This window comes from Malus sylvestris, chromosome 5, assembly GCF_916048215.2.
Source record: "Malus sylvestris chromosome 5, drMalSylv7.2, whole genome shotgun sequence".
In the NCBI taxonomy this organism is placed as follows: domain Eukaryota; kingdom Viridiplantae; phylum Streptophyta; class Magnoliopsida; order Rosales; family Rosaceae; genus Malus; species Malus sylvestris.
Genome location: NC_062264.1, coordinates 32,992,354 through 33,059,815, shown reverse-complemented (window position 1 = coordinate 33,059,815; position 67,462 = coordinate 32,992,354). Strand labels below are relative to the sequence as shown.

General features: G+C 37.0%; 9 protein-coding genes, 1 long non-coding RNA gene and 1 pseudogene across 19 annotated transcripts; 5 read left to right on the top strand and 6 right to left on the bottom strand.

The window, feature by feature from the left end:
* The first annotated feature begins 10,411 nt into the window (after positions 1 to 10,411).
* LOC126623449 (auxin-induced protein AUX28-like) lies at positions 10,412 to 14,549 on the top strand. Its single transcript, XM_050292360.1, has 5 exons — positions 10,412 to 10,839; positions 12,642 to 12,883; positions 13,126 to 13,261; positions 14,004 to 14,065; positions 14,171 to 14,549. The coding sequence occupies exons 1-5, from the start codon at positions 10,544 to 10,546 to the stop codon at positions 14,206 to 14,208; spliced, it is 774 nt and encodes a 257-aa protein (XP_050148317.1). The 5' UTR covers positions 10,412 to 10,543; the 3' UTR covers positions 14,209 to 14,549.
* Positions 14,550 to 16,705: 2,156 nt separating this feature from the next.
* Positions 16,706 to 20,310, bottom strand: LOC126623448 (putative uridine kinase C227.14). Of its 3 annotated transcripts, none has more exons than XM_050292356.1 (12): positions 20,133 to 20,309; positions 19,540 to 19,673; positions 19,329 to 19,372; positions 19,101 to 19,178; positions 18,731 to 18,923; positions 18,389 to 18,419; positions 18,250 to 18,308; positions 18,089 to 18,162; positions 17,845 to 17,931; positions 17,268 to 17,329; positions 17,145 to 17,176; positions 16,706 to 17,046 (listed from the first exon to the last, which is right to left on the bottom strand). In XM_050292356.1, the coding sequence occupies exons 1-12, from the start codon at positions 20,188 to 20,190 to the stop codon at positions 16,960 to 16,962; spliced, it is 939 nt and encodes a 312-aa protein (XP_050148313.1). In that variant the 5' UTR covers positions 20,191 to 20,309; the 3' UTR covers positions 16,706 to 16,959. The 3 variants fall into 3 exon arrangements, with proteins under 3 accessions (XP_050148313.1, XP_050148314.1, XP_050148316.1); XM_050292357.1 differs by having other exon boundaries at positions 17,145 to 17,173; XM_050292359.1 differs by lacking the exons at positions 18,250 to 18,308; positions 18,389 to 18,419 and having other exon boundaries at positions 20,133 to 20,310.
* Positions 20,311 to 20,942: 632 nt separating this feature from the next.
* Positions 20,943 to 24,624, bottom strand: LOC126623440 (F-box/LRR-repeat protein 17-like). The gene is made up of 11 exons (XM_050292342.1): positions 23,850 to 24,624; positions 23,426 to 23,527; positions 23,120 to 23,264; positions 22,821 to 23,005; positions 22,628 to 22,732; positions 22,251 to 22,348; positions 21,944 to 22,164; positions 21,791 to 21,857; positions 21,602 to 21,687; positions 21,382 to 21,480; positions 20,943 to 21,280 (listed from the first exon to the last, which is right to left on the bottom strand). The coding sequence occupies exons 1-11, from the start codon at positions 24,500 to 24,502 to the stop codon at positions 21,215 to 21,217; spliced, it is 1,827 nt and encodes a 608-aa protein (XP_050148299.1). The 5' UTR covers positions 24,503 to 24,624; the 3' UTR covers positions 20,943 to 21,214.
* A 5,475-nt stretch (positions 24,625 to 30,099) lies between these two features.
* Positions 30,100 to 31,599, top strand: LOC126623454 (uncharacterized). The gene is made up of 3 exons (XR_007623754.1): positions 30,100 to 30,192; positions 30,800 to 30,858; positions 31,559 to 31,599. It is a non-coding gene; the product is annotated as an uncharacterized LOC126623454 (long non-coding RNA).
* Positions 31,600 to 41,913: 10,314 nt separating this feature from the next.
* Positions 41,914 to 44,139, top strand: LOC126623443 (phospholipase A1-Igamma1, chloroplastic-like). Its single transcript, XM_050292347.1, has 2 exons — positions 41,914 to 43,330; positions 43,705 to 44,139. The coding sequence occupies exons 1-2, from the start codon at positions 42,042 to 42,044 to the stop codon at positions 43,952 to 43,954; spliced, it is 1,539 nt and encodes a 512-aa protein (XP_050148304.1). The 5' UTR covers positions 41,914 to 42,041; the 3' UTR covers positions 43,955 to 44,139.
* A 1,457-nt stretch (positions 44,140 to 45,596) lies between these two features.
* Positions 45,597 to 48,146, top strand: LOC126623441 (U3 small nucleolar RNA-associated protein 18 homolog). The gene is made up of 2 exons (XM_050292343.1): positions 45,597 to 45,742; positions 46,225 to 48,146. The coding sequence occupies exon 2, from the start codon at positions 46,254 to 46,256 to the stop codon at positions 47,937 to 47,939; it is 1,686 nt and encodes a 561-aa protein (XP_050148300.1). The 5' UTR covers positions 45,597 to 45,742; positions 46,225 to 46,253; the 3' UTR covers positions 47,940 to 48,146.
* A 1,592-nt stretch (positions 48,147 to 49,738) lies between these two features.
* Positions 49,739 to 52,777, top strand: LOC126622797 (U3 small nucleolar RNA-associated protein 18 homolog; annotated as a pseudogene).
* Positions 52,778 to 52,947: 170 nt separating this feature from the next.
* Positions 52,948 to 56,911, bottom strand: LOC126623442 (glutathione reductase, chloroplastic-like). 2 transcript variants are annotated; one of them, XM_050292345.1, is made up of 11 exons: positions 56,207 to 56,911; positions 55,832 to 56,057; positions 55,446 to 55,724; positions 55,170 to 55,346; positions 54,908 to 54,961; positions 54,620 to 54,768; positions 54,442 to 54,505; positions 54,196 to 54,366; positions 53,959 to 54,096; positions 53,604 to 53,689; positions 52,948 to 53,322 (listed from the first exon to the last, which is right to left on the bottom strand). In XM_050292345.1, the coding sequence occupies exons 1-10, from the start codon at positions 56,587 to 56,589 to the stop codon at positions 53,648 to 53,650; spliced, it is 1,683 nt and encodes a 560-aa protein (XP_050148302.1). In that variant the 5' UTR covers positions 56,590 to 56,911; the 3' UTR covers positions 52,948 to 53,322; positions 53,604 to 53,647. The 2 variants fall into 2 exon arrangements, with proteins under 2 accessions (XP_050148302.1, XP_050148303.1); XM_050292346.1 differs by lacking the exons at positions 52,948 to 53,322; positions 53,604 to 53,689 and having other exon boundaries at positions 53,974 to 54,122.
* Positions 56,912 to 57,485: 574 nt separating this feature from the next.
* LOC126623446 (1-aminocyclopropane-1-carboxylate oxidase homolog 1-like) lies at positions 57,486 to 60,890 on the bottom strand. 5 transcript variants are annotated; one of them, XM_050292351.1, is made up of 5 exons: positions 60,592 to 60,890; positions 59,220 to 59,329; positions 58,597 to 59,114; positions 58,183 to 58,504; positions 57,486 to 57,877 (listed from the first exon to the last, which is right to left on the bottom strand). In XM_050292351.1, exons 3-5 carry the CDS (start codon positions 59,103 to 59,105, stop codon positions 57,617 to 57,619), a joined length of 1,092 nt encoding a protein of 363 aa, XP_050148308.1. In that variant the 5' UTR covers positions 59,106 to 59,114; positions 59,220 to 59,329; positions 60,592 to 60,890; the 3' UTR covers positions 57,486 to 57,616. The 5 variants fall into 5 exon arrangements, with proteins under 5 accessions (XP_050148308.1, XP_050148309.1, XP_050148310.1 ...); XM_050292352.1 differs by having other exon boundaries at positions 58,597 to 59,150; positions 59,248 to 59,329; XM_050292353.1 differs by having other exon boundaries at positions 59,220 to 59,299.
* A 903-nt stretch (positions 60,891 to 61,793) lies between these two features.
* LOC126623451 (photosystem II reaction center W protein, chloroplastic-like) lies at positions 61,794 to 62,727 on the bottom strand. The gene is made up of 2 exons (XM_050292365.1): positions 62,512 to 62,727; positions 61,794 to 62,231 (listed from the first exon to the last, which is right to left on the bottom strand). Exons 1-2 carry the CDS (start codon positions 62,606 to 62,608, stop codon positions 61,930 to 61,932), a joined length of 399 nt encoding a protein of 132 aa, XP_050148322.1. The 5' UTR covers positions 62,609 to 62,727; the 3' UTR covers positions 61,794 to 61,929.
* Positions 62,728 to 63,119: 392 nt separating this feature from the next.
* On the bottom strand, positions 63,120 to 67,236 carry LOC126623438 (probable galacturonosyltransferase 6). Of its 3 annotated transcripts, none has more exons than XM_050292340.1 (9): positions 66,692 to 67,236; positions 66,559 to 66,593; positions 66,250 to 66,288; positions 65,993 to 66,146; positions 65,845 to 65,894; positions 65,226 to 65,533; positions 64,639 to 64,996; positions 63,869 to 64,387; positions 63,120 to 63,693 (listed from the first exon to the last, which is right to left on the bottom strand). In XM_050292340.1, exons 1-9 carry the CDS (start codon positions 66,801 to 66,803, stop codon positions 63,418 to 63,420), a joined length of 1,851 nt encoding a protein of 616 aa, XP_050148297.1. In that variant the 5' UTR covers positions 66,804 to 67,236; the 3' UTR covers positions 63,120 to 63,417. The 3 variants fall into 3 exon arrangements, with proteins under 3 accessions (XP_050148297.1, XP_050148296.1, XP_050148298.1); XM_050292339.1 differs by having other exon boundaries at positions 65,821 to 65,894; positions 66,692 to 67,232; XM_050292341.1 differs by lacking the exon at positions 66,692 to 67,236 and having other exon boundaries at positions 65,821 to 65,894; positions 65,993 to 66,079; positions 66,559 to 66,589.
* Between the last annotated feature and the right edge of the window lie 226 nt (positions 67,237 to 67,462).

Here is a 67,462-nt window from a genome sequence, read left to right as displayed (position 1 = left end):
ATTTCAAGAACAAAACAAAAGCATATTTTATCCAAAAAAAATTATATAACATCTATGCCTTTAGGAAGTAAATGAGATGTGATGCCAATATGCATGCATGTGTATGAATTTTGAACTCTTTTCTAACCATCCAATTTGAGCCTTTTAAGAAGATGGAAATATAATATACAACGTGATGAAAGTGACCACATTCGTGCATATTATTAATTTATTATTAGCGCAGTTCCGAGAACTAGAAATAACTCGTGATTATTATTAATATTTATGACGAAAATATATTAGAAAGTATAAACTTTGTCTTGTATGTGAAGCAACAAATTTTACATGGATATCTGATTTGCCAAGTTGTTTGCCAAGTTGTTTAAATTTTAACGTGATCTTCTTTTTCCCATAGCTAGCTACTTCCCAATGTTGCATCTTTTGGATATATCAGCGTTTTTTTAGGGTTTCCACTGATCGATTCGTGCTTTAATTACCATTCCACAGAAAGAAATACATATTCGAGTTTTTTTTTTTCCATCAATTTTGGTTAAAGACCATGCATGCTTTATCATTCACAAGATAAATAAATTTTTGAATAACGAGAAGAAGAAGTTGAAGAACGGACACCGACACGACCTAGCTAGCTGGTTCGAAGCAACTTTTGGAATTGGACAGCCAAATTCTGAGCTTTTGAAAGGGAAAGATGTACATGTACACGCAAAGAGACAACTCAGAACTGATAAGCCATGCAAAAAGGAGGAGCAACGGACAAGAAAAGTGTCAACATTAAGCCATTCCATACTGAACACTCTTTTGTGTGAACCGAGCTAGCTAGGGTAGCTAAACACTTATAAGTATAATACGGCAAGCAATATACAAAGAGTTTGTAGTTCAAGTCTTTAAAAGTATTTGTTTTCACACTCGAGGTCCCCGAGTGAGTTCCCCGTCAACAAGGACTACTGACAAGACGAGTGTAATGGTCGGGTCTACCACCTTCAATCTTCATCATCTTCATGAATAGATTGGGCCACGGACTCTCAGGGCATTGATTTCTTCGTGTCTGTCCATGCCTTCGCTACTTCCCTCTTATTATGTCCATGCATTCTGGCCATCGTAATTAATGATAGATGAGATAGGGCAAATTGGAAGACAAATGTACATACACGTGTGACATGATAAGATTGATTACTGTCGATATCAAGTGGGCCTTAATCCACACGTGGGTGCAATGCAATGCAAAAGTTATGAGTTTTTGGAGTTTTAGGGCTTTGAAGGAGCTGAGAAGGTCCATTACCAGAAGGGCTTGTCCCTTAAAGCTGAATAAATGGTAGTCCTATATATATGGGGTTCTGGCCAGTCCGCCATGACGTGCCATGCATACCCATATTTCATATTGTGTCTCTTCATGAAGCTTGTCACACTCAAACATTGTACATACAGTGTGTGTGTGTATATATCATCATCACTCAATTATATATGAACGATATGCTGGCAACAGTTGCCCACACTCTTGAGTGATGTCGGTCAGATGTTCTGTGAGACTACTCAATTTTATCGACGGTCAACGATCATTCACGAATGTATGAATAATTTTGTGTCGTATGACTAATTAAAACTACCATTGTGTAGGTTTGTCGCTAGGGTCGGCCTTTAGCAATGACAATAGTTTACATGCCATGAGTATACGGTTACCGTGGTGTCTCTTGTTGAGAAAGAATAAGTCCTACATTGATGGGAGGAAAGATCTTGCATGGACTTAGAAGTAAGTTGAGCTACTCTTCATAATGTCAATTGATTTTCTGGCAGAACCTCAACTTTCTTCATGGTATCAGAGTAAGTTGTCCCATGTCATATGTGAAGCCAAATGACCACATGTGCCTCACGTCACTCCATTGTTTTGTTGTAAGGCTTGAAAACTAGCCACACGTGAGGGGACGTGTTGAGAATGAGTCTCAAATTGACAGGAGGAGAGACTTTGCATGACCTTATATGTAAGTTGGGATACTTCAAGTGGAATCTCAACTTTCTCCATCTCCTACATATCATAGTGTCATATAGAAAGAAGCTAACACATGTCATTATATTAACATTTAGATACCGTACATATCATGCATATAGTGTCATGTAGAAAGAAGTGTGACCACCCCCTGGTCTGCATCTGCAGGGAGGTCCCAACTAGCTACACAACGTTAATGCTAATGGAAAGCATAATGTAATGCGTGTTCATTTGTACTTAGATTTGAATTGGCACCTTATGTATAGAAATATTTATTTCTATAATATAAAAGGTCTCGTTACAACTTCACCTATCTGTATAAAAAAATGAGGCATATGTTGCCAAATGAACAAGTAACACAGAAATCTTCATGTCATGTTAAACCGTTGATTCGATATATATATATATATATTAACAGAAAACTGCTAAACGGTAGATCTATCATCTGTGTGCTATACATTAGCATGTGTTGCATGCATGAACTGCAGCAGGCAGCAGCTGCGACTTCTATATATATATATATATATACACCAAGATTAAACGGAGGATATACATTTATATATAACGAACTTGATTACGGGAATAAAAAGATTCCATGCATAGTGACTTAGAGAACAAAATTATACTGCTGATTTGCTATTTAAACCCTAATCCCGAAACTTTTTTACTTTAATCTCTTTTTAACATGCATGACACCGTCCAATGAATAAAACAAATTCTAGCTGTGGTGAAAGGAGGAAAGGGAAAATTAATAGAAAGGAATAAACTAGCGTTATCTATATATCATTGAATAATTATTGTTTACGTACCAACAAAAATTAAAATTATATACACAGAGAAAATGTAATGATTGTATTACAATGATTACTGATCATGATCGAGCATTTTGGCAGATGGGTGTTGCATTATACATTTTCTTGTTTATTATGTAGTACATATATATAAATGAAAGTCTAATTTTTTTATACTATAACGATATATCTCAAGAGTTATATATATGAACTGACTTATATATAATGAATCATTTCTCTTTACTTATAGATCACTATTTCAGATGTATGTAAAAGTAATTCATTCAAATAAACAAAAACGAAAAGTTGTGTATACATATGAGGGTTAGACAGTTGGTTAGGAAATGATAATTTGGGCTGGTTTGGTATTGTTATGCCTTGAAAAAAAACTGTTTTTACTGTGCTTATGAAAATAAGCTTATTTTTGCTGTTTCACGTTTTCAGCTTTTTTATCACCCAAAACTGTGAAAATAAGTTGTTTTTAAGTGTTTACCAAACACCTTTTTGAGCTCAACTTTTTTTATATCCACTTTTTATAAAAGCACCTTAGTACCAAACCATTACTTTATCCGCTCTCTTACAGCTGATTTTGAATCTTTCTTTTCTTATATTAAAGTAACGTAGAATATAGTGTTGTTGAGAATAAAAGAAAAACAAATTCAAGTACAAACATTTTAAATTATAATTTGCCTATATGGAGGAATAATTCATGACATATAAAGAGTAAAGAGCGGAATAATTTTTTGTTAAAGAAATTTTTCTAAGTACCGAGTACACAAGATAGCTGGTGTTCCCACGAATGGGCACATGACATCTGGGTTTCTTCTTTTTATATTTCACATGTTGGCACTTGAGTTACCATCTTCCTATTTAGTCCCTAATACTCAACTTTTTAGAAAATAATAAATAAAAAACAGAAAAAGTTAAATAAAACACAGAATCCAGATTCTCATTTTGGGTCTTCGACCTCCACCCCACCCCACCCGTCTACCCCTCACCTATCTCTCTTTTTCCTTTCCTCTTCCTATTTTTAATTCTACTCCTCCTCACGCCGGAGAATGATCTCAGAAATTGCCAACAACACTCCTACGCCTCAATCGGAGATCCGTGACTGCATATCTGAAGGTCGGAGTTGTCGTCAATCATTCTCGGGTACCATGTAAAGCTAAGAATGGAATAGGAGAAAGGAAAAAGTAGGAAGCGAGAGAATTTGATGGGGTTTCTCCAGTGAAAATATCAGCTTTGATGGAGGTGCGCAGTGGTGGGGTGAGTTCTTGGCAGCGCAGGGTGGGTTGTGTTGTAAGAGGGAGGGTGATTATTTTCAATTTATTTCACTTGAGGGTAAATTAGGAATTATGTGTTACAAAAAAGTATACTAGTTGATATTTTCTTAATTAAAAACTAGGTACTTAGGTGTCTGGTTTTTATTGGTTAGGAACACCAGCTCAACTGCTCGGTACCCAGAAAATTTTCTCTTCTTGTTATATGACATCGAATATGAAACTTTATCTTCACTGGATATTAGAAGATCATCTATCTAGCTAACCTCTAATTAATTAAGCATCTTGTTTGATCAGTCTGCGAGCAAGAGATGAAATTATGAAGGTTCTTCTTCGACTTTTTTTTTTTATTGATGCACGGTCAATTGATCAACGTGTCATTTTTGGTCGTGACATTTTATTTTACTAATTTATATGGTGAAATTAAGAGTAAATTGTAGCAATGGTCCCTGAACTTTACTCAAATTGGAGCAATGGTCCTTCAACTAAAAATCCATTACCATTGGTCCCTCAACTTATCAAAATGTGTAGCTATAGTCCTTTTCATTAATTTCTTCAAAATTTTGTCAAAATATGTTATGTTGGAATAACCATTTACTTAATTAGGGTCCATCAACTCATCAAAGTGTGTAATTATGGTCATTTTCGTCAACTACGTAAAATTTTTTGTCAAAACGAGTTATGTTTGAAGGACCATAGCTACAATTGGGATAAAGTTAAGAGACCATTTCTTCAGTTGAATTAAAATTGAGGGACCAAAGGTAATGAATTTTTAGTTGAAGGACCATAGCTGCACGTTTTAATGAGTTGAAGGACCAATGGTAATGGATTTTTAATTGAAGGACTATTGCTCCAATTTAAGTAAAGTTCAGGGACTATAGCTACAATTTACTCTGAAATTAAAAGGAGAAAAAAGAAAAGAATAAGAAGAATAGTCAAATCAAGAAAGAAAATGTGAAGGTGGGTCAGTGGGATGCCCCGCAGCGCCGCACATGGGATCGGGTTTGACGCTTAGGGTGACAGATCTCACAACTTCACATGCTCGCTTACGTGGGCCCAAAATCCAAAAATCAATTGCCCAATGAGTCTCACTCACTATATGCCTAATGGTCCCACTCCATTCTTCTTAGACTAGACTTTACAATTTCTTGCGTAACTCAGTAGCCTGACATGAAAATAATGCGTATGGGTTAACCCATTAACAAGTTAATTCATTATTGGGTTACTTGTTAAAAACTTATTAACGAATTGGGTTGTTATCAGATTATTCGTTAAGAACCTGTTAAGATAATAGGTATGACATCCAAACAATATGAACACCATCCTTTACCAGGTCTAGACATTATGTACTAGTAATACTTGAAAGACAAATGTGTTTTTACATTTTCAAGTAATTTATGTGGTAATGTAGTATATAGATACTACATATTTAGTAATGTAATATGACGTTATTCATTTAATTATTTATTGAAGTAAAATATGATGAGAAGAGTGACGTTCCAACTACGCCTTAAGGTTTTAGCCCTATGTAGTGAACCTACTAGCTTTTATTTTCCCTATTTTGAGGATTTTCTTGTAGTCAATTGAAGTAGTTTAATCCTCTTTATTCACGTTCATTGATATGTTGAAAATAGGAGTCCATGCTTGTAATTATATAGAGTGGAGTACACTGATCAATGGGGTAAGACTTTCGAACCCAGGACCAAATTCTTCTCATGCAACCTTCACTTTTCTAAAACTTGGTGCAAATTTTATAAAAATATTTTTTTCTTTAACAGATTTGACATGATACGATCCGTTAAAATAACAGACATTACATGAAAACGTAAAACATGACCTATTTGTTACGCTTACCTCCAACCAACCAAAAACAAGAGTTTCAAGTATTTTTATATTTGTCGTACATGAAGTTTAGTTAAGTTAGCTATATCAACTTGATCTATCATATGCACTCAAGTTTAAATCGTCGTTGAATTTAGATGAATGCAGTATAATTGTCTTATCATTTGTCAAAAAAAGTTCTTTACATTTGTCCAAAATTAACACTCTTGAGTAGCCCTCGAGTAAGAAAGCAACTTACATAGAATCAACTTACAGCCACCTTAGCTTGTAAGTCAAATCGTACATGCATATGGAGAGAATTTACACATGACATTGTTTTCTGGACGGGAATGTTACAGTAACAATGAACCTATTTCATGTAAATTATTCTTCTCTAGTAAACGTCGAGCGTACCACTATATTTTGCTCTTCTTATTTATTAGTATCGATCTCCAAAAATCATTAGTTAATTACTAGCTACAGATCATTTTAGAAGACCCAAAGATTACTAACCCCTATAATAGGGTTAGGTAAATGCTACTGTTTACTGATTTTGGGAGAATGCTATCATCAATTACGTATATGCTCATGCAATTAGTTTCATTATTATAAGGCTAAATAGTCAAAATGGTTTTTGATATTTGCATAACTCATCACTTTGATCCCTAACATTTCAAATTGATAAAAGTGGTCCCTGAGATTGTTCACCATCCATCATTTTGGTCATTCTGTTAAAAACTCCGGTAAGTGTCCCAGAGCTCTTGACCGGAAGTTTAGAAAATTTTCAAAGCTTCGTAACTCAATCGTTTCTTAACAAAATTCGACCCATAATATATCAAAATAAAGATACAAAAGTGTAGAATAAGATTATACCTATGTGGAAGCCCAATGGCTGCCGGAGATGGCCGGAAAATAACCTCAAAGTTGACTGGTTCAAAGGAAAACTGGAAAACTCACAGGAAATTGGGTAAACTTTAAATGTTCATAACTTCTTCAATACTCAACTAAATCAAGTGATTCAAAAACGAAAATCACTCGACAAAGACAAAGAGAGTGGTTCCTTTTTCGACAGCTAACTCGCCGTGGTTTGGCCGGAAAACGGCTCGAAAGTGGTTGTCTTGGTCTCGAGTTAGCCACTTTCGAACCGTTTTCTGGCCAAACCACAGCGATTTAGCCATCTACAAAGGTACTATTCTCTTCGTCTCATCGAGAAGTATGATTTTCATTTTTGAAGGACTTGATTTCATTGAGTATTAAAGAAGTTATTAATGTTTAAAGTTTACCCAGTTTTCGGCGAATTTTCCAATTTTCCTTTGGACCAGTCAACTTTGAGGCTATTTTCCGACCATCTCCTGCAGCCATTGGGCATCCAAATAGATATAATCTTATTCTACACTTTCCTATCTTCATTTTGATATATTATTGGTCGAATTTGGTTAAGAAACGATTGAGTTATGAAGCTTTGAAAATTGTCCAAACTTCCGGCCAAAAGCTTCGGGACACTTAACGGAGTTTTTAACGAAATAACCAAAATGATGGATGGTAGACAATCTCAGGGACCACTTTGATCGATTTGAAATGTTAGGGACCACAGTGATGAGTTATGCAAATTTCAGGGATTATTTTGACTATTTAGCCTTATTATAAATGTGAAACTCAATATGCATACATACATACATACATATATCTATAAGATCCTATTTACACACATGTAAACGACTAACCGTAACAGGTTCCTAAAGTAATTTTGATTTGACAAGCCATTTGTGCCAAAAAATTGAATTCGTGGCTACCAAAGGGTGCATCCATAGTTGGAGTAACATCAGACAGATGATGGACACCACAGTATTGTGAGCATGCCTAACAACAAACAGTTAAGAGTGCCTGTCAAATTATTGCACCCACTTTCTGCTTTTTTCTTCCAACAATTTCTTTTGGTGAAACGAAATGTAGCACAGAGTCGCGGATACCATAAAAGGCTACAACCCAACATTTACTTTTTGCATGTTTCACTACACTATGGTGTTCCGACCAAAGAAAAAAAGTAACACTATGGTGGAGTTATAGGAAACACCAAAACATGGTGGTATATATACAATGATCGGGGGTAACAAGCTTTTCACATATATTTTGACACATATTTTTAGGGTGTATGTCAATGATCCGATCTTTGAAATCTTCCTTCAAATATCATATCTACAAAAAATATTCAAATTTGAAACCACATATGATGGTTGGATTAATTTTAATGTTTTTTTTGTAGAATTATATTCGTCTATTTTTTTCACTGCAAATAAATATCTTAATGGTTTTGGATTTTTCTTATTTTTTGCAAAGACGTTCGGATCGTTGAAATACATTATGAAGTGGGTCCTACAAAATGTGTGTCAAAAGAAAGTGTCCCTAAATCCTAACCCATATATATATATGTATTTATGTATGTATATCAAGTTATTTTAAGTTGTGAAGCGATTTTCGCTCACTTTTTTTCTCTTCATACACACTTATATGTATATATGGCCTTTATATTAATCAATAAGTCAAATTATCATCAATAAACAAAAATAAACATGGGTGTAAAAAAGATAATAAAGTGTATAGAAATTAAATCATTTTCCCTTTTTAAGTTTTAACCCCATATTTTTGGATATTCTTAACACACACATTGATCATCAATTTTAAGGGTTTTGAGCAATAAATAAAACATGAATAAAAGTGAGACGTCTACTTCTAAATAATTCTTCACATTAAGTTTGATAATTACTTCTGACTATGATTTTAGAATAATTCATTGATTGATTGTTTCAATAAGGGACCGCGAAAGAACGATATTAATTAATTAACAGGATTGCGAATTAGAGGTTACTAACATATATCCCTTGTTAGCCATCAACGTGTAGATCGATTTGTCACTTATCAATTGTTCTGGATTTGGTGTTGTTTAAATGATTGCCAGCCATATATATGTATCGATGGATCGTCTAATAACATAAAAAGAAATTAAAACCAACCAACCCTAGCTAAGATAGATAGACAGACATTATATATAGGAAACCTTTAAGGGAATGGATTCTCATTTTTTTTTAATAAAAATGGGGATTAGTTGTGGAGTCCACACCACATCAAACTTTAATGATCCGAACCGTCTATTTTTCAAGTTGCACCTCATAGATCATCCTTGCAAAGTATTAGCCAAATCGGAAATATTTAAGACATCTAATTGAGTTCAAAGAAATTAAAGAATACTTTGTTATATAAGAACCAATGAAATTTTATCTTGATAATTAAACATGCAAATTGGTTTTGGATTGAATTGAATTTTTGTAAAGATAATCTATGAAACGAGACTTACAAAATAGACGGTTCAGATCATTGAAGTTCGATGTGGAGTGGGCCCCACACCTAATCCCTTTGTTTTTTTTTTTTTTCAAAAAATGGGGATCCCTTTGCATAAAAGGCCTATATATATGCACATCTTGCTAGATATAAAGAAGGGAACAACTTTGAATATTTTCGGGATATATATCTTACAAATATCATGGTTACAGATGCCACGACTGAAAACAAGAAAGAGTTAGAAGTCAAGAAAGAAGACAATCCGTAAAGTAACTAAGCGAACTAACATGCATGGAGTCATGGACGGTGTAATAGTAAAGAATAATTTGTAAACTGAAGCAAACTAATTAAGTCGAACTTTCGCAAGCACTCATGTAAAGTTTACTTGACGAAAATATGCATGTGTCTAATAAGAGAACGAACCATGAATTTTCAATTCAGTTTTACTTAAAATTAACTTGTAATTTTCTCAAACGATCTAAGTTAAAATGGAATTGAAAAAAGTCAAAATGAGAGTTCTCAAAGTTTGGCTAAAGGCACGGTTGGGATTAGAGAATTGTGTTATCAGCGTAGTTTAATTTCTTCCGTAGAGTAAGCCCTAAAGAAGTGAGAATAAAGAACCCTAGCTAGTTGGTAATACACATATATAGCTGCCTGGCTCTCCCCCTCTCCCAAGAAAGAGGAAAAGAAGATCAATTGGTAAGTGGACTAATTTCTTGAGCTCTGAAACTTGCTGATCCAATGCTTGCACTTGCATTGGTCCTGGATATATCTTCACAATATTTTACCGATATCATGACTGATGGCCCCCTTTACGTAGCTCATCCCCATCACCGGCTTTCCATTTGTGGGTTTGTAACCTTATTTCGGGTTGTATTGAAATACATATATAATAAATCTATTACGTGATTATGAATAATTAGTAAAATACAGTAATAATTATAAATAATATATTGCTATTGAACATGAATATAGTATAGGGTGGTTGTCCACAGTGGAGAGTCCACGATCCACGCCCTGCACACCACAATCATAGGATAGATAACAATCACTCAGTGGTGTCGTCACGTAGCCCAGCAGGGTTGTAGAAGCCAGCTCATGCAGTCTGCCACATGTCAAGAACCCATTTTCGGGTATACGGTGCACCCATTCGCATATTAATACTAACGCCAGCCCAAACAGTCCCCTCCTTCCCCACACTATTATTATTATTTCCATAAAGATCAAATATCAAACATCAACACAAAGCAACATCAAAACCCAAGCTAGCTACCAATATTACAGAAAGAAAGAAAGAGTCTAGAGAGAGAGAAAGAGAGAGAGATTAATCATCTCAGATGGGGTTTGAAGAGACAGAGCTGAGGCTAGGGCTGCCGGGTGGTGGTGGTGGCGGTGGCCGTGACGGAGATCAGGTGGTGGTGATGAGGAAGAGAGGGTTTTCGGAAACTGAGAGTAAGATTAGTGCTGATACTAGTACTTGTGTGGATTTGAAGCTTAATCTTTCTAATAGTTCTAAGGAGGCAAATAGTACTGGTGGGAAAGATGGCATTGCTGTTAAGTCCAAGACGAACAAGGAGAAGAACAACCACCTTGATCTTCCGGCTTCCGATCCAGCAAAGCCTCCTGCTGCCAAGTAAGTTGTTGATGATGATGATTATGAAAATTATGAACATGCATGTGCGTGCGCTTGTTGTTTTTTCCATTCAGTAATTGATATGATGATCCTATCATGTTCCTTACTCTTGAGACTTTTTTTACCTAGCCATATGTGTCTCTAGTCAATTTAATTAATTATTACAAGAATTAATACAATCAATTTTTTTCTCCATGCATTTCTCTTAATAAGATTTCTCTATTTTTGAAATTTTGAAATTTTTTTCTGCTAGGAGAAAACTAATTGAGGAACCCAATATATAAAGTTCTTCTAGTTTTGGATACATGCTTTTGTATATTATTTAATTGTTCCTTTTCTCCGGGATATTTTTTTCATCATAAAAATGAAAGGAAAAAGGAATAAAAACTAAGATTGATCAAATTTGATTACTTAACATATATATTATGTATATAAATTTATTTACAATTTTCGGCACTTGATTTATTGAACATATATACCAGCGAGTAGAAGATAGAATTTGAATGAAATTAAGAAATTAGATACTGCACAAATTAGTTGTTATATATAGAATTTATTCAAGTAAAAGACTTAGCTAGTGAGTAGCATTAAATTTTGAATATAATAATGGAGAAATTAGTTTCTCATCTTTCATTTTGCTACTCCATTGATTAAAGTCACCTTCCTTTTCAATTTTTGATCAAGGACCTTGGGTATTAATAACATCATTAATTATTTCAATAATAAAATATTTTTTATTTCTAAATATATTCATTTAATGTTTAAAATTTTACAATTAGTATATTTATATTTATGACTAAATTTTTTATCATATATTTTTAGTTTTAGTTTGTACCCATTTTTAATTTCTAACCCTTTTTAATTTGAACCAATTTTCTTTTCAGTTTTAATTTGTACCTATATATTAATTTCTTTTTGTGCCCATATTTTTTTAAAGTTTTATTTGTATTTGTACCCATATTTTTTTTAAATTTATTTGTACCCATTTTTTATTTTGCCAAATGTACCCATTCTAATTATATGTACCCATTCATGTATTTTTTTTCAAATTTTTAATCTTAAAATGTACTTATTCTTAAATATACCAATTTGTTATATGTAAAATGTACCTCTTTTTTTTATATAAAATCTATTCAATTTTTTTCTAATCCATTTTTAAGCTTATATGGGTACATTCTTTTTTCTTTGATTTTAAAATGTCCATGTCAAGTTTAATCGAAGAAATTTACTAATGTTATTAAGCTTAATATCTTCTTTTTTTTGTGATTTTGAAGAATGTACCCATGTTTTACAATAATTTTTTGGTTAATTTTGATGAATGTACCCATGTTTATATACACACACACCCAACCACAATAGTATATATATATATTTTAATATTTTTAATCCCACAAATTATGATTTTTTTTATTTAAAATCTCATTTATATAAAAAACTAAAAAAAATTATTTTTAATTTAAAAAATATAGTAATGTACATAGAAATAAATTATCATATTAATTTCAAGGACTTCAATCAAAAATTAAAAACCAACAAGGTTTCAATCAAAGAATATTCATAGCTAGGGACCACATCCAAAGTCTTCCTATAATAATCTTTTTTTTTTCTTTGATACAACCGATGTTGGAGAGAAGAGAATTGAACATGCTTATATAGAATTTCAATAAAACCAAATACTCTTAATAACTTGAGCTTACAAATGCTCATTTTAAATATAATCGGTTTAACAATAATGGAATAAAACACAGTATCTGAACATGATGTTAGGCATGGAATTATCTAATATTACTATTAATTAATAGGGCACAAGTCGTGGGTTGGCCACCGGTGCGTTCTTTCCGAAAGAACATGTTCACGGGGGTGCAAAAGAGCTCAAATGACGGAGAAAGTGAGCAGATGAACAAGGGTGGCAATAATAATGCAGTTCTGGTGAAGGTTAGCATGGATGGTGCACCCTACCTTCGCAAGGTCGACTTGAAGATGTACAAGAGTTACCCTGAGCTCTCTGATGCCCTAGCCAAAATGTTCAGCTCCTTCACCATTGGTAACTACTATATTTATATTTTGAAAAACGATTTATGCATACTCTGTTAAATTTTTGTCCCTCAATTTTTTTAGATTTGATCAATTTAACCTCTAAAAATAAATACGGATGCGTAAGGAGAAAGGGGTGTGCTGAATCACTTCTCTTATATTTTTGGACCATGTTAATGCATTATTTGTTTGTTAAATTTTCGATTATTATGATATTCGGGAGTAATGTTATAAAATTTTCAATCATTGAAGGAAATTGTGGATCCCAAGGAATGAAGGACTTCATGAATGAGAGCAAGCTGATGGATGTTCTCAACGGTTCTGATTACACTCCAACATATGAAGACAAGGATGGTGATTGGATGCTGGTTGGCGATGTCCCGTGGGAGTAAGTTTTTTTAAACAAGAGAAATGATAAGAAAATTATTTCAAAGTGAGACTGAAATTTTCATCTCTTTATGTTTTTAGCACATTATCTATATCAACATTATAAAATATTATGTCAAAAACATGAGGTAGTGGAGGGTCCGGTCCCACTTTAAAAGAGATTTTCTAGCATCTCTCTTCTAAATAATTCCAACCCTAGCCAAGCTAGCTAGTTCAACAAGTCTTTTCATTTTATTTTATTTTTTTGCTAGGAAATAAACTTTCTTAAGATAAAAGAGAATTTTTGGGAACACCAAAAAGTCTTTGCATAAGTATTTTAGTTTCAGTTTTTTTTTTTTTTAACTTTGAAAATTTGTTTAGTAGTTATTATCAATTTTCATTTTCTTCAAAACTGAAAATTAAAATCTGAAAGTTATTTTTGTTAGTTTTCAAAATTTGACTTCATTTAAATCAGTTTATATTTTCTGAAAATTGTATCTGGTTACCAAACAATTTTTTTTTATTTTTTAAAAACAAAAATAAGAACAAGAATTGAAATAAATTGTTTACCAAAACCCCTGAATATTCAACTTTAGATGGCGTTTTACCACAGTAATGGAAAACAATAATACCTATGCACTTTAGTGCAGGTTAGATCCCCACCTATCCCCCTCCTCGCCCTTAACTTTTAACAATTTAACTACTAATGATCTGTCAACAAAAAAATTATTTATTTTAGTTAACATTTTCTCTCGTGCAAGCAGGATGTTTGTTGAATCATGCAAGAGATTGCGTATAATGAAGAGCAAGGAGGCTGTTGGGCTCGGTTAGTATCTATCTTCAATCACTATAGAGCTAATTAACCACCATGAATCATATTTGTCCTTTAATTTACTAGCTTACTAAAACATGTTGATTGTAATATTTTCAGCACCAAGAGCCATGGAGAAATGCAAGAACAGAAGCTGAAGTACTAGTAACGAATAATCATTACAGCCTGCTCCTTTAATGTCGTCGCGGTCAAGGCGAAACAAATCGAAAACCATCGAAAACGGGCAGATGGATTGAGCAGGTTGTTCTGATGATTGGATACGGTTGCTTGTAAAATTAAGGATATGGTTTGATCGTTAATTATATGTGTAATTATTTAAAGTGAGATACTTAGACTTTGAGTTTTTACCATGGATAGACCCATTTAAACTCGATCGATCGATCTTAAGTACGCTCAAGGACGGCTTGGTGTTTGCTTGTTTAGTATTAATAATTGGCTTGCCTAAGTAATGTAACATGTGATTAATTTGTTGCGTTTAGCTTTTGTGTGTAATTTTAGAGGTATACGTCGATTTTCTCCAACTTGAAATCAGCTATCAATTTAACTCCTGAACTTAAATTTTGGTTAATTACCCCCTAAATTTTTATTTATAGCTTAATTCCCCCTGCAGTTAAGTCTCTCTAAATTTCATCTATGATTTCGTTAGTTTAGAGGGCAAACTATCATTTCATAAGATAAATAAATAAATAAATTATTGGGAAAAAAAAAAAAGGAAACATGTCAAACCACAAACAACCAGCCTCCCATTTATCTCTGTTGCTCTTGCTCTCCTAGTGCTACCCGAGTGTAACCCCCCTCCCCCTTCCTCTCCCACCCTCAACCTCAAACCACCAGCCACCCAAATCCCCCTTCCATCCTCCCCGCAACCCCACCTTCTGGTAGCCCACCTACCGCTATGAAAATCCTGATATGATCAGGTGAGGCGATGTGCCGATGGCGGACGACAAATACAATGAAATGGACATGGGGTGCTCTCTCCTAACCACTTGTTTGAAATTACGAGTGTGAATTCCAAACTAACGACAGCATGGATGAAATTTGGAGAAATTTAACAGGAGGAAGGAATTTAGATATAAATGAAAGTTGTACGAATAAGGGGCTAAACTTAATTGGGAATGCTTTCCAGGACGTCGTTGATAGAGTCATATAGAGGGAACAGGAGCATGTGCATGTTAATGGAGGCATTTAATTTATACATGCGTGGCCATTCTTTTTTGCTTCGCTAGATTTATTCCCTTTGACTTTGGAAAGGGATTTTTGCTATTTCTAATATGATTTAATGTTTTACTAAATACTTTATAATGTTATAGCAAAACAAGTAAAAGTTACCTTAGTGTGTATTTTTTTTTTTTTTTATCAAAAAGTCCACTTTCATTAAGATAAGAATTAGTACAAAGCCCAAAAAGGACCGAGTAAACAACTACAAAGAAAGTAAAAGGCCCAAGCAAAATGAGAGCAGCAACCCAAGATACAACAGGAGACCTACATAAGTTTAGGGCTGAATGCAGTAGAAAACAGAAAGTAAAGAACCCTAATCTCCAGCAGCAAAGACCACATCGCCACTGCCATCATATCCTCACATGAAGCCAAACTCCGGACCAAGAAAGTAGACACCAGATCCAAACCCCCTTTAAGAACTCCTGCAAATATATACAAATAAAGTATCATACGGATATAAGGTGAGGCTAGGGGTATGTAAAATACCCAACACTTGGCCTCGATAGGAATCCGGCATAGGTATGCCAGTTAGGGGATGGGAAGTGAAGGAGGGTAGTAGATTTGGTATCCATCTCTTGATTAAAGCCTACCTATCCGAGTACATAGTGGGATAAGGATGTAATATCACAGCTAAGGAGGAGGGAGGACAAAAAGCAATAAAATTAGGCAAAAGATGCCGGATAAAGGGCATGAAGCTCAGATCTGAAACAAGCTCAGGGAATAGTTGAGACCCAGCTCAAAAACAGAGATAAACTCATAAAGAACTAGGAATAAAACGAAAGAAGAAGACTGGAAAGAGGAAAGGAAGGGATGGATGCAGGGAAGGGGATGGAGCAGAAGAAGTGAGAGGGGAGGAAAATAAGAAAAAGGCAAAGGAGGGAAGGAGAGAAAGAGAGAAAGAAGAGGGAAGAAGGAGACGGGAAAGATGAGGAGGTAGCAGGTTGCCGCCTATTCCCATGCAAGAGCAAAGGCGACGGCTAAAAGTTGAAGTCAAAGAAGAGGCTCTGATCTGGAGAGAGAAACTAGAAGATAGAGAAAACGCATTTCTACCTTAGTGTGTATTATATTGTAGGTATTAAAAAGAACACAATGTGTAACAAACATGAATGTAGCCACATTGGTTATTGCTGATATATTCCCTATATGGACCCAAGTTTGAAAAATCTCGTTCTCCGCAATTTAAATTCGTTTAAATTAGAATATCGCATGTATAAAAAAGAATAATGTGTGCGTAAAACGGTCAAAGTTATATAAAAAAGAATCCGAAAAACCCTTAGTAGAGAGAAGTGACGAAAACACACTTGAAAGGTAAATAAAAACGGACTTATGTGCCAAATGGTAACACAATATGAAAGTTTGAATGGTTAATTGTAAATTTTTTTTAAATTCAGGTAGCGATTGCACAAAATGGGAAAGTTTTAGGCGCCATTTGTGCAAAATTTTCATAAATCTTGTATTCATCAAATACACAGTTACTTTTACTCATGGGATGTGTTATTTGCGTTCCAAAAGTAACTTCTTACCCTCATAAGTGAAAGCATTTTGGAGTGCATAAATTACTTCCCAGTTCATATCTTCCAAGGAAAATGAAGATAGGCCTTCAATTTGCATAAATGGGATGCATAAATGGGGTTGGAATGCAACCAGCGGGACGGGATCACCTTCACGCTTCAGTAGTCGATTGACTTGATTATCAAATCAGCATTCTTCTTTGATTTGTTTACTGTCACTGCATTAGGCCGGTCATTGTACTCAACCTACACGATGAATGAAGTGTCATAAGCAACGTCTTAGTGAAAACTCTAGACTAACAAAAAAATCGGAACTTCGTGTCTCGGAAAACCATGAAGCTTACCCGCCATTTGGCAACATCTGGAGGCTTCCCTGCTGCAGAAGATAAAGAAAGCAATTAAACCATGTCATGTTTTTACATGTCCCATTTCGCAAGTAGGTGGTTCAAAAACTAAGGATCATGTACCCGTTAAGATATGTCTGTTTCGAACTCGTTCCATAGCTTTGTCAATATCAACTTCAAGAAACCTTCAAGGGAAAAGCAACAAACAATAGCATTCAATGACACCCTTGAATAAGTGGAATTTCGGTTTTCAAAAGAACAAGTGATTAAATACAGTGTCGCAAGAGGTGCTGCTTAGTGTTAGAGCCCTTACAAGCATAATTTCTAAATAACTATTCCATCATCAAAGTCGTATGCGTTTTGTATTCCATGATTAAAGTCCAATGCTCAACAAAATTTATAAGCATACATCTGAAAAAGGGCTGTGCCAAATTTATATATCGTAATCCAACGATCAAAGTTTTAATCTATGAAATAAGGAAGACTTAATCTGTCCTCCCGACACACCTTATTGAACAGATTAAGGCTGCACCATAACATAGCCACACAAGCCCAGTGAAGTTCTTCACCGTGACATTTTCTGAATATTGGTCTCCGCCACACATCCACAATTATACTGGATGCATAGCAGAACCAGACCATCTGACCTCTTTAACATACAGTTTTGCACAAAATATATCTTTTGATAAATAATGCTTACCACTTCTCGTCAAACATAGATGATACTTCTTTCCAAATCCCATCATCCAACAATAAATAATTTCCTTCTACTATGACCACTTTATGCCTGCAAATAGAAATTAATAAGTTACGAACATACTCATCAAAGATGAAAGAATCAAAATGACATAATTTTAAGACCACCATAATAATTGCTCACAACCTGCCTATTTCTTTAGCTGGTATTAAAAGACAATTCATGTGAAAAGGAACAAACTACTCACTGAAGGGTCACAAAAATATCATCTTCTACTGGATCTCCAACACCATGGTCAAATGACGGTGCATAAACTGATCCCTGAAACAATGTTTCTGTTAGAATGCATAGCATACTTCTAAACTTGAGGCGATTGTAACATGTGAGCATCAATTATCAACTAATCACCTCACTTCTCAGAGTCTTGAGAGACTCGAGTAGTAGCTCAGGGTTAAAGGTCCATGGAGCTGAATCACCAATTCGTAAGATTGAAGCTTTAATTATTTCAAGGTGTCAAATCATCAACAGCAAAATATAGAAACCTCACCTCCCCTTCTTGCATGAGCTTCCTCGGGATTCTAAGATATTACAACATTGCAGAAAATTAGGAATCAAAATTTTTTTATCATCTATAATGTTTTGTTTTGAATACGAAACCCAAACAAATGTTGTTTCAACCATAACTTTGGTCCATAGGGTGGTAATTAAAATTGCTAATTTTAATTACCAGCTAGATACATTTTAAGAAGACAGGATAATTAAAATTGCTAATTTTGGCTTACACTATTATCCACATTATCGATTCGAAAGGTTCTTAGACTACGCTAAGACTGCCATCCACAAGAAATGCAATGGACTACAGAAATCAAAATATCAAAAGAAGGCTAACCTCCATTGCATCCAGCTGAGAACAATAAAGATGGAAACCATCCATGGGGAGAACTGCAGCCACTTCTGGAGGAGTAACTTGAGAATCCAATGCAGAAGCTTTCTGGGGCCATAACTTGTTTACACGTCGCACAACTTCAGACGCAGTAGTGCTTTTCCCAGATCCAGGAGAACCAGCCAAACCCACAATATACCTGCATTGTACATCAGACAGATTTATAACTTTGAAGAGTAACAAGTAAAATCAGCATGAAAACCAAAAACAACTCAAAAAGGTAAAATCCATATACAATCCAGAAAACCAAAACTACATTCATGGTCCCTCATGTCTAAAGATTATAGCATGCATAGGAAATCGGAAGCTAACTTACTTCAAGTTTGGATTCCCTATTGCTGCGGCTGTAGGAACAAGACATGCGGCCAAAGCATCATATACTTCATGCATAGACCTTGAAAGAAACAGAAACAACTGTGATTCATCAAAAGTAAGGTGTATATACATACAAAAAAACCAGGAAAGCTTTGCTTGTTTAACCATCAAATGCAATGGCCATAAAAGCAGATGTGAGTTATAGCTTCCAACATTGAAGATGGCATACCTTCCCTCTACTACAGTAGCTTCTCTCTTTAGACAACATACAACCTATAAAGTGTGCATAAAAAAAATTAGAAAATCTCAAAACATTTTTTGGTTTACAGAAGGGCCGGTTTGATAACCTTTTTCTCTAGCAAGATAGCGAAAACTAAAAACGAAACGGTTACCAAACGAGTGCTTAATAGTCCTCCCCAGAAAAGAAAGTACCATCAAACCTTGACAGGGTTATGCTTGGCAGAGAGGGCTCCAGGTTGAGCAAATAAAGGCTTCGCTATTCTCCTAGCTCGCGAAGGAGAGGGAAAATAACAATCCCATGTCGGAAATTTTGCTTTTCCAAGCAGAAACAGCTCTGCAGATAAGCAAGTCACTCTAATCTATTAACCGAAAAAGTGACATATAATCACTGTGAATCTGCTACCAAAAATCATGAGGATAAATTCTATACACATGACATATGAGCATATAGTGTTACTGGGCAACCCTCCCACACGAAAAGTCAGAAATCGGAATAATTCAATACGAATTCCAAGTAATTAAACATGTCATTAACTAGCTAGCTAGCTTCTTCTAAAGCCAATATGATTCTGCTAACAACATCATATAATTTGGAGGGGCAAGTTTTGAATTCGACATCAAATTACTCAACATTGTATTGAAAAAAACGATCAAAAACAAAATAATCAGTTAGAAACTTACAAATCAAAGTGGTGGGTATGTCCATATATTTATCAAATTATAAAAACATAAAATTGTATGAACCCACGAGAAAATAATAAATCATATCATGAGAGAGGAAAGAAAGAGAAACCTGGTGAGGAATTATACGTGTGAGCCTTCGAGGTTGCGGAAGACAGAGAGAGCTCCATGGCCGAAGAACGACAGAAAGACAGAGAGAGTTTGAGAATACGGAGTTGAGGAGGTCGGGTCGGAGAAACCTGTCTTGTTTTCCAGATGGATTTCGGATGTTTGAGTTACACTTGCAAGTGCCACGAGTATCCACGTAATACCGTCCCTTTTTAAAAGGCGTAATTACTGTGTTACCCTGAAAGTTGTTTGGAGTCCCACTTTGCTCCCTAATATTATTTTGATCCAACTTTCCCCCTAATTCAAGTTTTGTTGTCTCATCTCACTTTTACCGAGTAATACTAAAAAAAAACTAATTTTTAAACAAAATTTGTATGTGTCACCAATAAGAATTAGCACGTTTATCAACGCTTAAGATATATTCTAATCATCAACTTTTATGTTATTTAGTTTTACAAAATTTTGTTTACAAATTTAATCTTCCTGGCATTACCCCCATTAAAAACGTTTAGTTTTTTGTTATGCTGATGTAACATGTATGAGACCCAAAGAATTGCTTATGTGCATGCATGCCCCTTATTTTCATTTAAAGTAAATATTTACAACTTGCTCCCACCCTACAAATGCATTTTTTGAAGATACTACTTTGGAATACTATATAATTCGAGAGCTAAAGATACGTTGTTGCTTAATGTAATATTCGAACTGTATGAAAAAGAAGATTAATCTACAATCAATATATATAAATATTGACGACATAACTATCAATATATATTATTTTTAGTAGTTGAATTAAATAAAATAGAACATAAAATGCACTAAAACAACAAATTTTTTATTTTTTTTTCCCAAATAAAACAATTTATAAAATCCTAGGCCGCCTGTTCCAAAGTCTCTCCAATTTGGAAATGGACTAAGTAGTTCTGAAGCTAAAAACAACATTTAGTTCTCTTGAAAGAAAAGGCAAATAATAGGACTACAAGGCAACAGCCCCCAACCCTAATGAGATTAAGGATAATAAGACATAATGTTTACAGGGTAATACAGAGCCTTGTCAAACCAATACGGCACCAAACAAGAGCTTGCTCACAATACAAGCACACTGCACTTCCGCCTCTCGATCTTTCTTCGCTTCTTATCATCGTCTGATGGCTGCAACGAAAACAAACGAAAACCATAAATGTTTACAGAAATGTATATAGGGATGATCCAAAACTATAAGAGTATGAGAAACTTTAGAGTTTGGGCATTACCTGTGCAGCGCTGAGAAAATGAGGCACCCCAACCCTCTTCGAGCCATCAGCTAGGCGCTTGCATGGTAATAGGTTATCCGCACCAGCATTGTTATCAACCTACAAACAAATACAAAATAAATGCGAGATCAGATCGCTTCCTTTACATGGGTTTGATTTGACATTAGAACTTAGAAAACCGATCAACGGTGTCCAAATAGAGAGGAAACTTGTGATTTACCTGGCTCTGAATGGCCCCAATCAACAGTTCTTGACAACCTGATGCATGCACATTTTCTAACTTGGGACACTGAAGCACCAATCTCTCTGGGAATAAATACAAACAACAATCACTAAACTATAAGAATAAATTCACCATATAAAGAATTGATCGAAACCCTAGCGAAGGTGAGGAGATCAAATGGGATACCTGGGTACAAATTTTTGCAATAATTCAAGTTCAGGTCATTGAGTTCTCGGCAGTTTAAATATAGAGCCTGCATCAGATTGAAAATTAAGAACCAGAAAAGAAACTATACGAAAACAAAATTCAGTATTAACTTGTACTAGTTCAGGAACTCACATCTAAACCAGAACAACCCCACAAGCTCAGTTTTTTCAACCGGGCATGTTTGATAATCAGCTTCTGGTAACTATGGTGTACTTTGGCATTGGATGCTTCGGGGAGTTCACGGGCATTGGTTTCATCAGAGGGTGAAAGGGGAGAATTAGGATCACATATGGTCATGCCACAGTCCAGGAGTTCAAGCAGAGGCAGTTGTGCAGTAGCAAATTGAATGAAACCTGAATAGTACAGGCAACAGTTAGTGAACTAAAGTTTTTGTGAAACTAATCAATTATCAGTTTTTATCCATGGTCTGGGTGATTACTTGAACTGATATTAGGGCAAAGAGCAACGAGTAGTCTCGATAGAGTATCAGGGAACACGTTGCAAATCATTCCAATGCCACTATCGCTGATGCTAGATCTGTAATCAAAGTGGAGAGCCAAACATTACATCTCAAAGAAAGAATGAGTAGAGAGAAGCTATAATTTTCAACTATACATATCCAACTATGCTCATTAAACAAATTTGTTTTCTGCTTTCAGGATCATAAGCAGCATTTCTCTAATGTTCAAGTCTAGTCCTATAGATTGAGATGTTTTACAAAGCAATAAAACACTACAATCAAACATTGTACATACCAGACAATCAAATCTTAACTTCAAAGACTATTGCAATTGAACCATAGGACTGTAAACTTACCCACTCAGATCTAGCAATTCTAAGTTCTGGTAACTCGAAGCAATGGCAGCAACAGAGGCATCGGTGATTTCAGACCCAAGGACAAGAGAAAGCATTCTCAACCCCCTGGATGGCATGATCAAACAATCTTCATGATACTAATTGTGCAAATTTATATGATAAGATTAGTCTCAAAACAAATTCAGCGGCAAACCTTAGCTTTGCGGCTGTAAGGGCAAGCACAACAGCGTTGGAAAGCCGGATTGATGCAATGTGTATGTTTTGTAACCTTGGACAATTCCTTCCCAGCACGTCAGCCATGGTAACAAGATCAGTACTATCATTTTCTTGGCGAGAAAAGTCTACAGAAATCTCTTTTAGATTGGGGCAATTGAAAACCTGTGAAAAGGGAGTGTGAATTAGTAAAAGAGAAGTCTTTTAACAATAAATGGAAACAGAAACAACAAATCAGCAACTACATGATAGACAAAGAGGAAAGAGAAAAATAATCACCATCTTAGAGAGGGAGTGAAGACCCGAAAGCCAAATTGTAGAAAGACTTGATGAACAGAGAGCAAATCCACCCAAGTTAGAACAACCTTCCATCTGAAGGCTTTTCAGTAATCGTCTATCAGCAACGAAGCGACCCAGTTCATCACTGTAGTTTAAAATCATGGAATGGATTGAATTAATCAGCCAACAATACCAATCTAAATGCCCAATACAACAGTAGCTCAATGGTTTATCGTTTAAGACAACAGTAACGATTAAACATGCGAAAAACGGAACATAGAAGGTAACAAAGAAGAGGAAACATACCCGGTGATCCGATTGATAGCGCTTCCGGTAGTATTGATCTCCAAGAACTCAAGATTTGGGCATGAAAATGTAATCCACGCCAGCAATGTTGCATCCACATCACTGCAACAGCAAATTTTTATCAAATTAAACGCAATGCATTATTTAAATAACAAGAATTCACAATGTAGCTTGCTGATTCCGAAAAAGAATGCTGCATCACATCAAATCCTTATAGATCAAATCATATCACTATAATTCTACCAATTGCATTCATCAAAACCCCATTTCATTTGATCCCTTAATTATTATTTTTTTCCTTTATTTCAGTTTTAATCCAGATCGAGTTCATTTTTTCGGTTTAGATTGTTTAGTCTTCAAAGCTCATCGCTGTAAGCAGATCTGTCAGATGAAACCCTAGATCTGAAACAGAGAGCAGCAATACCTTTCCATCCTAAGAGAGAGGTTCACGAGGCCCGGGCATTTCTGCAGCACCGATCCAACAAACCCGACCTGAGCCCTAGCCGGAACCCTAATCCTAAGCATCTCCGCCGCCTTCCACAGCCTCCTCGTCGTCTCCCTCCACCCCTTGCACACCATCGCCGCCGACAACAGCCCCGGCGGCGGCAACCTCTTCAAAATATCCCAAAGACAGCTCGCCGGCAGACCGCCCAAACCCGTAGCCAAATCTATATCGTCCCCGGAGTCTCCGAACTCGTCAGGGTCCGGATCCGGAGAGTCAAAGTCTCCGCCTCCTCCGCCGTATCCAGAACTATCCACATCGTCATCGAACGATAGCGCTCGGCGGAGGTGGGAGTAGGGCAGACGTGGCGGCGGAGGGGGGCGGGTGACGGAGAGAGAAGGAGAGGACGCCTCATCGACGAACGATTCATCGGCGGTGGAGTTGGCGGGGAGGTGGCACTTGTGGCCCTTCTTCGGCTGGCCGCATCGGCCGCAGCTGTAACTGCCGCGCCTCTTTCCGCGCTTGGCCTCTGAGCTGGAAGAAGGGAGGATGGCGAGGGAGCCGAACGGAGTGGCGGGACCCGAGGCGGCGGAGAAATGGGGTTGGTTTGGGGGTTGGTGGTGGCGCTGCTGCATGGTTTTGGATTTTGGAGATTGAGATGTCTAGAGAGAGAGAGAGAGAGAGAGAGAGAGGTTGAGAGAGTGAGAGAGGAGAGAAATATAGGAGAGGGAGAAGGCGCGTGAGTGGTGGGAAGGCGCGGGAGAAAAAAGCGGGATTTCGCGCGCGGGTTTTGAAACACTAAAATAATGCGGAGGAGCGGAGCGAGGGCTGCCTTTGCCTGCGTAAAAAGGTTTGAAATGACGAAAGTGACCCTGGCGGTGGGTGGAAAATGCCCTTATCGCTGTAAATTTCTTTTGCACATGTTACTGTAATTAATGCAATTCAAGAATCGAAATTTCCCCGCGTTTAATTTTGGAAATTAGTTTACTTTTTATGGCAAGCATGATTTTGGAGGATCGGATCTAAATTGGTTAGATCTTGTAATCATAAATTTAAATTATCCATACTTCATAATATACGACGTACAAGTATCATTGGGTCAATTTGTTTAAAAAATAACATTGAAAAAATTCAACCGTTGTCTAGCATTTTGTGCATGTATGGCATCTCTGGTTAGAAACACATATCTTTCGAATAACTGAGAAGAGTATTAAAAGCAAAAAGTTTTCTTTTTTTTATTCGGTTACCAAAAGCCGGAAAGTGTTTTGAAGGGACATGAACGTATGCATGTATAAAAAGGTAACTCGGCTCAAATAGATCCCATCTATGAATCGTCCGATTCAAGAAAGAAATAAGGTAACTATGCACAAACAGTGCAGAATGAAAGATCATAGGTTGATTATAACAATGGGAAAATTGTTGAAAATGGAAGTTGTCGTTGGAAGTTCAAGGAATTGAAATCGAATAGATTTGCATACAATGTACACGTAGATAAGCTCTCCCTATTTCCTAAATTTGAGTTTTTTTTTCTAAATAAAAAGATAAATTTGAAACTTTCATGTCTATCGAGATTGAATTAATGAATTTATATACCATCTTATGTGACAATTTATTAGCCGACCCCATTTAATGGGAAAAGACTTTGTTGTTGTTGTTGTTGTTAATGTGACAATTTATGTATACATATTACGTCAATTAATAAATTTATTTCATAAAATATTAATTGTGTGCATCAGCAACCATCTAAAAACTTACAGATATCTCTAAATTAAAATTGATCAGCAATGTGCAACGTGATACGCAAAAGTAGAGCGAATACTGCAGCTCAAGAACAAAAGCCAAGAAGCCACGTGACTTTTGGCAAATGCAAATCGATCAACCCTTCGAAGTTTGAACCCTCCTCACCTAACTATTATCTAGTAGAAAAAAACAGTAAAAAGGTGGAAAAAATTAAGAAAGGAACTGACCACCATGGGCTTCTTGTGTCACCAGACTCACCGCTAGCAAGCATGAGCCATTTGGGTCATCGTTCATGTGGTTTTCTCGGGCCTCATCTTGCATGACTCGTTTGGTGGCTATGATCGGATTGAAGTAGATAACGCATAAGTTTTAATGTTTATAGAAGCGATAAATGAATTAGTTGTGAAGAAGAGAGAAGTTTTGTTAATGACTAATTCATATTTCGCTTTAAACTTAGACAAAGTATATAATTTAATTGGTACATACCGGTTTATTTTTCAGTACTTCAAGTACACCCCGCACGCTCCTATTTCAAGCACAAAATAAAGTAACGATATAGACTACACACAAAATAAATGTAAAAGATTTGAACTCGAGTATCAGGCTCTTAAATAAGACTAAATTTAGTCTAACCAACGTTAAACACACCATAACTATTGTGCACGGAAACTTTTGGAGTAGTTTGTTATCGTCAAATCTTCACCAGTTGGTCTAGTTTAAATTATGTGTAAATTGACAAAAGGAAAGTCAAATATTTGAAGTAAATGAATAATTTTAGATCATGCTAGAAGAAACCCCTAATAAACCAATTAAAGCAGCTGAATTCACATAATAAAATCGGTCTCTATAGGATTTACATTAAGAATAGAGAAAATAATATTTAACAAGCAATTGATTGAATCATATTATTACTAGCTTATTGTGAGGCTAAGCCCACCCCCACTCCCCCTTAGTGTAGATAATATTGTTTGTTTAAAAAAAAAAACAATCATTTGACAATTAATTTAATCACATTATAATTCGCGTGCGAAAAACTTTTTTTATAATCCGCATTATATGCCTCCTAAGATGTTATGAACGTGTTTAAAATAGAGAAAATAATATTTAATAAACAACTGATTGAATCACATTATTGCTAACTCATTGTGATGCTAAGCCCCCGTCCCCTTAGTGTAGATAATATCGTTTGTTATAAAAAATAAAAACAATCATTTGCAACTTATTTAATCACATTATTATCCGCGTGCAAAAGATTTTTTTTATAATCGGCATTACACGGCTCTTAAGATTTTTTGAACGTGTTTAAAAATAGAGAAATTGAATCACATTATTGCTAGCCTATTGTGAAACACTAATTTATTTAAAAAATAAATAATATAAAAAAAAACTGTGCCAAAAATTAATTATTAAAAAAACACTATTACAATGATGAAAATGCCCTTGCCTTATTTGATGCATTATTTTGAGATGTCTTTGAAGATTTTTATCTTGAGGGCATTTTTGTCCAAATATTTATGTTGAGGCTTGATGCAAAAAATCATTATTCACCTTTTGTGTGGCCTTTATATATAGATAGTAGTTTAGAAAGAAAGAATCGGTGCCACTATTACAGGTCCATATGGAAGTTGCGTATTCTTCTACATGTTCCCTTGAATTGAACTTTCTTATTCATCTGAGGATATGAAACTTATTCCATCACGATGACAACGATGGGTTGCTGGAGGCACAAATAACAAAGTGGATACCCCCTCCTTGCTCCTTTCATATGAAACAATTTTTTCACGTTCTCACAACGCACGCAGTCGGTACATCACATGTCAAAATGTAAATGAAGAGAGAATATATTTTTTAGTGTACATTTGACACGTGCCATAACACCTTGTGTTCCGAGTAAATTGAAAAGTTTCTCCTTTCAAAGATGTTGAGAGATGAAAAATAGTTCAGCCCTTCAATTTTCGGTAGCTCTGCTCAATACATGTTTCAGATTATCAATAAACAAAAATAAACATGGGTGTAAAAAAGATAATAAAAATGTGTAGAAATTAAATCATTTTCCCTTTTTTAAACCTCGTTGAGCTTTTGCATGCCGATGTGAGTTCAAAATTCGTTTGTGGCTAATTTAACATTTAATCTAATAAAATCTATCGTTTAACAAAAAAATTTAAAAATTTAGTTTTTAATTTTCATAAAAGTAAAAACTGAAAACCAAAACAAAAAACGAAAGGATCATCAAACGCCACTAACTATTCACCGTGAAAAACTGAATCGTCTCAAAGTGTTGGTTTTGTCTTTCTTTTACTCTCTCCGTTTATTTATGAAAATAAAAAATCTTGGAAGTTATACATCCATTCTCATATTTTCATTTGTTAGTCCTGCTATGCCAGCAAAATTACATTATTGATTATATTACATGTCAGACTCCACATTATCTAATGACTAAGACCTTCCATGTCATTTTTCTATGTAACTGTGTATGCACATTTCGTACACAGTTGAATTAACAAAAGTTCATCCACAAAATAAGAAGCACCGTTAGCCTAATTGAAGAACATCCAGAAAAAGGGAAGAGTATCTACCAAAGGGTATCGGATGCCCAAGTCAGAAACGTATTTGAGATAAATAAGAACTTGAGAGAGTTATGAGTAATAAGTGGCGATTACCGTTTCTCCTGTGTTTTTCTTGTTTGACTTGGCTATTTATAGACTTGAACCCTAGGCAGCGGGGAGGGGAGGTTGCAAACCTTACTAAGCAGACCATAACGTTTTGTTAGTGATGGTGTAGACCAGTCTCTGCAGTCATGTCGGCTAGTAGTTTTAAAAGGTCCATGTTGGTAAGAGTGCAGGCGTGTTTGACACCCAAAAGAACAATAATATTGAAATGGCAGGATTTTATTTTCTATAATTTGTTAATTTTCTTGTTTGGTTAACCTAAAAGAATAATGGAATTAAATACGGACTTTGTCATTTTTAAACTCTTAATCATATAAATTGAGAAATGACACCTATTTATATGAAATTTAAACTTAGGAATTGGAGGTTCCAAATTCCAAGTTTTTTTTTTTCCACGAGGAAATTCTAAATTTCTATGTTTATGAATCAAAATAAGGAAACTGGTGCATGTCAATTAATAAATTTTGACTTTTATTTAAATTCTAAATTTATTTCCCTTGTCCAAACATAATGTGAAGAGTCGACTTCCTTCCACCATTGAGCCAAGTATAGCCTAGTGGCAGGATATATCATGGGCACGAAACACTTTTCATATGATAGTAGGCCGAAAAACCTAGTACCCACAAGGCATAGATGGCAGGCATATGCTGTGTTTTGGAGTAATATGTGGTTTACCCATGACGTAAAGTGTAAAAATGTCGTAGCGAGCATAAAGTTCATATGTCCTTATCTTATTGAACGTGGTTAATTTATATCTCCACATTTTGAATGTTATAGAATCTAAATGATTCAAAAAGAGTGTAAAAGTGTGACAACCAGTCCCAAATTTTACAATTTTATAAATTTTAAAAGCGTGAATTAAGGAAAATGCCTTAGAGGCAAGGACTTTGATTTCTGTTGATTGTTGTCTAGAGAAACGTATGACTTATTCTTCTGACGTATTTGTATAGTACTCATTGGTACAAACGCATAAGGGAAAGTCGTTTGCGAGTTCGGATTATAACGATATAGTTATGGACATTTGAAATTGGTTATTTAAAGTTTAGTTTAAATTATTAGAACTCCCACCTTTGGGAGTGGCCACCAATCAAAATTTTAAAAAGGTTAAGAGATGCCCAATCAAGAGGAGGAGAAGGGGGGGAAAGGAGGGACCCGAAATGGGTCATTTTTGACCCGCGAACCACCATTTTTGACCTGGCCATATCTCCTTCATACGAACTCCGTTTTGGGTGATCTTGGTGTCCATGGAAAGCCCTTGATGAGCCCTACATCCTGGTTGTGTTAGATTTCCCAATTTCTTTCCCATTTTCCCAGTTCGAAGCCACAAACCCACAAGTGTTCAGGCGACTTTATCCCTTTTCCCGATGGCTCCGACAAGTTTCACTGTTCATGACCACCACAAAAAAGACTTCCCTCAACCCCAGGAACAAAGCCCAAACAGTGTTGGAGGCATCGGAGTTCAATTGGAAGCCGAATCAAAGCACACCTTTTCTAGGGTTTCGGCGGGTTTAAGTGAAATTTGAGCCTTTCCTGGCTAAATTGGACTTGGCCACATGTATAAATCAATTCCTCATGTTGTGTAGATAAATTTTCATGTTTAGATCGTGTAATTTGGTGGAGAAATGAGAAAGTTATAACGATTTAAAGTTTGCCCAGTTTCCGGCGACCTCCACCACTTTCGAGGCGTTTTCCGGCCAAATAATGGCAAAATATCTATCGTTTAAGGTACCAATCTCTTCGTCTCGTCGAGAACTATGATTTTCGTTTTTGAATCACATATTTTCGTTGAGTATTGATAAAGTTATGGACGTTGAAAGGTTGCCCAAAAATTCCGGCGAGTTACCAGTTTTCCCGCTGACAGCCGTCTTTCAGACCATTTTCCGGCCACCTCCGGCCACCATTTGGACTCCAAGCTGGTATAATCTTGTTCTACATTTCTCTATCTTTGATTTGGTATATTATGGGTTGAATTTGGTTGAACAACAAGTGAGATATGGAGTTTCAAAGATCGCCCAGGAAATCTGCAAATACTGCAGAATTCGGCGAAGTCCCATTAAGGTCCACCACTTGATTAGAATAGTAATCGACGATCCGACCGTTGGATTATCACCAAACTTTAATATATTATAGTACGTAATATTTGAAGACCATAGAAACTTACAGATCATGAATCCAACGTACGGATCTTCCCGAATTAGATGTGTAAATTTATAAAATAAATGTTAACCGCCACTTGGATTTGGGCAATTGGCGGAAATCCGACCATTGGATCGCAATTAAAATTTAGTATGTTATTCTAGAAGCATAATGTGTATCTTTGGAAGTGCGGATTGAAAATCTAATATGCGGATCTTCCGAATCGAGTTATACAGGGTTATAGACCCTACCGTTAATCTTTGATCGACGATTGACTTATGGTCAATGGGTCTCAAACTATTTTAGAATGTCTTTGAGGATGTGTTTTATGTGAATTACGTATTCTATTGATGAGAGTTCTGAGATGTGATTCTATAATTGTTCCAGGCGCCAATCATTCGAGACATCTCGATGTGCGTGCTAGAGAATCATAGCGTGGACTCCAGGTGAGTGGGTCTTTTCCTTTTATTATAGGTATATAATTGATAGTTCCTCAAACGCTTCTAAAGTGAATTGGGCATGTTACCTACAATTAATTATTGTGAACTACGAATAGCTTGATCCCTAATTATGATACGTAGGCAGTCTAACGAGACGTTAGATGCAGCCACATAATAAATGAGACTAAATAACAGAGACAATAGCCTTATTTAGGGAATTGAGTAATGTGAGGGACATTGGTGGAAAATATAAGATTTAACCTTATGAATTGGTGGTTAATTATTGGTCATAAATTAATATATGAAGAATCAGGAAATTGATGTAAGGAAATGTAAGTAATGATAGTTAATTAAACTAGTATCTAATTGGGCTTATCATTTATAATTATCTCCGAAAATAAGTAGTTCGGGAGTAGGGCGTTATGGATTATGCATTTTATGCCATATATATATATATATATATATATATATATATATATATATATAGGAATACTATGTTATAGTTGAGTTTTAGATTGCATCATGATATATTCATATGTGTATTACTTGAACCTAATTATTGTGAATGCTTCGAAGTGCTAAATGATGCCGCGAACGCTCAGGTAAGCTTCAGATGAATACATGTTAATGATAGTGATGTTAGTGAGTATGTTGATGAGATATTGATTGGTTAGCATGTTGATAAGATATTGACTCGGTCGTACAGGTCACGTGAGGTGACTCCGGCTAATATATTGATGAGATATGTGATGAGATATGGATGATGAGATATTGACTGGTTAGCATGTTGATGAGATATTGATTCAGTCATACAGGTCAATAAAGGTGACTCTGACTTATGAGCTAGCATATATGTGATGATATATGATGAGATGCTAGCATATATTTATGATGAAATATGTAATGAGATGCTAGCCTATATGTGATGAGATGCTAGCATATGTGATGAATATGTGATAGGCTAGCATATGTGATGAATATGTGATAATTTAGCATATGTGATGAATATGTTATGAGTTAGCATATGTGATGAATATGTGACAAGCTAGCCTATGTGATGAATATGTGATAGGCTAGCATATGTGATGAATATGTGATAGGCTAGCATATGTGATGAATATGTGATAGGCTAGCATATGTGATGAATATGTGATAAGTTAGCATATGTGATGAATATGTTATGAGCTAGCATATGTGATGAATATGTGACGAGCTAGCATATGTGATGAATATGTGACGAGCTAGCATATGTGGTGAATATGTGACGAGCTAGCATATGTGATGAATATGTGATAAGCTAGCATATGTGATGAACTAGTATATGTGATGAGATATGGGTAAGTCGTATAGGTCATCATAGGTGACTTTGACTTGCGTACTAGTATGAGTTATTAACCACATGATTATTTGATATTGCTAATGAGATGCTATCTGGTGGTATAATTATGATATTTTTTTCTGGAAATTATACTGGTGTTGTAGCGATGGGTTATAATATTTTATATGGTTTCTATTAAAATTATATTTGCAGGGCCACTCACCTTTGTCTTGTTTTCACCCTCCAAGTTTTAGTAGCTGAGCTTCCTTATCGTCGAAGATTCGTGGCGATTCTTAGTATTGAAGATTATTTCGAGGGTACGATTCTTAATTCACTCTTCTGTACTTACTCATGCTCTAATGTCACGTTAATTCCCGCTCACCGGTGCACTCTGGTATTTAGACATTCTTAGGTTTAAATTTATTCACAATTTTCCACATCATCACACTTTATGGCTTCGTCACCTTCCAGGTGTCGGCCAGCACAGCTCGATTTGAAATCCTAATGGACATTTCGGATCGGCATGTGTCAAAAAGTATTTGTTCTTTGATCACAATCTAATACAAAAAATAGGGGCTTATTTTTTATAGGGAACTTTAACGAAAAGCACCCGGTACTGAAAAGTGTGAGTTGTGACAACTGAATTATGATGTTTAGGCTTCATTCATTTTATTTTTATATATGGCCAATCAAAAATAGGGGGAAAATGATTGAAAATGGGAACTGTTATTCTAAAATTTTATCATGAACTCATTTTCCATATCTTACATGCATCATTAAGATCAAATGGGTGACAACACAAGTGATTGTCAACGACTTTTACATGATGGGTTATACATAGCAAACTTATTTTTTATACATAGTAAACTTATTTTTATAAATGTGTGATAATTAAATATAAATTGTGAGGATGAATAAGTACTACGCAACCCGTATACGCTTTAAAATGTTAAGAAAAACTTGAAATATTGGAGAAAATTCAAAAAATGCATGACTTATAACATATGATGGTCATTCTTTAAAAATACTCGTTCATGACGATATTTCATTCCATCATCCTAACCTCTTCCCAACCATTATTGTTCTTGATTCTCCTTTGCATTTACTAATTCATTTCTTTATTGTTAATTCAAATCTTTCCCTCTGTATATTAGATTATTTTATAACAGCTAGAATATTAAAAATAAAAGAAAAATTAAAATGTCAAGTTTTACGAACAAACTCCTCTTTGACTCAGCCTATATATCTTTTTCCCCATAAAACCCAATATCATCTGCTATTCCTCTCCCATGTTATCCGACAGTCCGCCTCATATCTCTTTCTCTCTTTATGAGTGGAAAAATGGAAGCTTCGGATCGATGACGGAGAGAAAGAGAGGGATAGAGGGAGAGGCAAAACTTCAAAAGAATTGATATGCGATGAAAATTTCATGTCCTCTTTTATTGTAGTGTAAGTAACGGTGGCTCATCTGTCAAATTTTTCGTAATCATTGAGAATAAATCGAAACTATGTCTTACGTAAGTTGTTAAAGTACAATTAACCTATGAATTCAAAATCCATGCTCATATACTATATGCCATAATTGACAAGAACATTATGTAGTCACAGTAAGAGAGGAAAGGAGGTATTACCCATTGCAGACATAGCAAAGGATCACGCATAAAGGCATTCTAGCGCATTTCAAGTTCTTAACCAAGACATCTGTCATTTAATAATGCTAAATGAATCACTAGAAACTAGTAAAATTTATAGTTAACCTAATAACAAAATTTTTATAACGAACCATAACATGTCAGTATGTTACCATGAGACAAAGATCTTCTTTATATTCTAAAGAGATTTGGTTCGAAACTACAATATGTCAAATGTCCAATATTGAAGTAATTTAAGTTTTTATATTTTTACTTTTTTTTCTTCAGGTAAAGCGTCTAAAGTCTCAAAATTTAAGACTGAGATTGTGAGCCTTACCAGTTATTATTGTGTACATTTTATTTATTTGCTTTGTTGCAAAACCACCGTACGAAGGAGAGATTTTTAAATGTTGAGAACACGGGACAATACGTCATATGTCATTATACAAATGAGATAATACTTGTAAAAAAATATATTCTCCATTCGTATAATGATACATAATATATGTACCCGTGTTCCAGATACACATGCTGCCCTAAGGATTGAAGGACTTTTAGCACCATGGCAGGTGGTATCAGAGTAAAAAGGTCAGGCCAAGCCGCGGCTAGTGCATAATAAATTGTCAATTGAAAGTTTGAAACAAATAACACATCCCCCGTACATGCTCGATAATGATCGAGTGACATATTATTAAAAAGTTAGGTGAGATGGAAGAATCACGTATTTAGTTAATCATAATATCTCAACTAATCCGCATGGTACTAAGCATTATTTTTACTTTGATAAAGATAAATTCATTAATTATAAGCTCATGAGATTACATCATAGAGAAAATACTTAATCTCTTAACAACCATCATCGACCTAGCACCCCTAAACATTCTTTGGTAGAGTTGATTCGGTTCATCACCTTCTGAAAATTGAAAATTGAAAACCTTAATCAAAAGTGTGGATGCAAATTTCTGCCTTCTTCTTCTTGGATAAAATTGTACCTACAAAACAATTAACATCTTAGGTCAAGGCCAAAAGCCTCACGCGCCCACGATGAATGGGGAGGGCTTTGGCCGATGAACCTCCGATGCTAAAGTTAGAATTTAGAGAGAAAAGTATTTAGAGAGTTTTTGGGAGTTTTGCAAGAGTATGGAACTAGGATTTGGTGAAAATGGGAGTCAATATGTAGGGCATGGGGTGTAACTTATGGTTTAATGTGTGATTTAATGGATTAATTAGGCAATTAATCCATTAATTGGTTAATCAACACATTTTTGGAATAAATATTTTGGGGGTTATGTAATTTATATCTTGTGGAAAATATAGGATGAAGATGGATAAAATAACTTTGAATTTGTTACCTATTTTAGGCACTTTTGATTTGGTTGAAAGATGATTGCCCGCTGCTCGTGCGTAGGAATCCCGTTGTACCTCAAGGGTGTTTTTGTCCTCTTTTGTCCAAAAATTCATGTGTCGCCTTGTGATTATTTTTTGCTCCACAAAAAGCAAATTGCAGTCGTGTTCTGGCAAATTCAAGAACCACCTTCTATTTATTTATTATTTGCTATTTCATTATACTTTAATTACTTAATTAAGTTAGCTACTTTCTTTAATTAAAGGCAGCCATTTTGTTCTATCAAAAGGTGCATGATACGTTTGTGATAGGAGCATATTTATGCGACTTAGTTGGCTTGTTCTTGTGCATTTATGTCGTGTTTCCTTAGTTATTTTAATGTTTAAAGTCATTTTCGTGTGTTTTCAGATTTTATGGACAAAGTAGGCAAGAAGATGCATTTTGGAGCATTTTGGAGCAAAATGGAGCTTGGAATGCATGTCACATATTTGGGCCAAAGTGGATGGACGAATTTGAGAACTAAAGAGGCCAAGAATGTGAAGAATTATGGTCCAAAAGATGAAGAACTCAGCCCAAAAATTTGTCACCCCAACTTGCCTTCATTGCCATGCAAAACAACATAGAATTCCCTTTGGATTCCCATGCCATGCTTGATCACTCTTGTCCCCTACATAATTTCTGATTTCATGCTTTAATTCATTTAATTATTACACTTAATTGCTTGATACCTCTTGTTCCCTTCACCCACAAAATTTTATACAACTTTCACAACCATAACATGCACCAATTGATGCTCCATCATTCACATTTGGAATCCCATGCCTTGTGTACCACATGTTGCTGCACATTTGACCCATTTATTGACACATTTTCACCTCCTTTTCCATCTCTATGCAATGTACACAATCATTCATGCTCCCTAGCTACAAGACCACTCCATTTTACCCTTCACACTTTGCATCATCACTTCATTTTCACCCTTGGACCATTGCACACCACACACACTCTTTGCCGTGCATTCTCCCTAGCCTAACCTGATTCTCTAAGGTTTTTGGGGCCTATATATACATGTTTACACCCCTTGGCAAAGGGTTCACACTCTCATATTCACCATTCATCACAGAAATTCGTCCATACTCACCCTAGGTAGCAAAACACCCCAAAAACACCATTCTAGTGCCTAGAAAACATAACAGCCACTCCACCTTCTTCCACCCTCTTTGCCTAGTTCTCCACCACCCTCCAACCCTCAAACACTCCTCCACACTTACCCTAAACCTTTCCATACCATTCCCCATCCATTCTACATCATAAAACTACCCAAAAATCCGTCCACAAAGCAATCTGCCGCAAGCAAGCAAAGGAGAAATCTTGGATGCACTTGCTACCCAAGTTGGAGCATTTTAGGTGTTTTCTTTCCTTTGATTTTAATGTCTAATTTTATGTATCTTTGCTTTGTGAGTATGAGGAACTAAATCCCTCTTAGTTAGGGGGTGATTCGAAACCATATTCATACTTGCAATATGATTTGATTACATCCAGTTGTGATTCATAAGTTGTGAATTCAATTTACTTATCCGATCGTATAAAAAATGATTTGTGTATGTTGGTTAAGAGTGCACGCTTAATTTTCATGCATGAATTTAACGCTAGAATATAAGGGAGTTTCACCTAATCGTTATGAACTTATATTCACAAGTAATGAAGGTTGCTAGTCACAATCACGTTAAGTAAATTCTTGGCATAAGTTTCATGCAAATCATAGTAACGAGTGCCTCGTCAATGCTTATGTTTTTCATAGAACTTAATGATTCTTGCTTGTATCTCTATTATGCAATTCATGTAGGGAACTTGTAGGGAATGTTTTGGGTTGTCGTATGCAATCATCCAACCCAATAACTTGTGGAAAAACTGAGGGTTAATTAGCAATTCACTGTTAATTTGGGGCGTTGAGTATTCATAGCTTATCGAAAAGCAACTGGAAATCGTTTTGTATGCAAGTGTGACATGTGTGGAGAAGAACCTCCTAGCTAGCCTTCCATCCATAAGTTTCATTCAAATTCATTTTACAATCTGTTTTGATTCACTTAATTTGTCTAAAAATTTGTTTACTTTGTTCTTGTCTTAATTTAATTATTTTCGTCCAAAATCAACCCCATCTTATTTCTTTGAGTCATATTAATTAGAACTTGTCTTAGATTATGTTTTTAAGTGTTTTAGTTCATTAGAAAACCAAAATTCGTCCAAGTTTGTGTTAGAGTCCAAAAACTGCCCAGATTGTGTGTTTAAGGTAGTTTTGAGTGTTTAGGGGCTGTTTTGAGTCTTTTGGTTTGTTTTAGTTTTTTAAAGTATAGTTTTGCATTCTTTGAGTCTAGTTAGTGTTTTAAACTTTGTTTTTACGTTTTCAAGTCAGTTTCCAAGTGATTTAGCAATCCCTCCTAATCCCCGGCCTAGAACGATCCCTACTTACATACTTTACTACAATTGATAAAAAGATGGTTTAATTTGTGTGCTTATATATTTCGCATCAGTTTGCACATAAGGAATTAAAAAAATTCAAACTTATGGAACACAAGATTCATTCTCTTATAAACCCTTCATTTTCAATTCCTTTAATTCTTCAACCCTACATTCTTTACAAAATTGATTAATATGTTATGTAAAACCTAGGGATGGGCACGGTTTGGTTCAATGTGGTTTTGAGTGAAACCGAAATCTAAATTTTTTGCAGTTTGGTTCGGTTCGGTACGATTTTTAAGAAAGAAATGTAAATTTTAAAATATACACCTATCTACAAATAAGACGGTCTCATTTTTTACACAAAACATTAATTAATGAAAGCATGTTAACAATGAGTACATTGAGTGGGGATGTTTAGATAAATCTATTTTCGACTAAAATTAGGACAATATATGCACAACCAAACTTGCAACAAGTAAACATGTAACAAGCAAACTTGCAGCAAATGATGAATGATGAAATTCTAGTGTGGTTGAGTAGATACTAAATGCATGAAACTCTAATAAACAACCAATTAAAACATAACATCTCATATGGACATCTAATTAAATGTTTATTAGTATTTGCGGTGTGGTTTTTAAAAGCCAAAACCGAAATCAAACCATTTCCTACAATGCGGTTCGGTTTTAAAACTGAAACCATTTCAAAACCTCAAAACCAAACTGTTCAATGCGATCCGATTTGGTTCGTGTTTTGATTTTCGATTTCAAGTGCCTACCCTAATAAAACCGGAAAATTTCACGAAAACAATAGATTATGAGTTGCTATTTCCTTATCTACAAGGGGTTGCATCTTTACAAAAGGTGTGGAAGAATATATAATAATAAAATTTCATACGTCTTTATCGTAACATGATACCAGAGCTGATCTCCCGACCCTTCTAGATGATAACAATGACAAATATAAGGAGCCAAAATTAATGAAGAAAAAAGGTGGCTTAAAAGTTCAGCCACCCTATTTTTAAATATTTGAGTCGTATCCGACCATACGATGTGTCAAAAAGAAAAAGTCTACTAAAAGGACAAGGATTGTCTGATACTTACTTTCGGTGTCTTTTTGTGCCTTTTTCTTTGTGCAATCACAGTTAAATTACATTAACATTTTATATTACTATTTATTTTTTTCTTATTATATCTAAAAAAATATATAAAATATTGACGTGACTAAATCGTGACCACACAAAACATGAAGGCACGAAAATGACATCGGAAGTGAAGGGCAGACAGTCCTTGTCCCTACTAAAACTCCACAATTTGTTTTGTTACTTTTGTATCGTTTCACAAAATAGTAAAAGAAAATACTGAAATGCTTTTAAGTGCGCATTTGAAAACTACGAGTGCATATCTTGGTTCACTAGCTATCGCAACATTGGGTCCTCCCCTCAGGCCATCAACCACTGTGAACAAAAATGCACCGCTTTTAATCTCGAAGATGCAGAAAGGAGTCACTAGAAGTTTTCCCCTACAGTGTTCGCAAATTCGTAAAGAAAAAATTGAGAGGTTGAGTGGTTTGAAAACTGACCTTTAATTATTTTGCCTACAATATTTGATATTCACGTTGATTTTTGAGTTGTCATTTTGTGGCCGTCTCTTGTAAAGGACGAGAATCCTCTATGGGTTCACTTCACGAGGATTCTAAAAATTCTTATATTCTAATCGTTTATTGTATATTGTGCAGTCAATTTTTATTATGTACTATTTGTGTTTAATTTTAAATTAAAAAATCAAATAATTTATGATCACACAATGAATGACTAAGAAGTAAGAAATCCTAGGATTTCCACAATTTAGATGCAAATGGGATCCAAATCCTCCTCTAATATCCGATAAACTTTTTTTAATAAAGCATCTATTACTCTGACAAGAGAGATTTTTTTTTTAATAAATTATCTATTACTCCGACAAGAAAGATTTTTATTTTGCCCAGGTCTATTTTACGATGGATGAAATAAAAATTAGAATTATAATGAAATATAATTAATACATTAAAATTAGGAAGAAAAGAGAAATTATTAAAATAGCAAAAATAACTAATAAATGAGATAATTAATGTGTCAATAATTAAAATAAGATTTTGATCTTACTTATGATTTTAGTCTAAAAAATCATATTTATTAAAGATTAAAATGAAGTTTTTTCTAAAAATCTATCTACCAACGTGATGACTAGTAGTTTAAGTGGTTATCAACTGGTCAAGATAACTACTCTTTTCTTTCTATTATGAGGGCGTCACATACAATGCGTCACTAGAAGTTAGTGCTCATTTTTCCTATTGAATAATATATAATAAATAAACAAATAAATAAGAGTGCAGTGTTGATGATATGATATGATATGGACAAGCGATGAAAAGTCGGAGAAATTGATCCAACATGTTTTCTTCCAAAGAAATTGATTCAACATTTGCCACGGTTCAAAGTTAGGTCTGGTTCTTGCAGATTTTAGATGCCTGGATTTCGTTGGCATAAAAAATACATAGATTGATACGAAGTATCTTATATATGTGTATGCATAGTTAAATACAGATACGAGGTGATTTATTTTCTATATCTCCAAGATTCGTCCAACTTAAGCGTATTTTTTTATTAGTATATTAATATTTTTAAAGAAATTCGGCTAAGTCATACAACGAGCAACTCAATTTAATATCGAATTCGCCATCTATAAGATTTAAATGTATGATTTCTTTATTCTAAGTGAAGAGAAATATTACTAGACTGTAATAATAAATCTCACTAATCTAAAGAAAATAACATGAATTTTGGGAAAAAAAAGACAGAGATAAAATTACAGGAAGACATGTGCTGGACTTTGGACCTAGCTAGCTATGTAGCTATGTGTAATTACATAGCACAGCTTTTTGCAATAATACAAGAAGTATTTAGAGTGCAACTCTATTATAGTTGTTAAGTGAGAGAGAGTTATTACTGACTGTCGAAAGTTGAAAGAAATGCTTAAGAAGTAAAAATGGATATGTGCAAGGCGTCACCATTATTTAAAATGCTGTTAGAAATTTCTTAATTTCTTATACATGGAGCATCCCTTCCGCTAACATCTTTCAACTCTAATTTCATTTTCATGCTAACTAAACAACTACAATGAGGGCAGCTAAAATTGAAACCCTAATATACAATACTATATCATTAAAAATAATTAAAATCCAAAATAAATTGAAACACTACTAGCTGAAACCCTGTCAAACCAGCTGAGATTCAAAGTACACAAATGATATGTTAACAAAGTATCAATTGTTAACAATCAATTAACATTAATAGTGAACCACCACAGGATGCCTAGTGGTTGGGACGAGTTTTTGACTTCATTTGATACGGTATGTTCTAAGTTTGATTTCAGGCTCTGATAAATCACATGATGATGGCCATGGAAGGTTGAAATGCATGATGAAACACTCGCTGATCGTTTTTATAAAAAAAAAAAAAACCATTAATTGTGCATTCAACTTCAATTCTACCGAGTAATGAATACGAATTAAGGTGTTGGTGATGATTGACTTTTGCGTAAAGTAATCAAGAAAAAGTAATGTTATTCATACTATATTTTAATATTATATTTCTATACTATGTTATGTGGCATTTAATGTAGACAGTCACATCATTTGAAAAATTTGCAAAACCCAAGGAAATGAAGGAGAAAGACTTCTTGTATACTACAATTATTATTTAATTAACTAGTTTTTTTTAATTATTAGTTTATTAACTAATGAACTAAATTAAAAAATCTGATTAATTCAAATGATGTGGCTGTCCATATCAAATGTCATCTAAGATGGTATAAAAATATGATACAAAAACATGACATGAATATCATTACTCATAAGGAAACATGTATTTTTCTCTGGAATTGGATCCTCTTCAAGGCAATGCCTCCGGATCCTACCGGATAACATGGGCCGTTGGATCAGGTTACAAAAAGAGAGGTCATTCTAAAATTATAATAATTATAACCGTTGAATCAAAATCTAACGGTTCATGTTGTCCAGTCAGTAGGACCCCTATTACCCCGGAGAGAATCCAATTCCTTTTTCTCCATGGAAATGGATCAAATGATTTCCAACTTTTCCCACCAAGCCAAAGATTTTCTTGGAAACGTGAAGATATATCTGGTTACTTGTCAGCGAGGGCTTTGACGCCCAATCAAGATTGACCCTCCTCGTGAATCACATGGTAGTAAAATATTCATAAAGAAAACACCTACTTGCCCTTGACAAATATAATGCTAACCCTAGTAGCAATTAGCAATCATTTTCTGTTAACTTCTGAAGTTTAAAAACTCCACTGGCTTTTACATACAAAAACATTTGCTCTCTGCGTCATTCAGCACTGAGTTGCTCACCACCTCTTTAATCATTGTCTCTAATGGCGGCCATTTCTTTATCCAGTACAGTTCTTCCCTTCTCGAAACTCAACTTATCAGCCCACAAAGCACACCCCTTTGGAAGCTCAAACCCATCAAAACTCACCCTTTCGATCTCCACCGTCGCCCCCAGAGTCCTCCACTCAAAAGCCACCGACTCCTTCACCTCCATCATCGCCGAGCTCGAAAAAGAAAGAGCCCAGAACCAAAATGAACGGAAGACCGACAGCAACAGTACCACTCACGAAAACGAGCGTCGTTTATCCGATACTTGGCGGGAACTCCACGGCCAAGACGACTGGGTCGGGTTACTCGACCCGATGGACCCGCTCCTCCGATCGGAGCTCATCCGCTACGGCGAGATGGCCCAGGCCTGCTACGACGCCTTCGACTTCGACCCCTTCTCCAAGTACTGCGGCAGCTGCCGCTTCACGCGCCGCGACTTCTTCGAGTCCCTCGGCATGGCCCACCACGGCTACCACGTCTCGCGCTACATCTACGCCACGTCCAACATCAACCTCCCCAACTTCTTCAAGAAGTCACGCTGGCCGAAAGTCTGGAGCAAAAACGCCAACTGGATCGGATACGTCGCCGTTTCAGACGACGAGACGACAGCCCGCTTGGGCCGCCGCGACATCAGCATCGCATGGCGGGGCACCGTCACCCGCCTCGAATGGATCGTGGACTTAATGGACTTTCTAAAGCCGGTTTCCTCGAACCGGATACCTTGCCCGGATCCCACCGTGAAAGTCGAATCCGGGTTTCTGGACCTTTACACCGATAAAGACGAGGCGTGCCGATTTTGTCAATACTCGGCGAGGGAGCAGATTTTAACAGAGATGAAGCGGTTGGTTGAGAAATACTCGGACGAGGAACTGAGCATCACGATTACCGGGCACAGCCTCGGGAGCGCGTTGGCAATTTTGAGCGCGTACGATATAACGGAAACGGGTTTGAACGTTACGTCAGACGGGCGTGGCGTGCCCGTATCCGTATTGTCGTTTGCGGGTCCTCGGGTCGGGAACGTTCGGTTTAAGGAGCGGCTCGAGTCGCTGGGGATTAAGGTGTTGAGAGTGGTGAACGTTCACGATGTGGTCCCTAAGTCGCCCGGGCTGTTCTTTAACGAACACGTGGCGCCGATGGTTATGAAGTTGGTCGAGGGCTTGCCGTGGAGCTACACGCACGTCGGGGTGCAACTCGAGTTGGATCACAAAAACTCGCCCTTTTTGAAGCCAACCAATGACCCCGTTGGCGCGCATAATTTGGAGGCTCACTTGCATTTGCTCGACGGGTTAGTAAAAATTGATCAACAATGATATAATGTGAACATATTATATCTTCTGGTTGACGATTTAGGCAAATTACAAATTTACATTGCTCTTCGGACTTATTAGGACCACCTACAAAATAAAATTAGAAGATATGAGGGGAGAAAACAACGGTGTGAAAATTACGTGAATAATTGCGATAAAAACAAGCAGAAGAGCGCAAACAGAGAAAACGACAGTGTGAAAATCACGACGACGAGGAGAAAACAATAAGTATCCACCATGTGAATAGCTGTTCTTTGTTGACTGTGTTTAGTGCATGCCATAAACAATGATTAATCAACACTCATTTAATTAATTAACTGTTGTTAATTTGATTACGTAATTTTTCATGCAGGTACCATGGAAAAGGGCACAGATTTGTGCTAGCCAGCGGAAGAGACCCAGCATTAGTGAACAAAGCCTGTGATTTTCTGAAAGATCATTACTTGGTTCCACCTTACTGGAGGCAGGACGAGAACAAGGGCATGGTGAGGAGCAAGGACGGCCGTTGGATCCAGCCCGAACGCCCGAAACTCGACGACGATCATCACCCCGAAGACATACACCACCTTGTCAAGCAATTAGGCCTTGCGTCTGACCATTAATTAGCAATTAGTAATCCGATCTTCTTCATCTGTATAGTAGGGTTTATATGAAGATTGTTAATGTTTGGTTTTTAGCGAAAAAATGTAATAAAACGTAAGAGTGCTGTTACGGTGCACGAAATATCTATTTACATACCATTTCGTCAATAATAATCTCAAAAGAAAAAAGAACCATTGCTGTAGTAGTGTTCTCGATATCATTTCAATATTTTGTTACTATAATGATGAGTACTACAAAAGCAGTTTCAGTCATTTTAAAAAACTTTCAAACGAGTCCTATATTTCAAGTAGCTTACGAAGCAAGAAACTATGCAAAGGATTTGAGAGTCATCAAGAGCAATTATCCATGCATCCTCAATTTCATTTTAAATGCCCCTATTTCCAATTCCAATACCGCTTTTATAAAAAGAAAAAAGAGTTATGCTATCACAATTCACAGGCTTAGGATATAGATCATAAATAAATTTAGGGTAAATTACGTAATACTTCATCAGGTTTGAGGTATACTACAACCTCATACAACATCTTTAAAACATTTCACTTTCATACATCACCTACTATTTTATTTCAAAATAATACATCCGTTACATTTTCCATCCATTAATCCGTTAAGCGTTGATGTGCCTACCACATTTGTACCATGTGGCAAAAAAAAAAAGTTTTAACTTTTTTTTTAAAACCTGAATCTTCTAAATAAAAAAAACCAAAAACAAAAGCTGAAACACACCTACCCGCAACCCCCAAACCCAAAAACCTTATCCCCCCCATGACCCACGCAGATGCACCTCCCTCCCCTTCCTCCTCTTCTCTTCTCCCCCATCTTCATCTTCTTCCCCCTACAACCCAGGAAAAAAAAAAAACCCATTCAGTTTGTCTTCCCCCCTCCTCCTCCCCTCTCTTCTCCCCCCATATTCATCTTCTTCCCCGATCCCTACCTTTAACCCAGGAAAAAAAAAAAACCCAGATCCCGTCTACGCCGCCATCACCGGATTCGTGAGGTGAAAATGGGAGGAATGAGTGTGGATTTAAGGAATGGGGTGTGTAGATGAGGGAAGAGGGTGGGTGCGAAGAGAGGGTAGGTGCGGGTGTGAGGGGAAAATGGGTGAGGGTGAAGAGGAGAAAGGGCTCGGGGAAGGTGGGGTGGGGTGGATTTTTGGATGGGAGGGGAGGTGAAGAGGGTGAAGGAGAGGGAGGTGGTTGGGAGGATTGGGAGGGAGAAGAGGGGTGGGGAGAGGTTTGAGGGTGGGTTATGCGTTTTCTAAGTTTTTTTTTTTAATTTTTAAGAAGATTCAGGGTTTTTTTGTTTTTAATCAAAAAATTATTATTTTTGCCACGTAGCACAAATGTGGCAGCCACGTCAGCGCTTAACGGATCAATTGAAGGAAGATGTAACGAAAGTATTATTTTGAAATAAAATAGTATATGAGGTATGAAAGTGAAATATTTTAAATATGTTGTATGAAGTTGTAATAGACCTCAAATCTGAGGAGATATTATGTAATTTACCCATAAATTTACTTATTATGATACAAGTGAATTGGTATTACTATATGATGATTTAACGATTTTTTGGTAGGCCAAAAGTTGAAGCTACAAGTATAAAGCCCAAATTCCTACTAGCTGAGGCCCTTGCCTCCAACTCCAAACCCAACGCCGCCCCCCCCCCCCCCCCCCAAAACCCTTGTCTCTCGTTTCACTCGAAAGCTTAGCTCTGTTCTCTGCAACCGGTGCTCTCTGCCGTTCCGCGCCGCCGAAGCTCACCGTCTTCCAAAAGACTTCATCATCGTGGTAAATTGTTTTTCTTATTGGGTGTTTGTTCTCGGTTCCGTTTCTGGCTGAAATTAAATTTATTTTTTCCTTTTTTTTGGCTTTTTTTTTCATTTTATTTTATTTTATTTTTGTTTAATTTCTTAAGCTTTGTTTGTATTTCCTTTTGCAATTTTTCAATTTGACTGTTGATATGCATAGATTTTCTGGGTTTTTATGTATTTTTTGAGTTTATTTGCTTACAACTTGGAGGAGTTTGCTGATAAAAATAATTTTGGGGCAAGGGTTTTGTAATCCTGCACCCGAAGCTCTGTTCGAACTCTGCTCCCCCAATATTGCTCGTATAAAAAATCGTAGTTTCGGAACTTGTCCTGGTTGCCAAGATGAGATTTTGAATAGTTTGGTCATTCATAGTACGAATTGTATTACCTCAGCGAACGTTTTGGAAGCTGTTTTGGCTGTTACTATTAGATTACGTGACCCGGGTTTCACTGAATTTGCAGAATCAGAGACGAATTGTTGTTGCGAAAAGATGAGTTTAATATCGCAGAATGTTCCTTCCGGTTTTAAAGCCAACAAGGCTAAAAGGGATGATGATGGCGCTGACGAGCCTTTGTTTCTGCAAGGAGATGAAGACAATGGGGATGGAGAAGCGATGGGTTTGGATATTATGAGGACGAAGAAAAGAAAGAAAGCGCGTAAGGAAGATGATGAGAAATTGGTGGTGGAACAAAAAGAAAAGGAGCAGCTGGAGGACTCATTGTTTGGCGCCATTAATTCCCCACTTGAGTTTGGGAAGGAGGATGAGGAGGAGGTCGGAGATGGAGCGGATTTGTTCTTTGTGGACCGTTCTGCCAATGGTGTGCGTTCGGTTGATGAAGAGGATGGAGAGTTATCAGAAGAGGAGACTCAGGAAAGGAAACCTGTGTGGGTGGACGAGGAAGAGGAGAAGGCCAAAATAAATATTGCTAAAGTTAATAGGTTAAGGAAGCTGAGGAAGGAGGAGGAGGAGAGTTTGATTTCGGGTTCAGATTATGTGTCGAGATTGAGGGCTCAGCACGCTAAGCTGAACCCAGGCACAGAATGGGCTCAACTTGATCGACAGTTGCGGGAGAGTATTTATTCTGATGATGAATCATCCGATGAACAGAATCAGGTAGCAGTGGCCCGTGGCTACAAAGGTGTAGACACTGTTGATGATCTCCTTCGAACGAATGAGGATCTTGTTGTGAAGAGCAGTTCAAAGTTATTACCTGGACTTCTTCAATATTCAGCACTTCTAAATGCAAATGCAGAGGAACCTTCAAATGGACCGATAAACTCAGTGCAGTTCCATAGAAACGGGCAGTTACTTCTTGCTGCTGGGTTGGATAGAAGGCTTAGGTTTTTTCAAATTGATGGCAAGCGAAATACTAAAATAGAAAGCATCTTCCTTGATGACTGTCCCATTCGAAAGGCGTCTTTTTTGCCTGATGGGTCGCAGGTTATTATTGCTGGAAGGAGGAACTTCTTTTACAGCTTTGATTTAGTGAAGGCAAAAGTAGATAAAATTGGTCCCCTGGTTGGTAGAGAGGAGAAAAGCTTGGAATGTTTTGAAGTTTCCCCTGATTCTAGTACAATTGCCTGTGTGGGCAATGAAGGCTATATCCTGTTGGTGTCCTCAAAAACGAAGGAATTGATCCAAACACTGAAGATGAATGGAACTGTTCGTTCTTTAGCTTTTACCAATGATGGGAAACAACTGTTGAGCTCCGGCGGAGATGGACAGGTCTACCACTGGGATCTGAGAACTGGAGCTTGCATCCATAAGGCTGTTGATGAAGGTTGCATAAATGGTACATCTCTCTGTACATCTCCAACCGGAACATTGTTTGCTGCTGGTTCAGACAGCGGGATTGTCAACATTTACAATAGAGAGGAGTTTTTGGGGGGAAAGAGAAAACCCATCAAGACCATCGAGAATCTTACAACGAAAGTAGACTTTCTCAAGTTCAATGGCGATGCTCAAATACTGGCCATTTGTTCGAGCATGAAGAAGGATAGCTTGAAGTTGATACATGTTCCATCATTTACTGTTTTCTCCAACTGGCCTCCGCCGAGAAGGTCCATACATTATCCCCGCTGTTTGGATTTCAGTCCCGGTGGAGGTTTCATGGCTGTGGGAAATGCTGCTGGAAAAGTGTTGTTGTACAAGTTGCATCACTACCATCACGCATAGAAGGAATGCTAAGAAAGCCAGTATATGGTCACCAGGATCTTGTTTCCTTCGTTTCAGAAGATTCGTTGCCCGTTCAACGACAATCTGATTGTATCATCCGCTGTATCAATGCAGAAATGTTTTGCAGTTTTTGACCGTTTATTTCTGTTCGAACTTCGAATGTGTTGCACCAAACTTTAATTGAAAATTTTGAATCATTTCTATGCCCATCGTAGTTGTTTTTTTTTTTTATCTCTGTCAGAAATTTGTGCACACATATATTCCGAGTCAAAGTGAAATAATGCATTTATTTATAAGAAAACTAGTTAGACATTAAATAAATAATTTTTATTTTGCATTTATTTTTTCAATAAATTGTAAAAGACTTGTTGGATACTTGGATGAATACTCATTATATGAATTTCTTTTTTGGTTCTACCTCCTATTTTTTATGAAGAGAATGAATCTTTTTATCGAAGGATCAGAAGGAAAAAAAAAGGGTCCGGACCTCAATTTACATGTAATTCTATTTTATAATTTATGTATCCGAATTCAAGTATGTATTTTTCTTAGGTATAAGTAGACATTTGTCACTCAGTACTACGGTTTGGTGATATTCCTCTTCGCTTAAAAGTGAGAGGTCTTATGTTTGAATCTTGTTAATGGTGAATTCGATACAAAATTAGGTTGTCTATTGTGTGGTTTAGCCGAACTTTTCCTCCCCTAATGTTAAAATGTTGATGTACACAAAAAAAAAGAAGAAGACATTTATATATAATAAATTTAAATAAATTAACAAACCTCCTAGCCCCGCCTAAATGCCTAGGCGCTCCTGTCTAGCGTATTTTAGAACCTTGTTAATCACAAATGGCCACTTAATTATGTTTTATTGCCACATATACAAAATAATATTAATATATTTTCAAAATATTATTGTCGAAATTTATGAATAAACAGTTACTGATAAAACAAAAGTTTTTCTTCTTTTTCGTTGTTATTTTTGGATTGTAATTTGACTTAATATTATTATCTATTTTGTTCTAAATGATGCATGGTTGTATTATTTTATTAATTCTCAAAATTGAGAGGTCAACAAAGAACAATATAGTCATCCTTTGGTGGGGATCGGGGTAAAAGGTTACGTGATAGATAACAAAGTTTAAGTGATTCATCCTCAAAACTAAGTTACATTCACTGTAGTGATTTGTATATATTTGATGTGGATTACAAAAGTGCTCTACAACAATATAGTATTTTTATAAGAGGTACTTGTCCCTCTTATATAGGCCCTTCGTGAGCCCCATAAATTATGGGCTCTCAAGTACTTCACAACTCTAGCATTAAATGAAATAAACGTATAAACATGACTTATTGGCTACTCCTCCATTATTCAATCGACACATGGAAATGAAGCGACATTTGCTCAGGGCTAATTGCAAAGTTTCCTAGGAATAGGCACCGAGCACTTCGCTCGGCCTTGAGCGGCCGAGGAAGCACTTTTCCGAGCACTAGGTTTGATAACCTTTACGTCCCTTCGTAGACTTTTGCTCTTATCGGTGGGCAATGCGTGACTTGGAGTTGATGTTTGGGCAGCGCTTTCTCTGGAGATTCTTGTCATAATGTTGTTAGTTTTGCCAACTTGCTTCAGTGGTTGAAAAGAACTTTCAACCACTTTCTAATTAAGCCCTCGTTTTCTTTGTCCATAGTCAATCCAGACCAATAAATAGTCATTTTATAGGGGTCGTCATTTTGTCCTTGCGATAGTGCTCCATCATCTACTTCCATTGGCTTGGCTCATAGGCTCATAGGCTCATAGTCGGATGGTCCTCAACGATCTTCACAGATGCTTCTCCGATCTTCCGAAGGGTCCTGGGACCACCCAGGTTCTGTAATGGATCCGCCCCTGCATAGGCTCATAGGCTCAAGGCTTTGATCATCTCTCCTCTCGTGGGCCTTCTCTCTTGAAATTTGATGCAATATAATGGATCTCATTCTATGATTCTTAGGCTATACTTTTCTGTAAAACTAAGGTCTACCACTGAGTTTGCTTTGGGGTATAATCTTATCATATAAATTACAAATTTTTTTATTTGAACCTGTATAACCTCATTCTACACCGAGTGTGGGCTGTGTGAGCTTATGGTGGCATGCATTGTGCTCGAGTCTTTGAGAACGAAGTACTATAGAGTTTCTTTTTGGTGTTCCCTTTTCTTGTAGAATTTAGTGTACGTACCATGTGTAATTCCTCATCGGAAGCCTCTGCCTCCGCCATGGGCAAAAACATTTCCTGAGAAAAGGCAAGTTGCGATGTATAATTTAGAGAATCTGTTTTTTTTTTTTTTTTTTATTGATGCTCCATTTTTATAAATTTTTAAATTAAGGTGCTTGAAATCTTGTTATCAACACTGTACATTCAATTACGGATCAAGGTTGGAGGCCTGGAGATCAATTAAATCAAACTAATTTAATGATAATTGTGAAATTGTTCTTATATATAAAAGTAATTTTTAATTAGAAACCGGTGATATTCGTTCGATTTTATTTTATATGACAAAAGGTCTACATCCTCTTTTGAATATATCATAAATTAATTAAGGATGTTTTATTCGTTTTGAAACTTGTTATATGTAGGAATCATACAGTATATGATGTTGGTGGTCACACTTATATGATGGCATGGTCAAAGGATTAGATGACCCATAGACAAAGGGTTTAAGGTGCGTTTGTTGCATCAGATTATCTCGGACTGGACTAATTTTAGTGACTCAGTTGGACTGACTTAGAATAGACTAAGCTGGATTGACTTAGTGAAGCGTTTGGAATAGTAGCGGACTAAAAAATAGGATAATTAGGCCTTGTTTGGCAGTTCAGACTGTATTGACTATTTCTGTCGGATATGATAAATATTTGTTGGATAATACTGACTAAATTAGTACTATTGAACAGAACGATCAAATCCCAAACTCCAAATCCAGTCCGTGATACAATTCGGTTCATCAAACATGGTTGGGTAACAAGTACATTTTAAATGAACTTGAGAGAATATTCCGGAAATTGCAAAGCGGGGGGCATTTGTGAGTGGCTTTAGTTGTGAATAGCTTGTATGTATGAATAAACATCCTGATAGCACTTGAAAGAAATCGTACCGATCTGCGAATTCACGAACGAAAATCGTGGCGTTTGTTGGATAAAGTCATTGTCGTTGCAGAAAGTAATAGGAGGCTTGAGAGTTGTGGGTGGAAGTGGTGGTGGTTGTGGTTGGATGGACAAGAGGTCAAAGAAGAAGACTATGATGAGATCGCAACATCGTTTCACCTCTTTGTCCAAGAAGCGCAGATTTCCTTTCTTAATCTCCAAGAAAGACTATCAAGTAACCAAGAAACTCCAACCAAACAATCCAGAAACCAAGAAAGAACACTATTGTGAGGCCGAGAAAGTTCAAGTTGCGTGGATTTCAACTATCTTCTGTTGGTTAGCGTCAGCTTGGCTTCTTTTTCATAAATAATTCTCCTTGGACTATGGATGTGAGAGAGTAACATAAATCTGAACTGATTTTCTCAAATTTACATGTGCGTTTATCTGCATGTTTGTGGTTGGGCTATTTAACCTAGTCAAACATCATTTCCAGTTCACTGTTTTGATTCATCTTCTACGCGCTTAATCCAAAACCAGCACTTGCTTCGATAAAGAGACATTATTAGCGCGTAAGGACGATGATGAGAAAGTGGCGATGGAGCAAAAAGAAAGGAGCAGCTGGAGGACTCGTTGTTTGGAGCCATTAGTTCCCCACTTGAGTAATGGTATGCTTTCGGTTGATGGGGAGGATGGAGAGTTATCGGAAGAGGAGACTCAGGAAAAGAAACCTGTCTGGGTGGATGAGGAAGAGAAGGCCAAACAAATATTGCTGAAGTTAAGGAAGCTGAGGAAGGAGGAGGAGGAGAGTTTGATCTCGGGTTCAGTTTATATGTCAAGATTGAGAGCTCAACATGCTGAGCTGAACCCAGGCACAGAATGGGCTCAACTTGATCGAGAGTTGCGGGATGGTAGTTATTCTGATGATGATCTCCTTGGAACGAATGAGGATCTTGTTGTGAAGAGCAGCGCGAAGTTGTTGTCTGGACTTCTTGAATATTCAGCACTTGTAAATGCAAATGCAGAGGAACCTTCGAATGGTCCGATTATCTCAGTGCACTTTCATAGAAACGGGATCTGAGAACTGGGGCTTGCATCCATAAGGCTGTTGATGAAGGCTGCATAAATGGTACATCTCTTTGTACATCTCCAACCAGAACATTGTTTGCCGGTGGTGGTTCAGACAGCGGGATTGTCAACATTCACAGTGGAGAGAGGAGTTTTTAGGGGGCAAGAGAAAACCCATTAAGACCATCGAGAATCTTACAACGAAAGTAGACTTTCTCAAGTTCAATGGCGATGCTCAGATACATGTTCCATCATTTACTGTTTTCTCCAACTGGCCTCCGCTAAGATGGTCCATACATTATCACTGCTGTTTGGATTTCAGTCCCGGTTGAGGTTTCATGGCTGTGGGAAATGCTGCTGGAAAAGTGGTGTTGTACAAGTTGCATCACTACTATCACTCATACAAGGAATGGTAAGAAGATCAGTTTATGGTCACCATGATCTTGATTCCTTCGTTTCAGAAGATTCACTTGCCCGTTCGTCGACTATCTGATCTGATTGTATCATCTGTTGTATCAATGGAGTCGTGGGTGGCAATTAGTCTAGAAATATAAATGCTTTCATGCCTTTCTTAATTCAGAAATGTTTCTGCAGCTGCTTTTCACCTTGATTTATTTTTGTTCTGAAGAATGTATAGCCCCAAACTTTAGATTTGAAAATTTTGGATCATTTCTTTATGTTCATCTTAGTTGTTTGGGAAATGATTTCACGTCATTTTTCTCCACATGCACGGCCCATGCTTATTTTTTACCGTTAGATCGAGTAAAGTACATAAAATCTACGGACAAAAGCAGAGGGCGGTGTGCACACCTATGTCACGATATTGAGATATCGGAGTCAAAAGTATGCATTTAGTTATCAATAGTGCATACATATTGTACAGAAAAGTTCAAAGAAAAGGAATGATGAAAAGAAATAAATAGGCATTTATTTATCGATTCGAAGTAAAAAATAAGTTGAAGCGGAGCCAGATCATAGCTCGTACCACAATTCGATTCATTGCGAAAACCGGCTTCCAATTTACAGAAGAAAAAAAAACTCCTGATAAAGTACTTGTGCTCAAGTTCGTGTCGCTGGCCCCAAGAGGAAACATGCACCAACTACGCTCTCCGGAACCTCAACTGCTGTCAAGTTAGATGTTCCGATTTCCAGCAACTGTTCCAAGAGGATTGTCAAGTACAAATTTCTGGAGCCACAACCTAACCTGCGCAGTAGTTTAATACACAAATCAGTCATACAAAGCATATTAAAGTACCTATTCTTTCTGATTATCATGACCTAGATCACCATTAACTCTGCAACTGAACATGCTTTTAACAAAAATGAAAAAGAAACCAGTGTTACCGACTCCTTTTGAGAGAGGTCAAGTAAATTACCAAGTTTTGGATCGTTCTTTGGAACTAAACCAATGAACCTGGTTATATGAAATTGCCACAACTGAACACGTCGCTAAATCTATAATATTCTACATTAACAATATCTTACTGATAACTCTCAGCTATCTCGTACAGCAGATTGGTCAACCCTGATCAAACACTTGCGGCAGCTTTAACATCGGAGTCTGTCTTCTCCTGGAAGAGGTTCAGTAAAAAAACGATGATAAGTAATACACAGACCGCTGAGTTTATAAGTAGCAAAGATGTAGAAGGTTGACTTCAACCCCTATACTAGTTCAGAGTAATAAAGATTGAAAAGTTTCAGCACTTCTTGAGCAGTAAAAGATGTCAGGGAATCTCTAACCAACTTAGGTCACAAATCTTGTTATACATCATGAAAGTTACAGAACCAGAACTATAATAAAATGAAAATTAAGGCAATTCCCTATATGTCCACTACAGACCTGAGATGGAAGGTCTTTTCGTATCTTCCGAGTGGGAGTCCTCATTGTCACAAACTCTTCCGCGGCTGTCGGGTGAATTCCAATTGTGGAATCTAAGTCTGCCTTCGTCAAGCCAGCTTTCACAGCAACTGCAAATCCCTGTAATTTAGCACATGTACTGCCACCTGAGCGCCAGAAACTAAAATCCTGATATGGAAAAAATAAAAAAAAAAACAAATAAAAGTGAAATGCACTGACCTGCACAATTTCCGGTGAATCTTCTCCACACATGTGTAACCCCAGAACTTTGTTTGTCTTTGCACAGACTATGAGTTTCATGAAGGTTCGATCTGGCAACCCCGAGACAGTAGCTTTTAAGGGCCTGAAGTTTGAAGTGTAGATATCAACGTCACCATACTGTTCTACAGCCTGCAAAAGTAACTGCAATTTAAGACAAGAAGCCAATTTCGCACAATTGCAGATATACAAAGATAATTTCCTCACCTGTTCTTCGGAAAGACCAACTTGACCAATTGGTGGCTGTGAAAACACAGCAGAAGGAACAGCTCTACTCGAAGCGGAAAAATATCATTAGAATATACACAATTCACACATTCGCTACTCTACTTGCATAGATTCTATGGAATACCTCCAAAGTTATAATATCAGGTAGCCAGGATACCTGTAATCAGGTTTTGTTGGTTCATTCAGAAAGAGTGTTTTTGCTATCGCCCCTCCCTCCATCAAAGCAATGGGAGTCAGATTAACTCTATCTGTAACATCTCCAATAGCCCAAATTGAAGGAACTTCTGTACGGGAGAATTCATCAACCTGAGAAGCAAACCAACTCAAAAATATTCAGAATATAACTCTATATCTCTTGCCCAGTTTTTGGTCACTTTTACCAGGAAAGCATCTAACAAAGAAAGCAGAAAACAAAGCAAAGCTTAAACATATCAAGGAACATTACCTCTATTGCCCCATTCTTGGACAGTTTTACACCTATGGCTTCCAATCCCAAATTCTGCATTGCAGCACAAGTTTGAATTACTAACCCATAAACAATACATCTTAATCATTGAACTGTCAGTATTATATTTGCAGAGTGCCACAACAAGGCATGAAGTCCCAATCAAATATTTCTAGACAACCGTCATTCATTTGGTGGATTGTTACACCTATGCCTTGATGGTGAATCTTTAACTATAAACTAGATATTTCCAAGTTCAAACCTTTGTATTAGGCCTACGTCCTGTCGCAAACATAATGTGTGAGAACCCTTCAATTGTTCCTTTGTTGGTCTTCAGGGACAATGAACCATCAGCTGCCTTTACAATAGCCTGAGGGGACTCCTCTGTGTGGAACTCGATTCCTCGCAGAGCCATCTGCTCTTGAACAAAATCTCTAACCTGCATGGTTACAAAAACACATATTACACCTTCAGAACGAGACTTCAATCACGAAAATGTGTAACCAAACCAATACTAGCAATATGCATGGTTCCTAACCTCTTCATCAAAACCCCTTAAAACTTTCTTCTGCCTTATAAATACATGAACGTCACTCGTCAAACCATTGAAGATGCCAGCAAACTCCACCGCGATATAACCACCACCAACTATTGCTATTTTCTCAGGCTTGGTAGGCAAATCAAGGGCAGCATCAGAATCTATTGCATATTCACTTCCGGGAATTTCAGGAATGAAGGGTCGCCCCCCAACCGAAACTAGTATATGTCTCGCAGAATATAGCTTCCCGTCTACATCAACCGTGTGTGGGTCCACTATCTGTGTCATTGGTGACAAAAAACACAACATTAAGAACAACATTACAAGTATATCTATATCTATAGCTTTGCATACTTTACAGAGAAAGAGTTTTTCCCCTGCCACACCTTTCCGCGGCCTTCGATCAAAGTGACATTTGCATTTTTAAGAACGTTTTTGTAAATCCCGGTGAGCCGCTGTAACTCAGCATTCTTGTTAGCTAGCAATGTGCTCCAATCATGCTTTGGCTCAGTCTCATATCTCCATCCAAACCCATTACTCTCTTCAAACTCATGAGCAAATTTCGAAGCGTAAACTAGTAGTTTTTTCGGTACACATCCACGAAGAACACACCTTCATTAACCAAAAACAAAAAACTCAGCAAAAAAATGAAAAAAGAAAAAGCAATAACATTTCACAGAACCCAGAATCCAAAATTGTTGGAAAAGCTGAATAATTCAATTCCCAAACACCCAATTGGGCTCCAAAAGTTAAAGACTTACGTGCCGCCGACGCCGCCGGTGGTATCGGAAGAGATGGTGGAGAAGGGGAGCTCGCAGACGGCGACTGAAGCTCCAAAATTGGCGGCAAAGCGGGAGGCGCGGACGCCGCCACTGCCGGCACCAATAGTGAAGAGGTCAAAGTCGTAGTGGCGAGTGGAGTCGGCGCCGTTTCCGGAATCGGAGGCGCGAATGGAGAAGTGGCGGCGGGAGTTGAGGTGGTGGTGGGGGTGAGAGGTAGAGGTGCGGCGGAGGTGGGAGAGAGAGGTAAGGGTTTTGGGAAGAGAGAGAAAGGAAGGGAGTTTTTTGGAGAAGAGGAGATTGTGGAGTGCCGGGGAGGAGGAGATGGTGGTGGTGAGCTTTGGGGTGGATAGAGAGGTGGCCATGATGAAAACGTAAGCGCCCCAAGCTTTTGGAACTTTGGTGGCTTTGCTGCTTAAATAGGGCAGTCGTGTTAATGTTATTTTCGTGTCAAATTTTTACTCGTCAACATCGTCGGGTTATTTTAAAAATTCAAACCCAAATAAAATAAACGTATTACGTGAGCCGATCCGTTTGCATTCATTAAAAACAATATATATTACTTGAATATATAATCAAATAAAACAATCATATGAAATTACAAAATATTAACATTGAATTCGTAAAAATCCACAAATAATTTCAAAACACATCATAGCACTACAAAATATCAAATGTATGTGCAAAATGAAATTTTTGCTTTCAACTTTGTGGAGTCTTTCTCAAAAGGAGGGGAGGTTGATGTAGAGACTCTGGACATGGTGGAGATGCTGTGATGTGGGGCCGCGATGGCGTATCCGTTCACATATGATATTACAGTCCTGTTCTCTTAAGGTTCTTATTTTGAGGAGTTGTGAGGATCAAATCTATATTAGTCACAAGATTATATGCAATTCAACCTAAACGAATATAATTTTATGGCTAATATGCAATTGGTCGTTACAAATTCTCAAAATAGGATTCCCTACACCACCGCCTTTGAGGATTCATTTGAAAGTGACTCTTTAGCATTTCTCATATTATTCTTTAAAATTTTAACCGCTGAAGTGACAAAAAATGTGCCCCAATTTAGAGAATGTCTTGTCAAGAATTGTTGATTGGGGCTATTCAGAGCCAGATGGTTGTAAATACGCGTAACATTGTGATCTGGAAAGCTTCTCGATAACAATGCTGCTGCAGATAGCCCATTACCATGTAAGCGTCCAGTTTATGGCTCGAAGAGAGTTCGGGTGCCACATTTTCGCACTACTGCAATGGTAAATGTTTAAAGCTTCTCTTGTTACCATGTCTGATGTGCTGGGAAGGAATTGTCCAAGGTTGCAAAACATACACATTTCCTTAAGTGGTTTACAAACCATAGGGATTAAGGTGAATCGAATCTAAACCATAGGATTAAACCGTAGGGGCTAATTCGAAATCTGGAACCACTGATTTACCCTCGAATCCATTTGCTCTGTAGTAAGCAAGATACGAACGAACGCTTACTTCCCTGTAAATAGGCTGGTCTCCAGAAAGAATCTCCTTGATTGGTCCAATGGGTTTGATTCTCTCGGTTGCACTTGGATAGAAAAAACATACAGCTGATACTCTAGGCCCCGCTGTTCCTGCCAGTACCCTATGCACTACGCTTTTGAACTTGCCGTTGGAGATAAACTGCGCACAACATTGAAGATAAATGAGTTCTCATGCAAGATGATCTTTGTAGTTTTGTGTCTCACTCATCACGTGATTTTGACGTTCATGTTATGTCTCTCTCATTATGTATGAAATCGAGAGAGGGGATGTATGAAATCGAGACAGAAAAGTTTCTTCTCAAGGAATTAGGATGATGAAGAATAATGTGTTTCTCTGGCCCTCTCTTTACATGAATCAGACTGGTGATGAAAGAGACATGGAGAGGACGTATGAAACTATGACATTAAAGATCTATTTTCGACGAAATAGGATGATGAACTTACTTGCAGAAGATCACCAACATTGGCCACGAGAGTTCCTTTAGTTGGAGGAACATCAACCCAATGACCTTCGTGGAGGACTTGCAGGCCGCCAGTTTTGTCTTGTAAGACTACGGTAAACGAGGAAGGATCTGTATGCCTGGAAGTGTTGAGGGTCAGCTTGGGTTCTGGACAACTCGGGGAGTAATGGAGCACCAGACTTTCAGCCTTCAGGAACTCTCTGCGTTCCAGGTAGGCAGCGCTAAGCCCCAAGGCCTCCGATAGCAAACCGGACAGTACATTTCCCAGGTTCTTCATGTGTTTGGTGTACTCCTGCACCGCCTCTCTGTGAATCAAACCAATCTCTCGTCAGATTATCCGGTATGTTATGTGATTAGACTTTAACATATATGTACAAGCAGCTTGAGGAGTATGTACCTGCAAACCGATGGAATGTTCTCAGGATCCAATGGACCGTCCAGGAAATCAAACCCTACCGAGTCTCTCCAAACTGCTGCTTTGGTTGCCAACGGTTTTACACTGCTGTAGTATGCCACTTTTTTATTATAGTCACGAGAATACCAGTCCATCCTGTCCTCCTTCGGCTGCTCATGAAATCGTCGAGACCCTTCTAACGCCTTATCCATCGCCTTCTCCGGAACTCCATGGTTAACCATTTGAAAGAACCCCCACGTTTCGCATGCTTCACGAACCTCCTTCACAATCTGCGGACGCCGGAAATCTTGATCAAAGCCCTCAAAATCTATGACAGGAACTCGTAACTCTGTATTTTTTATTGCCAAATCTGAAAGTCTATCTGCTGGCTGGATGAACATCCTGGGGAGTTTTGTCAGCCCTGTGTCCACAAGTCCTTTTACTCCAGCTTTTGTTTCCTCAAAATCCTTCATATCCTTGGCTATGTCATAACTCGACAGTCCGTTTGCCATCTTCGCAAGCTGGGGAATGACGCAGCGGAAGTATGTTAGACGCTCGGCAGATGTGATTAAAAGAAGCAGAGAATATGAAACAATTTGATGAGAATAATTGATTTAAAGTAGTACCTTTTGATTGAAATATTTGAAGAATATCAGAATGTTGCTTTGATACCGATGAGTCGATGACTTCAGTACTGTAATTCTAACTGAGAGGGAAGGGACTTTAAGACTCCAAACTGTCATTACATTTGCAATACATTTGGAATTTGTATTAATTTATTTGGCATCTTAAAATAGTAAGGGAACTCTCTTGAAGTGAGACTCATGAACTCTCTTAGAGTGGGCTCTCTACTGACTCTCTGCTACCTCACAGTTTAACGTCAATTCCTATGCCAATATTATAAAACATTGTGCCGATAAACATGAAGTGGCAGAGAGTCCATGAAGAGTCTCAGCTTTTTAGCATTTCTCTTTGATAAAATAATTGGGGCTCAGAGAATGTGTACACTACAGATTGGCCCACTGCAATTTAGATGAATTTTTCTAATTGAGCATGCAACATGTTTAAGAAATCCCTCCCCAAACCATGCTTGCATTTTTAATTCCTTAACAAAAGCTGACTGCACAATGCATGATAAACGGTTGAGATGAATTGATTCCTAAGATCCTCACAAAGAGAAATCTTGGTGTTTGTTCAAGCAGAGGACAACCATAGTTGTTGCAAAAAATGAAAGTCATACGAGGGTTTGGGAATGAATGGAAGTGGAAGTGGAAGTGGAAGTGGTCATGGTGCTTAAGACTTGAATATTACATGATGAAAATGGTGCTTAATCACATGAAAATGCATATAATATTCTTCACACCCAATTCCTTTTTAGTTGTAACTTGTAAGAACTTGTAAGGTATGAAAGAATGCAAGCTCGTTTGAAAATGCTTCTTTCAAAATCACTTATATTAAAAGCACAAAAATAATTTTAAATGCAAATGCTTCACTAAAAGCACTTAGACCATCTCCAAAGAAAATGTCAAATATGTCCAATGGGACTAAAAGAAATTCAGGTGTTCTCTAATGGAGATGCCATATATGATGTGGTTGCTTTCTAACAGTCTTTTTTGACACACCCGGACCCAAAATATTCAAACAACCGAATTGAGCTATGCTGGACTACAAATGGAGGAAGGTGATGAAGGCATAAAGTGATGGTAATGTGGAAAGTGCAAAATAATTTAAATCTGAAGTAGGCATGTGAGCGGGTTGAAACATTTATCACACAAGTAATGTCAGAGTATAAGTAAATTGCAATAAAAGATAAAGTAAGAGCATTTTATACCAAACGGAGTCTTCTTCCACGTTAGCATAAGTAAATTGCAGTAAAAGATAAAAGTAAGAGCATTCAATACATAACCATTTTCAGCAATCCATATACGGAAATGAAGCTCAGAGGAATCGAACTCAGAAAACCATAAGGAAGCAGTTTAGGGTAGTTTGAAGCCTTACCTTCGCCGTAAACGGAGATATTATCGCCGGGAAAACTAGAGTCGCGACGGAGCTCGCGGTTTCAATTTCTCAGGAAACAGGGGAAGTATGTGGTTTTGTTGGGAGGAGAGGGGTATCGTAATGGTGGTTTAGGATGTTCCATCGCTGGAGATCGGCGGCTCCACCGCCGTCTGTATTTTTGGGGTGTGCAACGGGGAAGACGAGAGAGTTGGGAGAGGGGGAAAGAGTTTTGAGGAGTTCGGGAGAAAAGTGATATGGAGTGACAGAGAGTTTTGAGTGTGGGCAGTGTTACAGTGTGGAGTGCACCGGGGGAAGCAGGACTCCCACGCGGGTGGGTCCCGCATGACATAAACCCAACAAAACTAAATAGTGAGATTGCTCAAATGCCCTCCAACTTCGTAGTTCCATAGCTCTGCTTTTTGTTTCATCTGCGTCTACGACGAGTACTACGAAAGTATGTGTGTATATGTATTTGGATCAAGCCTAATTAATAATTAATTAGGCACAAATCTTAATTATAAAATACTTACGGAGATAGGTCTACTTGCTTACTTGCTTAACAAACCTAACAAATAAGTCATCAACATTACAGTCTGCAACCCATAAGCAACCCACTACCATTTTGCCTCTCATTAGGAAATGTGCTTAAATCGTCTGATTTACATCTCATATTCGTAAAAACACATACCACCTAAAAAAACGAGAAAATGGACAAAGAGTGACAATGACTCAAATGTCCACGTAGGAATTCCATGTATGATTTCCACTTAGCCCGTCAGGGGCATTTTCATTCGTTAGGGAATAGAATAAGATTGAATTTGGGATTGGACGTGACAATTCAACTAGCCACATTAGTCATCAAATAAAGTTTTGACATATTATATTTGATATCTCCTTTAGAGATGCTCTAAACTTATAAATGGTTATTTGAAATTATTTTTAGTTATTTTAAAAACACTTTCAAATAAGTCATCAAATAAATCTTATTCTCCAAATTAAAATATAAAAGAAAACAAGTAGAAAACTTGATTTCAGTTTAGAAAAGTGTTATTGGCACTCTAAAAATCTCATTCTACATTCCTCACAAGTATATTTTTCTTTCTAAATATAAAAAGTTTGTAGAATAAGATTTTTGGAGTGTCAATAACAATTCTTTCAGTTTATCATGATTTAATAAAACATCAAGTAATCAGGCATTGATATTTAAAAACTGAGACTGAGAATATAGTGGATAACACAAGTACACAAGTTTGATTCAGAAATGGGAAGCTTTTACTACAAAACATGAACTAGAAATTTTTACATTCCTCCATCATTTGAGGAACACTGGTGTTTGGCTTAAAGGGACAATCCTGACTCTTCGTCCTCTTCGAGGGAGGAAGTATAGATAAAGTAGAAGGTCCAAATGAGACCAAACACACCAAAGAGGATCCAACCAAGAAGGTTGTTGCTCAATCCGAATGGAAGCCCTGTTCCCTCGGTGCTCAGCCTATCGTCCACCAAAGCCATGGCCGGGCTTGACATGGTCGCCGCCATAGCTGCGGCCGCCAAAGATGCACCCTTGGCCATGTTTGAGTTGCTCTCCTTCTTTCCTTCCATGGAGCAGCTCACTCTTCCCTTTCTTGCAAGTGACGGCAAAGCTGAAATGATATTCAGAAACCAATTAGAAGAAGAAAAGAAATGTAAAATCAAATGTCAACAAGTCTCGTAAAAAGGAAATATCACTGTGACGGTATATCATACCACTCACAATTAAAGAGAAAAACTTTCTTAAAACGACAATTAAACCGTTCATGTGCTGTTATATGAGAAAATTTAAATGTACAACTATACACCAGAGTTGAAATACCGCTAAAGACGCACATCTGAGGTGTAAATAAGTTTCTCTCGTAATCAAGAAGCAAAGAAAGCAAGTGTTACCCAAAACAGTTGAGGATGGAGCCCCAACAGATGGCTTGTGCACAAGGCTTGCCCTAGTGACCGACGAGGCTGCAGAGCTAGCAGTAATGGTTGCCATTTGTCCTTAGTTTTGGAGAACTCTAACAAGCTTATGGGAAATCTGCAGTGGAACTGAGCCTATGACACAAGTTGCAGTTTCATAGGGGTTGTGCAATTCACAGATTAATATGATTGGGCCAGAGTCTGCCCCGCGCATCACATAGGATGGATAGATTGGCATTTGGCAGCCCCTCATTAGATATCCCCTATCGGATACCACCCAACCATTTTTCTCCACGTGTCACATAATCCCTCAAAAGTCCAAATTGCCCTTTCTTTAGGAAAAATAGTAAAATCGAAGAAAACTTTTATGATACTCATACAATGTTGTAGCCTCATCTCCTAATAACGTAATAAGATGTAGAGAAAAATACACACCTGATACTGAATTATTGATACGAAAGGTAAAAGTTGCGGTTTAATTGTATCATGTAAGTTACTCACCTAGCTTAACTTGGTTTTCAGTAGTAATTTCGCTCGGAAAAATCAATAGGTTCAGATAATGAGTTTACAACTAATGTAATAGCAAATAACAAAATGAATGTGTCTATATTGAAAGATGTTTTGAAACGGTGTAGCTAACGGATCGAAACAAGTTATGTACACAAACTACGGACCAGCAATACAAAATCCCGCCGGGATCTTATTAACTCCAATTATTTCTACACTTTTGTACTCGGCTACTAGAAGATTTATGGCCGGAAAAATTTGGGAAAAATTGGTCGGAACTTTGCATCGAAGAATCGTTGAAGAAAGAATTGTGTGAAGCAGTGCAGGTCCACGAGCAAGAAGCAACTACTAATCTGGTGCATGTGCTTTTCAACCACCCTATGCATGAATGTTGCACCGTTGCAGATAAGAGTCGTCATAGTTGACATATTTTCTCCAATAATCCTTGTACCTCGCAATCGCTATGTCCAACCATGGCTTCATGATTCCATCATAGTGTATTACTGCCGCTCGATCAATGTCAGCACGAACCACACCTGAGTTATAACCCAGCCCAAGGATGTGCCACCGCCTGTCCAAAGCTACCGTCTGGTTATAGAAGGTGATCCAACCTAAGGGCAAACTCCCAGCCACCCACAACGGCCTCTTGTAACCCTGCAACCAAAAACGCAGCAAAACAAGCATTGGATTGTGTTTTCATAACAACGTTCAAATATCCACAAGTGGAGATGTATGTACTGTGCCGTGAACCAGACCATCACATTCCCAAATGTTAAAACCCGAAAAAGAAAATACTTCAAAAATTGTAAAGTAGAAGTTCATATTGTACCGATTTCAAGTACTTGTCGTAGAGTGTAGTCAGATCTTTTCTCCTCCATTCTTGAAGGTCAAACAAATTCATCCCAAATGCCCATGTGCATGCATTGGCATCAAACCTTTTTGCCACAAATGGATCTGAGAAGTTGATGAATGTATCCATCCGAAGGAAGGAAGTTTCACTCTCCCGACAAGTCTCAACTGCTCCATTTACTTTTCCTTTCATATCAACACTCCATAGCTTACTTAGATCCTTTTGCACCACCACATCATGGTCAAAGAGCACAATCTTATTCAATGCTGGGAAGATATCTGGCAGGTAGAAACGGAGGTGGTTGAGTTCGGAAGAATATCTAGGGTCACTGGAGTTTTGCCTTAAACTTGTATTGTACTTGGTAGACAACCATTCAAAACTATCAATGCTCTGGACTTGGATTGTGGCTTTTCCAGGAGGATTTAATAAGAACCACATTGAGATTGCTGGAAAATTGAGTGCATCAGTCACAACATGGAAAACAATCTTCTCTGGTTTCTGCACATCATTATGCCAAAAGTAAAAAAACAAGTCAACAAGCTTCCATGCTATACTGATATAGTGTCTGTTTTCATCTGAAACCTCGAAGGAGAACATGAAAATTATGGCCTGGATTAACTATCATGGTTTTCGGTTAAGCTGAGTGAATATTTTGATTCTCCACTTTAGTCAAAAGAAAAATCAAATGGGGGTTCGGAAATTAAATAAGAAACTTAGAACGGAATACTGAAAAGGCTGACTCAAATTACCAAGGCAGTGGAAACAGTGGAGTTCACAACCACTGTACATCCCAGAACATTGTCGGAGAAAACAGCATAATGATAGAGCTTTGAATCATGCAACTTTTGCTGGTTAGGAAACTGCCTGTCCTTGGGAGCCAGAGCAAAGTATTCAGCAGTCAGCTGCATAGAAAGACAATGAAGGCCTTTTGGGGTTGTGCTTGAAGCGAGGCTGAAAAGAAAAGAGACTTGCTTCTTCTGCGACTGAATTTGCTCTTCAGCATTCTGAGTCATAGCACGAAGCTTTTTGGACATGGAAGAGCAGTCTGGGTATGTACGCCTGGCTTTAGATAGTGAAGACTCCATCTTTCTCATTCTCTGTAAGGCACTGCAATTTAATTTGTTTTAGAGAATTTTAATGCTTTGTGACTAAGTGAGAGCTCAAAATGGTGTTCCCCAGCCTAAAATGTTTACTAACATAACTATTACATACTACTCTTTTGTCTTTCAGATTAATTTTTGTTTCAACATCTTTTGTTTTTCTTTCCCTTCTGTGGGGTGGAACATACTTGGAAAGTAATGGAAAAGGGGAAAATAAAAGAGATGAATAGTTATACCTCTTTGATAGATCCGAATCCTTGGTGGCTCCACCAATTGCTCGTTCCACCTCTTTGATTTGCAGTTTCAACTCCTTCACTAAACTTGACTTACTGCTTGGTGGTTCAGAACTCAAGTATGCTTTAGCTCTAATCACTTGATCCTTCATCTCATTTATCTTCTTTGTAACTTTCTGTAAATTCGAATGTGCATTCTGATCGTGTTGAACTGCACGATTAGGTCTTACATCTTTCTTCCGTCTTATTCTCTCATCTATTACTTTCCGCGACTGAGAGTGTACATTCTGATCTTGTTTGTTCAATTGCTTCTGTAATAAAAACCATATAAATCAAAATACAGAATGCAGAAGGTACACCTTGCTACAATGATTTGTCACAACAAATTCTGAAATTGCGGCGATTTAACAATTATATAAAAGTATCAAACTTTGGGGTTTCTTAATACCTAAAATGCACAAACTTGACCCTTAAAACTACGTACTCCAATACATGTAACAAACAACTTCTACTGGATTATAAAAGACTACATTTTTCTCTTTTCTTCTCATTTTTTCTATCAAATCTGCTCGTCATATAATCGCGGCACAAAGCATACCTTTCCCCTAGACATGGATGATACCTGTCTCTGCTGAAGTTGCTTATCTCCTTTGTTGCTCTCGTATTTGGTTCCTGATATTTGCATTACGCAGACACACAGTAAACAATGTGAGATTGAGAAAGCAGTATATAAACAAAAAGAATACAAACACCAGTCAAAATACACTAACCATTTGTAGTTCTTTCCAACATATCAGTAGCGTCCCCAACATTTCCGGATTCCTTATCAACATGATCCTTTTTAAGAGTATAATTAACTGCAGAAAGCAAATATGTGTCTTCATATAAAACTTTTCTCGGCTCTTTCAAGCCTTCACTCGATTCCTAAATCACAAAAGCATATCAAAAATCAAAACCACAGATTGTAAAACAATCAACTGATAAATTCACATTGAATCCATATCGAAATCAATTCATCCTTCACTACCTGCTCGACGCTAAGTTTCACACTATCAGTCCTGTATTTCTGCGCCAACAAAACAAAACCCACCTTCAATCTCCAATTGGTTAACAAAAATAAAAAAAATTGTAGCTTCAAAAACTTATAAATTTACAATCTTTAATCTTAAACCTCCATAAAGAAACAATTTTTCATAATTTGACTAAACCTCCCGGCATCAAACAACACAGACCCTGAACATTCAAAAGTTCATTTTCTCTCACTTTCTCAGCAGCCAAACACCACACAATAAAATTACAAAACAAAAAACCGAGATTTGGGATGAAGGATTCATACAATATTCGATAAATCCTCTATGGATTCGTTCCGCCCTGCAAAGCCACAGTTCACGAATCAGTCAGTCTCCACAATCGAACAAAGTCATACAGATATTTACAAATGCACCACTGCATCAGAATTTCATATTTACAATTAGGCGTGAGATTTTTGAGCCTCTGGGAGACGAAGACGACGGGCGTGAAAACAGAGACGCATAGCAGAGCGAGGATGAGGATCCTCTGGCATCGACGAAACAGCTTCATCAATGGCGGTTAGGGTTTTTCTCAGTCCCCCAACAGCACATTTCACATATTTTTCTCAGATCACAACCGAAAAAAATTAAATCCAATGCTTCGATTACAAGATAACGAACCGGAATTAAAAAATAAAAATAAAAACAGCAGGAAGAAGCGAGAAAAGGAAGATATCGGTAAAAATCTAGGGTTCTGAATCAGTCCCCTTGATACTTTGCGATTCTAGAGAGAGAGAGAGAAAGAGAGAGAGAGAGAGCGAGAGGAGAGAGAGTGTGCGTGTTTACGAAATAGCTTGTTCCGCCATGTTCTTGTTCTGTGAGGGATGTGGGTTTTTTTTTTTTTGGTTTTCTCTTTTTGGAATACATTTTTTTTTTGGATTTTGTTTTGAAAACCAAAAAGGGAAATCGGATATTTTTATTTTTCTTTTTTTGATCAAAATTTTTATTTTTATTTTCTGAATGGGGGCTTGTTATTGTTGTTACGCGGGATTGGGAAGGCAGGGAATGTAGGATGACGAAAGTGACGGTGACGGTGGGGTGGGGTCCACGGTGGATAATGCGGACGACGGCTACTGATCGTTGATTAGTATGACTATTTTGTTTGTCTGAGAGTGTGGAAACGTGTAAGAGTGGGATGGTGGCACGTTATATTCTGTTGTAGGTGACAAC

Excerpts from the sequence above, each read along its gene's own strand:
- LOC126623449 (XM_050292360.1), top strand. The coding sequence starts at position 10,544 with ATGGGGTTTGAAGAGACAGAGCTGAGGCTAGGGCTGCCGGGTGGTGGT. Across the intron at positions 10,840-12,641 it reads GCAAAGCCTCCTGCTGCCAA|GGCACAAGTCGTGGGTTGGC; the intron begins GTAAGTTGTTGA and ends ATTAATTAATAG. Across the intron at positions 12,884-13,125 it reads GTTCAGCTCCTTCACCATTG|GAAATTGTGGATCCCAAGGA; the intron begins GTAACTACTATA and ends CAATCATTGAAG.
- LOC126623448 (XM_050292356.1), bottom strand. The coding sequence starts at position 20,190 with ATGGAGCTCTCTCTGTCTTCCGCAACCTCGAAGGCTCACACGTATAAT. Across the intron at positions 18,309-18,388 it reads AGCTCATGCAAGAAGGGGAG|CTCCATGGACCTTTAACCCT; the intron begins GTGAGGTTTCTA and ends TTGGTGATTCAG. Across the intron at positions 17,177-17,267 it reads AAACAGACATATCTTAACGG|CAGGGAAGCCTCCAGATGTT; the intron begins GTACATGATCCT and ends TATCTTCTGCAG.
- LOC126623440 (XM_050292342.1), bottom strand. The coding sequence starts at position 24,502 with ATGCAGCAGCGCCACCACCAACCCCCAAACCAACCCCATTTCTCCGCC. Across the intron at positions 21,858-21,943 it reads GGGGTTGTTCTGGTTTAGAT|GCTCTATATTTAAACTGCCG; the intron begins GTGAGTTCCTGA and ends AATCTGATGCAG. Across the intron at positions 21,688-21,790 it reads TTGCAAAAATTTGTACCCAG|AGAGATTGGTGCTTCAGTGT; the intron begins GTATCCCATTTG and ends ATTTATTCCCAG.
- LOC126623443 (XM_050292347.1), top strand. The coding sequence starts at position 42,042 with ATGGCGGCCATTTCTTTATCCAGTACAGTTCTTCCCTTCTCGAAACTC. Across the intron at positions 43,331-43,704 it reads CACTTGCATTTGCTCGACGG|GTACCATGGAAAAGGGCACA; the intron begins GTTAGTAAAAAT and ends TTTTTCATGCAG.
- LOC126623441 (XM_050292343.1), top strand. The coding sequence starts at position 46,254 with ATGAGTTTAATATCGCAGAATGTTCCTTCCGGTTTTAAAGCCAACAAG.
- LOC126623442 (XM_050292345.1), bottom strand. The coding sequence starts at position 56,589 with ATGGCCACCTCTCTATCCACCCCAAAGCTCACCACCACCATCTCCTCC. Across the intron at positions 54,769-54,907 it reads CCAAGAATGGGGCAATAGAG|GTTGATGAATTCTCCCGTAC; the intron begins GTAATGTTCCTT and ends TTTGCTTCTCAG. Across the intron at positions 54,097-54,195 it reads ATTCACCGGAAATTGTGCAG|GGATTTGCAGTTGCTGTGAA; the intron begins GTCAGTGCATTT and ends GCTAAATTACAG.
- LOC126623446 (XM_050292351.1), bottom strand. The coding sequence starts at position 59,105 with ATGGCAAACGGACTGTCGAGTTATGACATAGCCAAGGATATGAAGGAT. Across the intron at positions 58,505-58,596 it reads AACATTCCATCGGTTTGCAG|AGAGGCGGTGCAGGAGTACA; the intron begins GTACATACTCCT and ends TTTGATTCACAG. Across the intron at positions 57,878-58,182 it reads ATGTTGGTGATCTTCTGCAA|TTTATCTCCAACGGCAAGTT; the intron begins GTAAGTTCATCA and ends TGTTGTGCGCAG.
- LOC126623451 (XM_050292365.1), bottom strand. The coding sequence starts at position 62,608 with ATGGCAACCATTACTGCTAGCTCTGCAGCCTCGTCGGTCACTAGGGCA. Across the intron at positions 62,232-62,511 it reads TCCATCCTCAACTGTTTTGG|CTTTGCCGTCACTTGCAAGA; the intron begins GTAACACTTGCT and ends ATATCATTTCAG.
- LOC126623438 (XM_050292339.1), bottom strand. The coding sequence starts at position 66,803 with ATGAAGCTGTTTCGTCGATGCCAGAGGATCCTCATCCTCGCTCTGCTA. Across the intron at positions 66,289-66,558 it reads TAGAGGATTTATCGAATATT|AAATACAGGACTGATAGTGT; the intron begins GTATGAATCCTT and ends TTGTTGGCGCAG. Across the intron at positions 64,388-64,638 it reads CCACTGTTTCCACTGCCTTG|AAACCAGAGAAGATTGTTTT; the intron begins GTAATTTGAGTC and ends AATGATGTGCAG.